The sequence below is a fragment of the Quercus lobata genome, chromosome 2, assembly GCF_001633185.2.
Source record: "Quercus lobata isolate SW786 chromosome 2, ValleyOak3.0 Primary Assembly, whole genome shotgun sequence".
NCBI classification, from domain to species: domain Eukaryota; kingdom Viridiplantae; phylum Streptophyta; class Magnoliopsida; order Fagales; family Fagaceae; genus Quercus; species Quercus lobata.
Genome location: NC_044905.1, coordinates 413,376 through 484,631, shown reverse-complemented (window position 1 = coordinate 484,631; position 71,256 = coordinate 413,376). Strand labels below are relative to the sequence as shown.

The 71,256-nt window shown below is 35.8% G+C and overlaps 4 protein-coding genes, 1 non-coding gene and 1 pseudogene across 15 annotated transcripts; 2 read left to right on the top strand and 4 right to left on the bottom strand.

The window, feature by feature from the left end:
• Window positions 1-9,724: 9,724 nt before the first annotated feature.
• On the bottom strand, window positions 9,725-19,837 carry LOC115969146 (aminopeptidase M1-like). 2 transcript variants are annotated; one of them, XM_031088728.1, is made up of 19 exons: window positions 19,522-19,837; window positions 19,045-19,190; window positions 18,392-18,494; window positions 17,964-18,150; window positions 17,789-17,882; window positions 17,520-17,673; window positions 17,299-17,403; window positions 16,424-16,540; window positions 16,205-16,321; window positions 15,009-15,191; window positions 14,574-14,856; window positions 14,361-14,482; window positions 14,185-14,282; window positions 13,104-13,281; window positions 12,905-13,019; window positions 12,749-12,816; window positions 12,573-12,647; window positions 10,344-10,421; window positions 9,725-10,138 (listed from the first exon to the last, which is right to left on the bottom strand). In XM_031088728.1, exons 1-19 carry the CDS (start codon window positions 19,756-19,758, stop codon window positions 9,998-10,000), a joined length of 2,601 nt encoding a protein of 866 aa, XP_030944588.1. In that variant the 5' UTR covers window positions 19,759-19,837; the 3' UTR covers window positions 9,725-9,997. The 2 variants fall into 2 exon arrangements, with proteins under 2 accessions (XP_030944588.1, XP_030944579.1); XM_031088719.1 differs by having other exon boundaries at window positions 17,789-18,150.
• Window positions 19,838-42,490: 22,653 nt separating this feature from the next.
• Window positions 42,491-52,448, bottom strand: LOC115968958 (aminopeptidase M1-like). 2 transcript variants are annotated; one of them, XM_031088505.1, is made up of 19 exons: window positions 52,045-52,448; window positions 51,724-51,869; window positions 50,963-51,065; window positions 50,526-50,712; window positions 50,350-50,443; window positions 50,015-50,168; window positions 49,783-49,887; window positions 48,976-49,092; window positions 48,761-48,874; window positions 47,919-48,101; window positions 47,484-47,766; window positions 47,266-47,387; window positions 47,089-47,186; window positions 45,602-45,779; window positions 45,400-45,514; window positions 45,247-45,314; window positions 45,067-45,141; window positions 42,998-43,075; window positions 42,491-42,837 (listed from the first exon to the last, which is right to left on the bottom strand). In XM_031088505.1, the coding sequence occupies exons 1-19, from the start codon at window positions 52,258-52,260 to the stop codon at window positions 42,652-42,654; spliced, it is 2,622 nt and encodes an 873-aa protein (XP_030944365.1). In that variant the 5' UTR covers window positions 52,261-52,448; the 3' UTR covers window positions 42,491-42,651. The 2 variants fall into 2 exon arrangements, with proteins under 2 accessions (XP_030944365.1, XP_030944374.1); XM_031088514.1 differs by lacking the exon at window positions 49,783-49,887.
• Window positions 44,129-44,202, top strand: TRNAR-ACG. Its single transcript has one exon. It is a non-coding gene; the product is annotated as a tRNA-Arg (tRNA).
• A 3,173-nt stretch (window positions 52,449-55,621) lies between the features above and the next one.
• On the top strand, window positions 55,622-65,314 carry LOC115968987 (uncharacterized protein At4g33100). 7 transcript variants are annotated; one of them, XR_004086843.1, is made up of 6 exons: window positions 55,715-56,219; window positions 56,364-56,448; window positions 56,533-56,633; window positions 59,300-59,387; window positions 64,737-64,824; window positions 65,049-65,314. XR_004086843.1 is itself a non-coding variant. In XM_031088551.1 (5 exons), the coding sequence occupies exons 2-4, from the start codon at window positions 56,116-56,118 to the stop codon at window positions 56,605-56,607; spliced, it is 264 nt and encodes an 87-aa protein (XP_030944411.1). In that variant the 5' UTR covers window positions 55,622-55,703; window positions 55,899-56,115; the 3' UTR covers window positions 56,608-56,633; window positions 59,300-59,545. The 7 variants fall into 7 exon arrangements, 2 of the variants coding, with proteins under 2 accessions (XP_030944411.1, XP_030944404.1); XM_031088551.1 differs by lacking the exons at window positions 64,737-64,824; window positions 65,049-65,314 and adding an exon at window positions 55,622-55,703 and having other exon boundaries at window positions 55,899-56,219; window positions 59,300-59,545; XR_004086847.1 differs by lacking the exons at window positions 64,737-64,824; window positions 65,049-65,314 and adding an exon at window positions 58,187-58,571 and having other exon boundaries at window positions 55,714-56,219; window positions 59,300-59,545.
• Window positions 60,278-63,526, bottom strand: LOC115977724 (annotated as a pseudogene). The gene is made up of 7 exons (XR_004088594.1): window positions 63,240-63,526; window positions 62,111-62,335; window positions 61,481-61,580; window positions 61,249-61,359; window positions 60,976-61,059; window positions 60,740-60,798; window positions 60,278-60,539 (listed from the first exon to the last, which is right to left on the bottom strand). The product of XR_004088594.1 is annotated as a (S)-coclaurine N-methyltransferase-like (transcript).
• Window positions 65,315-65,486: 172 nt separating the features above from the next.
• LOC115968971 ((S)-coclaurine N-methyltransferase-like) lies at window positions 65,487-69,037 on the bottom strand. 2 transcript variants are annotated; one of them, XM_031088525.1, is made up of 8 exons: window positions 68,793-69,037; window positions 68,402-68,510; window positions 67,793-68,017; window positions 67,167-67,266; window positions 66,939-67,049; window positions 66,667-66,750; window positions 66,431-66,489; window positions 65,487-65,909 (listed from the first exon to the last, which is right to left on the bottom strand). In XM_031088525.1, the coding sequence occupies exons 1-8, from the start codon at window positions 68,977-68,979 to the stop codon at window positions 65,717-65,719; spliced, it is 1,068 nt and encodes a 355-aa protein (XP_030944385.1). In that variant the 5' UTR covers window positions 68,980-69,037; the 3' UTR covers window positions 65,487-65,716. The 2 variants fall into 2 exon arrangements, with proteins under 2 accessions (XP_030944385.1, XP_030944393.1); XM_031088533.1 differs by having other exon boundaries at window positions 65,823-65,909; window positions 66,414-66,489.
• Between the last annotated feature and the right edge of the window lie 2,219 nt (window positions 69,038-71,256).

Here is a 71,256-nt window from a genome sequence, read left to right as displayed (position 1 = left end):
TGCACGACTCCCAAGTACGTGACTAACCAATTGCGCAGATCCCAATATGCGACTTTAATCACCAACTAAGAAGGTTGTTGGCTGCAAAGTTCTTCAGTTCATCCACACGATGAAGATCAAGAAGATGCTTGGCTACAAAACCCTACGGTGCACATACACAACAACTTTTTCAAGAGAAAGAGATGAACTAGGGCAAGAACTTCATCTCCGGTCACAATTTGCTTGAACAAAGTTTGCTCAATGCTTATGCAACTTATGAACTGTGACGGCCCTTAAAACAATCCTTTTATATGTCTAGGGTTAGGAGAAAAGAAAGCCCAAAAGACATATTCACAGATCCCAAGAAAATCATATCAGAATTTTGAAATTCTTAAACCTCGACAGATAGAAGGTGTCGAGCAGATGTCGAGCACACGGGGCTTGAACAGCTTTCTTAAGCTCGATAGATACAGATTTCTTAAGCTCGATAGATACAACTGTCGAGCCAACTGTCGAGCTTTAATGAATTTGCACTATCAGCTTGTTTTCTTGGACAAACTTGAAGGTTTCAACATTTGATCTTGAAACATGGTTTCTTGAAGTATTTAAACACATCCTAAATCTACCCAAATACAAGTAAAGTGCGTTTTTTCAAAGGATAAGTCAATTACATAAAATAGTGACATATGTTCCTAACAAATGAAACACATATATCCTAACACCAACAAAGGTAAACAACCCATGTTTACACCACGATCACAACCCGTGGTTAGGGAGAATAGTGGTGTCAACCAATCCATAGTGGTAGTAGCAGGTTCCGTAGCCCAGCCGATAACAAACGCCAACCCCTATGCTAGGCCAATTGGGAATAAGTGCTACAAGTGCGGAGAACCAGGACATCGATCTAGTACTTGCCCTAAGAGAGCGACAGTGAATCTGGTGGTGGCAGAAGAGGGCGAGGTAGAAGGTGAACAGGACGGTGAAGAGGTGTATAATGATGCTGATCCGTATGCCTATGATCCCAATGAGGTCCAAGAGGATGAGGAAGGCGTGCCATTAGGGCAATCTTTAGTGATTCAGAAGTTGTTGCTCACACCAAGGGTGGAATATGGTGATCAGTGGAATAAGATCTTCCGAGCACAATGCACCATTAGTAAAAGGGTTTGTGACTTGATCACTGACAATGGCAATGTAAAGAACATTGCGTTGAAGAGTTTGGTTACCAAGCTGGGATTGAAAACAGAAAAGCATCCCTCTCCATACAAGATAGGTTGGACCAAGAAAGGTACGAAAACTCTTGTTACTCAACAATGTCGTGTTACTTTTTCTGTAGGTAAATGTTATGTGGATGAAGTAGTTTGGGATGTTGTTGAAATGGATGCATGTCATTTAATACTGGGTAGACCTTGGCAGTATGATGTAGATGCTACTCATAGGTGTAAGGATAATATGTATGTGTTTTTTAAGAATGGAAGAAAAATTGTCCTTAGTCCTATTAAGGAAGGCAGTTTACCCAAAGCTTCTAAAGTGGAAGGGAAGCCAGCACTCCTCATAGTGAACAATTAAGATGAGTTTGATAGGGAGTGTAAGGAGTTGAAACAAGTATATGCTGTAGTGGTGATAGATGGTGAGCCAAAGAAGGTTACTGAGATACCTGAGGCAATTCAACCATTGATCAAGGAGTTTGAAGAGCTTTTTCCAGAAGAGCTGTTTGCAGGTTTACCACCAATATGCGACATCCAGCATTGCATTAATTTAGCTCTTGGAGCTAGTCTAACAAATCTGGCACATTATAGGATGAATCCTCAAGAGGGTCAAATTCTACAAGGGCAAGTGGATGAGCTTTTGAGTAAGGGGCAGATCAGAGAGAGTATGAGTCCATGTGCGATACTGGCATTATTAACACCAAAGAAGGATGGGAGCTGGTGTATGTGTGTGGATAGTCGAGCCATCAATAAGATCACTGTTAGGTATCAATTTCCTATTCCCTGACTAGATGACATATTTGATATGCTGAGTGGGTCCAAGTGTTACACCAAGCTGAATCTCAAGAGTAGGTATCACCAGATTCGGATCCGACTTGGAGATGAGTGGAAGACAACTTTTAAGACAAAGAAGGGGTTGTATGAATGGATGGTAATGCCTTTTGGATTGTCCAATACTCCCAGCACTTTCATGAGACTTATGAATCAGGTGTTGAAACCATTTATTGGAAAGTTTGTGGTAGTTTATTTTAACAATATCCTGATTTACAGTAAGATAGAAGCAACCCACTATAATCATGTGCGAGAAGTATTGGCAATGTTGCAGGCCAATGAGTTGTATATCAACTTAAAGAAGTGCAGCTTCTTGACTGATAAGTTGCTATTCTTAGGGTATGTGGTCAGTGCGGATGGGATTCATGTTGATGAGGACAACGTCCGTGTAGTTAGAAAATGGCCAACCCCAAAGACAGTGAGTGATGTGCGAAGCTTCCATAGGCTAGCAACCTTCTATCGGAGGTTTGTTTAAGATTTCAGTAGCATAGTAGCCCCTATCACTGAGTGTCTGAAGAAGGGACGGTTCTCATAGGGAAAGGAGGCAGAACAAAGCTTTGCCTTGATCAAGGAAAAGTTGAGCACAACCCTGATTTTGGCATTGCCCAACTTCGATAAGGTGTTTCAAGTGGAGTATGATGTATCTGTGGTCGGGATAGGCGCTGTTCTTTCACAAGACAATAGATCAATAGCATTCTTTAGTGAGAAAGTTTGTGAAACTCGAAGTAAATGGTCGGCCTATGAGCCGAAGTTCTTTGCTGTAGTACAGACTCTTAAGCATTGGGAGCACTACCTAATTCAGAGGGAGTTTGTATTATATACGGACCATCAAGCATTGAAGCACATCAACAATCAAGTTAGCATTAATAGGATGCATGCTCGGTGGGTAGCTTATATACAGCGCTTCCATTTCACATTGAAGCACAAGTCTGGTGTCACTAATAAGGTAGTTGATACACTCAGTAGGCGAGCATCTTTATTGACCATCCTACATACTGAAGTTGTAGGGTTTGATTGCCTCAAGGAGTTGTACGAGAATGATGAGGATTTTGGTGATATTTGGGGTAAATGTCAACAAACTCATATTGTTGTCAATAGTATGTACATCCAAGATGGTTTCCTCTTTCGGGGTAACCAATTATGCATCCTTAAAATTTCATTCAGAGAGCAAATTATTAGGGAGTTGCATGGCGGAGGTTTGGGTGGACATACGAGCAGAGATAAGACTATTGCACTGGTGGAAGAGAGGTATTATTGGCCATAACTCAAGAGGGATGTTGTCAATCGTGTGAGGAAGTGTCCAATTTGCCAAACTGCTAAAGGTCAATCTCAGAATACTGGTTTATACATGCCTTTACCAGTTCCATAAGCACCATGGGAGGATTTGTCTATGGACTTTATACTGGGTCTTCCTTGAACCCAGCGAGGTATGGATTCTGTTTTTGTTGTAGTTGACAGGTACTCGAAGATGTCCCATTTCATAGTATGCAAGAAGACTTCAGATGCTACTCGAGTGGCCAATCTGTTCTTTAAAGAAGTTTTGCATTTGCATGGAGTGCCAAAGTCCATCACCTCTGACCGGGATACCAAGTTCATTAGTCACTTCTGGGGGACTTTGTGGAAGCGTTTTGACACTTCCTTAAATTACAGCAGCACCAGTCATGCATAGACTGATGGCTAGACAAAAGTGGTTAATCGTACTTTGGGGAATCTGATCCGGTGTATCTCAAGTGAGAAACCCAAGCAGTGGGATCTTTCATTGTCCCAAGCAGAGTTTGCGTACAATAGCTCAGTCAATAGAAGCTCTAGTAAGTCTCCATTTGCCATCGTCTACTGCATGCCCCCAAAACACACTTTGGACTTGGTACCTTTACTTGAGCTTCTAAGAATGAGTCAAGTAGCAGAGAATATGGCTGATCGTATTCAGGCCATGCAAGAGGAAGTGAGGCAGAAACTTGAAGCTACAAATGCCAAGAACAAGGAAGCTGCTGATAAGAAGAGGTATGAAAAGATCTTCAATGTTGGGGATTTAGTGCTAGTCTATCTTAGAAAAGAGAGATTTCATGTTGGTACCTACAACAAATTGAAGGACAAGAAGTATGGGCCATTTCAGATTACTAAGAAGATCAACAACAATGCTTATGTGGTTGCTCTTCCTCCAGACATGAGTATTTCTTCTACCTTCAATGTTGCTGACTTGTATGATTATCATCCTCCTAATGAACCAGATAGTGGGAACTCGGGGTCGAGTTCTTTCAAGTGGGGGGGACTGATGTAGAACAGACAGCACATGCCTTCCTAGAGTAATAGGGGCGTAGGAAGTCACAACGCAAAATCAAAGGGGGGTGCCAGTAGGGGCCATCGGGTTAACAGTGTCGAAATTGCATGAAATTGGCAGATTAAAGGGAAATGACGTTCTAATCCAGATTCATTGCTATGAATGTCACCAAAATTTAGGCAAATTCCTTCATTAAGGCCCCAATAACAGTGTTTTTGCTATTTATAGTAATATTTGTTTTTCCTTAATAACTTCTAGTTTAAAAGTCAGAATAAGGTCCCATCTGTTTTGGGACGACCCTTAAGGTCAGTAGTTTATGATTCTGCATTTAACTCAATTTTTCCATTTTTGGTAAATTTCAGTATTTTGTCACCTAATCGCATAATTTGTGTGAATTAGGGTTTTTAGACGTTTATCTCAATATTTATATATTTTGTAGCCATCATAAGGCAAATTAGACTATTATCAATAAACACAGATGTTTTGTCAAATTTTCTTCTAGTAGATTCCAGTTTTATCTCCTTGTGGATTCAGGGAAACCCCTTATGGATTCGAGGTTTACTACCAAAAACTAACAGTTTAGTTTCTATTCTAGCAAGAGAGCATCGTGTGTGCTTTTCTTCAGGCTTCTGCAACATCATAAATACAATTTGTAGAGTCTATAACTAAGTGAAGATAACTTGAGCACTTCTTCAAGAGATTGAGTCACTAGCAAACTCATCTTTATCCTTAACATGCCCCTACAAGCTGATGGGGAGGTCACGAATCATAAGCTTGGAACATAGAAGGTGAAATCTAGCAAAGTTTAACCCTTTGGTAAATAGGTCTGCAAGTTAAGCTGAGGTAAAGATAAACTTAAGCAAGATATCTCTACGTACTACCTTCTCCCTAGTGAAATGGTAATCAACTTCAACGTGCTTAGTGCGAGCATGAAACACTGGATTACTGGCAAGAGACAATGCACCAAGGTTATCACAACAAAGTGTAGGAGGACAAGGAAGAGGGATGCAAAGGTCTTTGAGTAGCATTCGAAGCCAAAATAACTTAGCTATCACCATAGCCATGGATCGATACTCTACTCTGTACTTGATTGAGACACAACCTCCTGCTTCTTTGCACTCCAAGAGATTAAACAAGGGCCAAGAAAAACTGCAAAACCAGTAGTAGACCTTCTATCATCAACATCCTCTGCCCAATTAGAGTCACAGAATGCATTTAGAATCAAAGAACCCTTGCCAAAGCAAAGACCACGATGAAGTGAGCCTTTGAGACATCTTAACACTCGCTTTACTGTTGACCAATGAACAGTAGTTGGAGAGTGCATAACCTGACAGAGTTGGTTAACAATGAAATCAATTTATGGGCCAGTCAAGGTACAGTATTGAAGGGCACCAACAATGCTTCTGTACTCTAATGGATTAGAAAGTGGATCACCTGAGTATTGTGACAATTTGAGAGCAGATGCCATTGGTGTAGCACATGATTTAGCTCCAACCATCTTGCAATGATGAAGAATATCAACAATATATTTGATTTGAGAGAGGTATAGATTGGATGTATCATGATCAACCTAGATTCCCAAAAAGAAATGCAAAGATCCCAAATCCTTCATAGCAAAGTCACCTTTTAGACAATTTATCAGATGAAGAATGAATTGTAGACTAGTTCCAGTGACTATGATATTGTCTAAATAAATTAGGATGAAAATCTTGATACCTAATTTATCATAGATAAACAAAGAATAATCAACATAAGATTCAGTGAAACCAAGACAAAGTAAAGAATGTGTAAGTCGATTAAACCAGGCACGTGGTGCTTGCTTGAGACCATAGATGGCTTTCTTCAATTTGCACACATACTCTAGAAATGCTGAATTAACAAAACCCGTAGGTTGCTCCATATAAACCTCTTCTTCTAAAGTCCCATGGAGGAAGGCATTTGAGACATCTAATTGTCTAAGAGGCCAATTGAAATGAATTGCAAGAGCAAGCACCACTCTAATGGTTGCTGGTTTGATAACAGGACTAAACGTCTCTTTGTAATCCAAACCATCTTGCTGTTGGAATCCCTTAGCTACCAATCGGGCCTTGAACCTCTCAATAGAGCCATCAGAACAATGCTTCAATTTATACACCCATTTGTTGCGAATTACATTCTTGTTGGCTGGTCTTGGACATAAGCCCCAAGTATCATTAGCGTGCAGTGTAGTGCAGTAAGTTCATCTTGCATTGCTTTCTGCCATTACTTAAACTTAACAGCTTGAGTGTAAGAAGAGGGTTCAATAGGAATTGCATGAGTATACAATGCACACAAAGGATGTTTAGTGGAATAATAAACATGATAGTCTGGAAAGGTCTTTGTGCAGTAAACACCAGATTTACTCCGAGTAACCATAGGGTGATCGTTAATAGGTGGAGAAGATGAGTCTGATGAGGGGTTTGATGATATGGTGGTATCTATTGTGGGTTGGTTTGATGACTCAAAAGGAGTTGGAGGGGCTGTTACAGCAGGTGTTAAAGACAACCCTGTTTCAACCAAATGTGTGTTTTCTCTCAGCTCGGCCATTTTGTTGAGTATGAGGACAAGATATGCGATAAAAAATTCCATTCTTAGTTAGAAAATGTTTGAATTGGTTTGAAATAAACTCTCCTCCACCCTCAGATTGGAGTGCTTTAATTTTAGTGGAAAGTTGATTCTCAACATAACATTTAAATTTGACAAAGGCATTGAAGGTGTCAGATTTGTGATAAAGAGGAAACATCCAAGAAAACTGAGAAAAATTATCAATGAAGATAACATAATAACGACATCCACTTAATGAAGAAATAGGAGAACACCAAACATCTGAATGTATTAATTCAAGAGGACACTTGGAAACTCTAGATGAAACAGAAAAGGGCAAACATTTGCCTTTAGCCAACTGACAAGATTCACATATTACATCATGATTAATGGAACCTTTGATAGGCAAACTAAATTGTGATTTCAGCAGCTGAATTATTTTAGATGATGGATGGCCCAACCGAGCATGCCATATTGAAGAGGTGGCTATCACACCAAGGAGAGCAGTGTGTTTGCAGACCTTATTGATGGAGGAAGGGAGTTTGATAGGATAGAGTCCCTCTTTACTTGATCCTTTGCAGCAAAATCTGACTCGTGAGCATGTCCTTTACAACAAAAAAAATTAGCAGTAACTGCAAACCAACAATTATTGTTCTTACAAAACTTTTGGATGGAAAGAAGATTGGTGGCAGACTGTGGACAACGTAAAACATTTTTCAAAAGAAATTTGGAATTAGAAGATTTAAGAGTAGAAAAACCAGTGTGTGTAATACACAAACCCGAGCCATTTCCTAACGTAATCTCATCACCGCCAAGGTATGGTACACTTAGTTCCAAATTGTTCATATCGGAGTTGAACTTGGCTGCCATAGCTGCCAACTGAGCTGGTGGGTGTTGGCCTTGATAAGCTAAGTCCATTCTATGGAAGCAATCAAGAGTTTGATGTCCTTGCTTACCACAAATCTAAAAGGCTGGTCTGTTGTTGGCAGGAAAAGTAGAACCACTGCCTGGATTTTGTGTAGAGGAGGTCTAGAGGGTTTGTTCTTTCGATTTGCATTACTCTTAGGCTTCTCTGAGTACAGAGCAAATCCACCAACATCCTGTTCACTGGACTGCCTATGATTGGCAAGTAACATGTCATAATTAAGCAGTTCAGCTTGATACTCATCAAAGGACCATGCATTGTCACGAGTGGCTACTGTATAAGATGCGATAAAGGGATGATACGAGTGATTCAAGCTACGGTTGACAGCGGATATTAAGTCATCATCATCAATTGGCTTACCGACAATTGATAGTTGATCAGCCAAAGACTTAACTTGCAGCAAGAGATCTGAACAAGACATAGATCCTTGCTTCAGGGACTGCAATTGACCCTTAAGCTGTGATATTCTTGATTTGGATGGAGAGGCAAATCTGTTGGCCAGATACTCCCAAACCTGCTTAGAGGTATCAAGACCATAAACAGAGGAAATAACACTCTCAGTCATGGTGGAATTGAAACAGCTTAACAAGAACCGGTCCCTCTTTTGCCAGAGAACAAAATCTGGATTGAGGGTGGTCTCCTTTCCATTACCACTAGAGAGGAGCTTCGATGGACAACGATCACTGTCCAATGAAGCCATGACTTCGTAAGGCTGGAAGGAACTGGGCAACCCAAACAAGGTAGTTGGTACCAGTAAGTTTAGTGTTAACTAGATTGGTGATATTGGGAGGAACAAAAACAATAGTGGAATTGGAAGAGGAAGATGCCATGGAAGAATCTTCATATGGCTGTTAGTCTATCGGCTCTGATATCATGAAAGAAAATATTGTAAATTGGAAGTGGCAACTTACATTCCACTGCTGTCCACATTTTGTATTTATATTCAAATATACAGAGATTGTTGATAAGTTACAACTCTAAATTACAACTGAAAGATAATTACAGCCTAACTACAATCTGCAAAGTTTATCACTAAGTGAAGATTACATGATAAATACAATTGGTAGAGTCTTATCACTAAGTGAAGATAACTTGAGCACTTCTTCAAGAGATTGAGAGAGTCACTAGCAAACTCATCTTTATCCTTAACATATTTCACATTTTCAGACCAGATCTAAATCTCATCTCCTTCCCCCTCCACATTACCTCGTCGGAGCCTCCGTGAATGTTGTTTCGTGACTTCAAGGTTTGTTTACTAGGTAATTTTGTTCTTTTTCTCATCACTTTGGATTTCGAATACTATTACTATGCTTCACAGTTTGTCTTTTGTTCCATACTAATACTATGCTTCACAAAATTCGAAATTGTAATAGATCAATAGCAATATACACACAACAAATGAAAAGATTGGAAGAACTCAAAAAATCAACTTGGAAAATCAAAATAGCATTTTACAGTACAAAGCTATGTCCATTAAACCAGTAGAACTTTATGAAGATCTATCTACTTCTCCCATAACGCAACAAAGCAGAAACGTACATAAATGTAATATACGATGGGGTTTTTTTTTTTTTTGTGGAGAATACGATGGGTTAATTATTTAAAACAAGAATAAAAGATTTTGATTAAAAAAAGGGGGAGTGGAAACTATTAATATCACATATTCTTATTGGTTCTTATTTAAACCTACCACTAACATTATTTTTTTACTTGCCAATAACTACAAGAAAAAACAAAAATAAAATATCAAATTAACACTGACGTCAAAGTCTGATTAGTGAGATTTTAAAAACACTAGATGACAAAGGATTAGAGAGGACCGAATCTCATAATAACTTCTTTTTTTTAATATGGGAAACATGCCTTAACACCAAATATGCTATTAGACTTTTATTATTATAAAAAAAAAATTAAAAATTAAAAAAAAAAGGAAGAAAGAGAAAATAAGCAAAAGCCCTTACAAACAAAAGGGAGATCAAAAGTATAAAGAACCAACTCCAGAAGATATATTATTAAGATACAAACGTTATATGTATCTATATATATATGTGTGTGTGTCTAATTCATTATTATCACACTTGTTCGACAAATTTACATTATTAAAAGTAGTGAAATTTAATCCACCTGCTTTCTTCTTAAGTCTTGACAACAAAGGCCAAATGAAAGTGTCTCCTAGTGCTTCCAATGTACCAACTCCTCCACAGCCTTGGCAAGATGTTATTCATTCTGAACACTCTGAACCCAATTTGCATTTATGTGAACTTGCTCAATGCTCTGCTTCAAGATTCTAGCAATCTTGGACTCAGTACAGTTTGCAAAAAACTCCTCTATTTCATTGGCCTTCTCAAACGAAGCAAACTGGGGCATAGATAGAACAGAACATGAAAAAAGAAAAAAAAAATGATAAGCAATAACAATAACCAAGTGTAATTGAATTTAACTATATATCTGTTTTTTGTTGTTGCTAAACTTAACTTCTATGTATTTGTAATTGAGATACAAAGGGTAAAAATTGATACTTGTGGAACTAACAACAGAAGAGAAGAGGAAGGGAGGGACAAACCGGGGAGACAATTGAGTTGACAAAGCGGGTTATTAGATATCCAGAACCCCAGGTTTTTGAAATATGCTCCCAGTTATCCTGCATTTCAATCACATGTAAAAGCATAAAATATGCATTAGACAACAAAGTGGAATGTATTTGTGATGAACACGGGAATAGAATAATAGGGGATCTGTGCCAAAGTAAATCAAAACAAGGTACCCATTCAGTCATGTATACATAAATATTTTAGCGACAATAAGCTAGAGAATAGTTATAGACTAGAATCATGGAGATGTGGTTTCACTTGATATTTCTCACATAAAATCGAAGATATATTTCAGAATCTAAAGATCCTACAACCTACTTGAAAGCTTTTGCGGAAACAATATAAAACAAAATCATATTTTCATTTAAAGATCGTTGTACCACACAACCATGGATTCTAAATAGAATAAAATTGCGTACCTCTCTTAGCAACCCAAGTGTGTTGCCTCCCAAGGTATTCACGTCTCTCTCTCTATTTCTTTTGAGTTTTCAGAAGACTGCAGTATCACACAGTAGTTCTGATGGCCAACCACTAAATATGATATTATAAAATCTTATTTTATAGTAGACTTTTAAAAACCCTAGAGAGAGATTGGACGTGGGATCCTTAGGGATCCTAATCTTCAGCCGTAGGATTTTATCAATAACTTTTTGAACGTTATTGACTTATCTTGAAACTCTTTCCAAAATTATTTCTTAATTTTCTCAATCATATCAAGAAAATATCTGAACTTCTACATATTGCAATAATGTCCATCAACACATTGCAATTGACCCCTGAAGATTAGAGATTTACAAATGAGGTCCCATTTCATACAATTTTATATCTATGTCCTTCCACCATACTATATTCCCACAAGCCACTAGGACTGGATAAATATCATTGTTATGTCCCTAGCTTATGTGACCCTTAATTTCTTGATTTCATAATTTCTATTGGACTCCAAAATATTTATAAAAACTCTTTAAATATATATATATATATATATATATACAATATTATATATATATGAAAACACATTTTTGAAAAAATGTCACCGGCCGGTTTTGTTTTGAGTCCAACTTCAATATGAAAATCAACTGAATATACTATCTTCTTTAGAGACTGGTGGATTCATTGTTGAGCATTTATATATTTTACTCATTACATACATAACCCAACGTGTCTGTATATAGCCTTTAAAATTGGCATCACCAGTTGACATTGTCAAAGTTATGTGCATAATAAATAAATATACACAAACCCCTCATGTTTGAGGACAATAGAAAAATTGTGATAGAACAACCTTTTAAATAACAATGATCACTCCATAAGGTGTTCTTGATCAGATCCAATTCAGTGTATGTACTTGTTACATTACACCCACTTGTTTGCTTAAAGTCACTACTTCAATGATGGAGTAAATCATCCTATCATATAGCAGCACAACAAATGTAGGCTTCAATGGTAATATTCAATTAATATCCACAGCCTAAAACAATTTAATAATATATGAAAAATCATTACTCCCTGTCTTTGGTTCCTTAACCATTAACATGATTTTTCCTACAGAGGTGACATCACATGCCACATTTAAACAATGAAATATACCTATAAAAATTATGAATGTGAAAATAGAATTTTATCATCAAATAAAAATGCACAGTATTGTTTTTGAGGGCACATAATTCTAACACTACTTTCACTAAGAAACTTCATCTTCTCTGGAGCTCAGTTATCTGGTTTTCATCAATCCAATGGGATTTCACAAATACTCAAAAAACTTGTCTTCTTCCCAAAGTCTACTAGTTACTTTTTTTTTGGGGGGGGGGGGGGGGGGTAGGTGGGGAAGGGGGTTGGTTTGGGAGCTGAGAAGCTATTCTAAAATTCCCCTTCATTTCTCGACAGAGCAACCCAAATGATCAATTTATGCGTCTAGCATCTCCCTATTTTCCTCTTTATCAGCTATAAATAGATGAGATGCACCACAATGCATGTTCTTCCTACGGGAAAGAAGGTGAGTGCCCTGTCCCCTGAATATGCTTAAATTCCTTTGTCTTCCTCAAATCCACATGTCAAATCTTAGATCAGTCTCTTAATTTTTAAGGAAAATTTTAATCAATGTGTAACACAGATATTATGCATTCAGCATGCACATGATCATCGGAATTTTTTCACTGCAATGTGCTCTTTGCATTTTATGTTCACTAATGGAGTATTACCTTCAGCCATGTCCAAGCTGTTTCGCGTCCTTCCCTACTAACAGTGAGTCCAAGAACAGCATCTTGGGTACGAACCTAGATCAAATGGGAAATAAAGCCAGCATCAACATTCCAAGGTCCATCAGACAATATTTATTAACTTGTATGGAAAAATATTTTGACCTTCACAATTATACCTCAGAAGACAACAAAAAGTTGAGAGCTTCAAGAATTATGTCGGGATCTGGAGAAGATGTTAATGAACCTACAAGCACAAAAATAGACATGTCTCCAACATACTAGAGAGATTCAAATAATGTTTCGAAACATTTTAAACAATGATATGTTATTACTTAGGATGCGTGTTTTCTCCTGGCTCAAATCAGTTTCTCTATAAACTCTCAAAAGAGATTCAAAACCAAATTTGTTTGAGCTGCTGACTCTCCGCATGACAGCCACATATGCTGCCTGCAACCACAGCCCATTAGAAAACTTGATAGGTATTGTAGATGGGTAAATACTAGTAATTGACCAATGCTTTTTTTTACCAACCTTTCTTATGTCGGGATGGAGGAGTGGCGTATTTCTGTCGTCCAAGAATGCATGAAAACGCCTACTTCCTTCTTTTAGTGCTGGATCATATCCAAACACAGCAAGGGCAGTCCAAACCTCTCCTCTTAACATTGCATCTAGATGGCTCTCATCTTTCTTAGGCTCCCAACCAAGCTTCCTGCAAAGAAATTCAAACATTGAACAAAATAAATGGAAGATTGAAAATAAAAATGAGCAAGAAATGCCACTAAGCAATAAGGCTCTTGGACTTGCTCAAAGTTTTTAAGTGCTAATTATTTGGGTTAGTGATACACACCGGGTTTCCATTAGCATTAAGGTCTGATATAACTCAGTGGTCTGTAACCATCAAGTCAAAGATTCCTTGGAAAGTTTTATACATATTATGCAACTTCAGACGTGATGTCTAATGTTGATTCAATATAATTATTAGTATGTATGAAAAATTTTATCTTGACTAAGCATAAATAGAATATCTCCAAATAAAATAAATAAATATAAGTCAAATAATGCAAGAAATATCTGCATCTTAGATCCTGAGGTAAATTTTTGTGAGTCTATCACATCAAAACTTGAAAGAGGAATCACAACGATCCTTTAAGTGATTTTTTTCTTCTTCCTTAAAGCATACTTTTTACATTCTGAGACATTTACAGTTATCTCCTAGATTTAATGATAAAATACCTCGGTCTGCTTTTTATTTTGGTGTTAGCAACTCTATTTAAGAAAGAAAAAGGTTGAATAAATTCAGAAAATGTCATATATATATATATATATATATATATATTATCTATAGTAGCATATTAATCACCAAAGAATATAAAAATTATTCAGTATATAAAGAAATGATATACTCATGCTATAAATTTGTGGAAATGTATTGTCATAAATTCTAGTACCTTAATAGATAACATCTTATGGGGCTTTCTCAACCAAATGGAATAAAATCAACTTCAAAGATATCACTTATATAAAAATAAAAACAGTAGACAGAGCAACCAGAATGACTTATAAACAAGGACCACCATAGGAATTTCAATTATTTGTATATAGGACAACTTACATTGCTGAACGCAGGAACAGGCTAATAAAAAATTGTTTAACGAATTCCAGCAACTCAGGGCTTGCATCAGCTGCAATTCTTTCAACTTTATAACTTATCTGTGAATTGAGGGATCAGAACTAGGTTTAAGAGCACAACTGAAATATACAAATTCTTAAACAAGAGGTGAACAATACATTGATTAAATTGGACAGCACAGTATATTCAAGTTCCCCACTATAAGCATTCATCAAGGTAAGCAATGAATTCAAAGACTGCTGGCGAGCCATACAAAGGGCAAAAGAATCATCCAGGATGCCTGTTAAACAAATAAGTTAAGTGCTCTTTTCTACCATAAACACATACCATCATAAGATAATTGCAGGTATGAGTACAAATATCAAAATTACCAAATCTGTCTATTGTAGATAAGTATTTTTTCTCTATTGCATATCGGAGTTTAGCTGCAAGGTCCTCATCATATTTAACCCTATAGAAACCAGTCTGATTGAAATTAAGTTTCACCCAAGCAGAGGCTAAATTGCTTTCGTCACTCAGGAGCTCTTTCATATCAAGAGTGTCGGACTTTGTTTGCAGTAGAAAATTCTTGTGCACATCATATAAACCACAGCATAATGTTATTGGAACGATCCATTGCCCTTCTTCAAGATAACCACTTGCCAAAAATTGTGACTGCGATTATTACATTGATTTGTCAGAACTCACTAAGTTCTCAAAATATTATTGACACTCATTACAAAATGAAACAACTCGGTATGCATCAGGGTTAAGATATGTTATTTCAGGAAAAAAAAAAAGGGAGAAAGAGATCAGACACAAGAAACCTGCTCAAACTCCAATATCTGATCTTTGACTTTGACAGAGACAACTGGGAACCCCTTTTGCTTTGTCCATGAATTCATGAGCTTGTTCACAGGCTCACCAGATCCCTCCTCAAATGCAGCCCATAAATCTTCTGTCTTTGCATTCGAGCAAGCAAATTTTTTTATATATGAAGCAAGTGACCTCTGATTTACAGATGCAAGAAAAAAGATAATTAAATGACATACAATTACATAAGAAATATTTTACAAATGAGCAAAAATTGACTAATTGAGTTTCTTAATCCAATGAAAAGATTTGAGCAATTATCTCATATATTGCAGAAGATGATTGGTTGACAAAGATGGACCATAAAAGAATAAACCATAACTGCAATCACATAAGTAATACATGGCAGCCAAGAAAGAATCTGGAAGCTAATCACGCTGAAGGCTATGTCACCAGATATCAAGTAGATAAGCTTTCTAAGAGTATTTCTTATCTAGATGAGTATCACCATTGTTTCTATATATAAATAGAAATGAGCACTTTTCAAAATATTAGTTATATAGTATTCATCACGTTAATGATTTCTTCCTAAACCTGTTTCATACTATCCAACTATTTTTGAACAGAACCTCTGTAACCTATTCAAAACTTTCAACTAGAAAGTTACTGTTGCTCTTATCTTTCTCAAAGACATAATGATGCATGACAACCAGAACATTTGAATAATACTATTGAAGACAAGAAATAAAAGGATATGACTTAAGAGTCAGCACCTAGGCTTAGCTTGGAGTTAGCACCAAGCAGGAAAACCACTAAAAGTCAGCACCTAACATGGAATTGGAGTCAATGCTAGACCAAATAAACCAAAAGGCCATTTTTTCATTCATTAAACTATCAACTATCTCCAAAAGGAGTACAATAGTTTTCTTGTAAAGGATCGCCAAACCCTAGTTCTACTTGGCGTAAGAAACCCTAATTACCTTATTACTTCTAGGACCTAAAACATAAAAATACAATTGACTTACAAACATAAATAATATTAAATAAAAATCTTCTTGTGCCTCCTACATCACATAATTTATGAAGGGTTTCCATGACTTAAATTTTATGTGAATTTGGGGTGGAGGGAAAAGTGTTTCTTGAATAATAAGAAATATTTTTAGTTGGGACACGAGCCATATACCAAAAGAAAGAAAATCCAGCAACCAACCTGAAAGCATTCAGCACCAAGATAGCTTTGTAGCATCCAGATAACAGATGCACCTTTTTTGTTACTTATCGTGTCAAAAAGAAATTCCTCAATCTCTCTAGCATGATTTATCTCCACCTAAAAAAGTATGCTTATATAGAGATATACTCAAAAAAGTAATAATAATAGCTCCTCAAAAGTAATTATACCAAGAAAAAAAAATAGTGCATGCAGAATTACCTCAATGGGATGGGACTCTGCAAGCCCATCCAGTCTAAGAACTTCTGTACAGTCATTAAGAAACTGAGTCCACATTTCCCATTCTGGGAACAAGTGATTAACTGCTAAATAACTAACCTGAACACATTAAAATAATCGATATATAATTTAAAAGCATGCGGTGTATTAAGGATAATATATAGAGACATGACCCATGCTGGCTGTAAAAAACTGAACCATTTACGAAGAGCTTGGGCTACGTTCCAACAAAAAATGTATATGTTAGTTTTTTTTTTTTTTTTTTTTTTTTTTTAATAATGAACAGGCTTAAGCCAACCTTTGAGGCTTGATTGATAAACAAATCAAGTTGAAACATATTATCAAGTTAGTGGACAAGTAGTTCATGAACTCGAGGCTTGACTTGTATATATATAATAAAATATATACTTTAAATTAACTTTCTTTTAAAAATTTATAGATATAGTCATAAGATATATAAAATTATCGGTTTTTTGCCTGATTCAGTTGGTCATAAAAATAGTCTTTTTCATGGTTAAAAGTAATGTGTAAATACAAGGTTAATGAACCTTATTCTTATAGAGCCATAAATGAAGAGAAGTAATCTATCAAGTAACTTGATCAATATCACCCAAAATATAAGTCTATATATGTGAGCACGTATTTTTTAAATAAACGAACAGTTAACCATGACTTTACATGAGAAGGAAATAATTTAATCAAAATATGTGTGAACAATTTTCAAATTAGTGAACAAAATAAATGACGTAAGGATTAACATGTTATTTAACTTGGCGATAAAAATTAGGACTGGCTAATGTGCAAAACATAACTAAATAAAACAATTTAGATCAATTATAACACAAAGCAATAAATACCCATATTGTGAATCCCTCATTCAGCCACAAATGAGTCCACCATTCCATCGTTACAAGATTGCCAAACCACTGATGTGCTAATTGATGAGCTACGACAATCGCAAGCTAGAGAAAAATAATAATAAAACATTTTGTCTAGTGTTATTAAAACAATAGCTCCAAACTATATTAGCCAAACAAAATTCTAACAAAAAGAGCAATATTCACAACATTCATATTACCCTCTGCTCATGAGCAGCTGCAGAGTGCTGATTGTCAAAGAGCAAAACTGTTTCACAGCATGTAACCAAACCATAATTCTCCATGGCCCCAAAAGCAAAATCAGGAATTGCAACCATATCCAATTTAGGAAGAAAGTAAGGCACTGCAAAGTATCTGCCAATATTATTTTGGTTAATTGGAATTTCAAATAATACAACATAAGCACCAAAAGACTTGTATACTGTGTCTCGTGATCAATGGTTTGGTGGTGATTCACAGTAAAACTTACTCTTTGTAAAATTCAAGTGTCCTAACAGAAACATCCAATGCAAATTTCCCTTCATTTACTTTACCAACCTGACAGTATAGTCGAACTTTCACTCCTGTAAAGTGATGTAAGATTACACTATCAAGAACAAGGATCATAATACACAAGAAACAGTGAACATTGTATTTTTTTTTACCATCAGACGTAAGATTTTCCACATAATCAAATAAACCAACAACAATTGCCACCAAATATGTAGACATGATGGGTGATTCTTGATATGAAACTGTCTTCAGATCCCCCTCCACTTTTTCTTCAATAATTGGCATGTTGGAAAGAGCTACTAGTTGTGATGGCACATCCAATGTGATTTTGAACATAGCCTGCAATGCCCAATAATAAGAGCCTAATAAGCTTTTGTTTGCATTCATTTGAAATAGAATCAAGCAAATCTACTTCCAAACCAAAAATAACTTAGTCACAATAAACAAAACACTAGCTTCATGAGAGGTACACTAGCTTCTAATTGCAGCATGAAATGCAGTCGGATATAAAATGTGATTTCAGCAAAAGAAGAGAAGAAGCACAAGATCTTAAATTAACCATGAGAGAGAGATGTGACACCTTGCAAGCAGGTTCATCCCAACACGGAAAGCATCGCCTTGCATTGGCTGGTTCAAACTGTGTAACTGCCATATTCTTCTTCTCACCATTGTGCTCGTATGTACTAGAAAGCAGAATAACAACTTAAATATACACATTACTAGTAAAATTTTCATTTAGCAGAAAACAGAAGACATTTAGCTCCATTTATAAGTAGATAGAGAAGGGTGAACTCATGGGTTCAATCCCATTAAAGAGAGTATATACATCAACTTAAATCTTTAAATGCTATGGTCAAAGGCCTGCCTGATAATCTCACCCATCATTGAAAATAAATTTTTAATCATTCTAGGCATATTTGAAAGCACTTTTTTTTTTTAAATATATCATATGGGGACACCCCTTAACCTAAAAACTTAAGCCAATGAGTATGAGTCCAATTATTTTATATTAACATTTAACTATTCACACTTGTCAATAGTATCCAATGTGAACTTCACTACTTCACCAATTGTGGTACTACTCACTTGTGAATAATATTCCAACAGTAGGTTTAGCATTTTCATTTTTATGTTAAGCTTAAAAGTTCACACACACACCCTGATAGTTTATAAAGAGAGTTATGTAATAAAATTTGTAGTAATACCGTAACAAGCATCACTCGGGTATTGTACCTTCTATAGAAGCCCTTCATTTTGTCATTCAAAGTTCCTTTAAAAGAGATGGTGAGAAGTCCATTCCCAATGGGAAGTGTGTCAGAAAAGTCCAAAACCAAAATCTCATCCTCTTCAACCACATCAACATATAAAGGCTTCAACACCTGCCCAAGTCCAAAAATTAATTCATTTATTCATTCAGCATTTTATTTTTAAATGACATGGCGTTTGGTTTGGCATGATAAATGTAAATTCAGTAAGTCATTCTTGTATCCAAATCATAAAAAGGTTGATTATTTCTTTGATCAACTTAATAAGCTAGAGCTCAACAACATCAACCGCATCAATAAAGCAAGGAAAGCACTAAACTAAAGTTTAACAAGACATTTTTAGAAACTTTATATATAAGTTAAAGCAGTTATATTAGTTTAAACTAACTTTAAAAGTAAAGTAGTTAGGGTTATAGAAAGATAAGATAGGTTAGATAACTATGACCTGGTTAGAATTAGAAGCGTCTGTAGCAGCTAGGTGATGAGTGAAAGATATGGAGGCGATATCAATGGAGAGTTCAGCAGCATTGAGGACAATGAAGCAAGTATCTGCCGCGATGTTGAGCTCAATAGCCACAGACCCTGCAAATTTGCATGTGCTCAGGTCTGGTTTTAGCCATATGTCGTAGCGTTTCGGGTCAGCAAATTTCGGAAGCCGAGGTTGCCCTTTTAATTGCTCCATCCTTTTTTTGTGAGATTCAAATTTCTCCTTTGCATCCTCCTCCTCTTTTCTCCTTCTTTCATTCTCCTCTTCTTCTCTTCTCCTTCTTGCATCCTCCTCTTCCCTTCTCCTTCTTTCATTCTCCTCCTCTTCTCTTCTCCTTCTTTCATTCTCCTCTTCCCTTCTCCTTCTTGCATTCTCTTCCTCTTCCCTTCTCCTTCTTGCATTCTCTTCCTCTTCTCTTCTCTTTCTTTCATTCTCCTCTTCCCTTCTCCTTCTTGCATTCTCTTCCTCTTCTCTTCTCTTTCTTTCATTCTCCTCCTCTATTCTCCTCTTTTGCTTTCTTTCCTCATCCGGCTACAAAAGTTCACAATAAGGCATCAATGGAGCAAAATGCATGGGAACTAAGGGAATATATTTAGGAACTTTATTTGGGATTTGCAAGTGTGGAGATGGGACCTACTTGCTCAAGTGTTGGGTAGTGATTAAATGCTTGGAAGTATTTGATGTGTTACACCAGTGAACATTTTTTTTGGGGTGGAGGGGGGGTGGGGGAAAGGGTTATAGAGGATTTGTATGTATGTATATGTATATATATATATATAAAGAGAGAGAGAGAGAGAGAGAGAGGTGATTTGAATTTGTTAAAGGAGAATTAGCGTTTCTTTAATATTTGGAGGGCAATGGGTTGGGGAATGGGCTAGCTAAGAATTTTATTGCCATTTTGGTGGTTTTTTTTGTTTTATCAAATATATTATTATTAGTATTATTGTTATTTTGCCAAATTGATTTTGTTGGGTTTTATTTTTTTGAAAAAGCAAAATTTATGAGCATGTTAAACCAAAAAAAAAAAAAGAACATGACTTCATATAGATTAGAATGAAGATAAAAAAAAATACATTATAGAGGATTTGTATGTATGTATATATATATATATATAGAGAGAGAGAGAGAGAGAGAGAGAGGTGATTTGGAATTTGTTAAAGGAGAATTAGCGTTTCGTTAATATTTGGAGGGCAATGCTGGGGAATGGGCTAGCTAAGAATTTTATTGCCATTTTGGTGGTTTTTTTTTTTTTTATCAAATATTATTATTAGTATTATTGTTTTTGCCAAATTGATTTTGTTGGGTTTTATTTTTTTGAAAAAGCAAAATTTATGAGCATGTTAAACCAAAAAAAAAAAAAAAAACATGACTTCATATAGATTAGAATGAAGATAAAAAATACATAAGTTGAGCCTCACTAGTCTATTGAATATCTGTAACTGACCTTTCAAAGTTTTGAATAATGCTTATTGTTGATGTAAAATCAATATAATTAGTCTATATACAATTATCCACGCTATCATCCTAGATGGTTCTGTTTTGTTTTGTTTTTATAAATAGCATCCTAGATGGTCAAAAGCTGATGACAATCAATATAGAATGAGGAACTATGTAATCTATTATTACTCACCGGTTAGCTTTTAGACTTTGGATATGGAAAAACTTAAATGATAGAAACTAAGTCTAAGAAAGTTATGTGGTATGTAAGTACAAAAATAGGTTTGTTCATACTGCTGAATTGATAACAAGAAATATGAATTTCATACCGAAAAGAATTGTATGATAGCATAAGTCGCCACACCGACGATCCCTGCCACTGGAATAAGGAACCACATTTTGGGAAATTTTAGAGATACCCAATTAGAGAAAATAATGAACTCGTATGTTGTGAATCAATTCAAGAGTCAGAAATTTATGTCTTTCGCATCCTCTAACAAGGATTGCTTTATGATTTGCAGGTTACCTTTGTAAGGACAGACTAACCTTCTTAAATATAGGAGCAGATGAGTGAATGAAGGAGAGATTGAAGCTTAAGCTTGATATGGAATGAAGAAAGCAATCTATTCTTTTCTTTTCTCTTCCTTTCTTCTCATTCTTTTCCAAATTCCAATTTTCATCTTCAAGAATTTTATTTTGTATTTTGCTTCCTTTCTCTCTCATTCCTTATTATGATTTTTTATTTTATATACTGGTCTCTGTATGAATTTTCTTTTCCTCTGTTATCAAAACTATTAAAGAATCAGTTTACTTTGAAAAAAGGCAATAAAACTGGTTTGAAACATCCTGATTCTCACTCAAGAACTATGACAGGCAATAAAGTGGAAGATGCACTCTCTGACCTTCGAATTTCTGTATCTGCACAATCTAGGTGTTGGATGAAACCAAACGTGTAGCTCACGTGGCGGAAGGGGAATAATGATGGAAAGACTCAAGGTTTTGCAGAATTTTTTCTGACTGCGTACTACCAAATGCTTATAGTAAGCAATACATGTACTGAAGGATGTTGTGGACTTCATTATATGAAGGCAAGGGCGGCTCCCCTTTGAAGGCAGGGTGGTCACACGACCACGTGACCTGGAAAAATAATTATTATTATATATAAATTTTAAAAATTTATGATTTTTTTACTCTTTAAAAAAAAAAAAAAAAATTGTGACCTCCCTAAATTTTCTTAAGCCCAACATAATAAAACTTTGGATAAAATTTGGTAACAAACTTGGTTGTAAACTAAAGTTATAACTCAACTCAGTATTTTTTATTAAATGTGAATTTTGACAAATCTATCATTAAATTACATTTTCTTCTTATATCCTTCATGCTTGCAAAATTTCTAAAAGATCAAAGATCAATAGCTATTTTATCAATAAAATGTTTAAATTTTAAGCTATTGTAATCTAAAATTACACATAAAAAATAAGATTATCGATCAAATAGTAAATAACATCTAATTGGCATGAAATTTGATATGTTTTAAGAGCATAAATAACATGCACTTTAACGATTAAATTTTCAAAATATGTAGTCATGTTAGTTTATTTAGTGAGAGATGTAACCTAAGGTTATAACTAAATTTGTAACCAAATTTTATCCTTAAACTTTTGTACCATTAAAAATATAATAGGCCTTTACCAAAAAAAAAAAATATATATATATATATATATATTTTTAAAGAGATGTAACTCACAGCATTGATAATGAAACTATCATGCAACGTTTTCAAAATAAGAAAACTCATAGAAGAAAATTGTAAGACTTTATGTATTTGGGTTTTTTTTTTTTTTTTTTTTTTGGTCAATATATAAAATTCTCTTTATATTAGATTGTGTATAATTTAAATTTCTTAATGAACACCCTCAAAAATTCCCAGAACGGCCAAGAAGGGCTGTGTTTATTGCACAAAACTATTTATTATAAGAAGTCATGGTTTTAATAGTTTTCTGGTTGTGTAAAATCAATTTTATATCACATGAATTGATTCTTCATAGCTAAACCAAGCTAGCTACCTCCCATTGTTTACTTCAACTCTATGACTAGTCATAACACTCTATGACTAGTCATAACCCTGAGATGTTCCTCACATTATTTATTGTAAAGACCTAAAAGTGGGGTCTTGCAATCCATAGAATTCCACATCGCCTAGAGAAACACATAGGGATGTGCTTATAAGGAGTGACCTCCCTTTAATGTGTAGAGATCTTTTCTACCACTGCTGTGTGTTTTAGGGAGAACAAAACCATGAGGAATATGAGCTCCAAAATGGAAAAAATCTACATAGTTGGGACGGAGTCGTTACAGATGGTATCAGAGCCGTGCCCATAAGGGAGATGGATTGTAGGGAAGTACATGGGGATGTGCTCATAAGGAGCAACCTCCCTCTAATGTGTAGAGGTCTTTTCTCCCATTGTTGTGTGCTTTAGGGAAGAACAAAACCGTGAGAGTCATGCCCTAGCCAAAAATATGGACCCCACACGCAAGGATGTGTGTGCCTGTAAGGGGGGTGGATTGTAGAGACCCAAAAGTGAGGTCTTGGAATCCCACATCGCCTAGGGAAGCACATGGGGATGTGTTTATAAGGAGTGACCTCCCTCCAATGTGTAGAGGCTTTTTCCCCACTGTAATGTGCTTTGGGAGAGAACAAAACTATGAGGGGTATGGGACTCAAAGCGGACAATATCTATACAGTTGAGGCTAAATCGTTATAGATTACATTATTTTTTGACACAAATGGAAAATGAGTAAAGGACTAACTGACTAAGGAGAGTGAGAAGGAAAAAAGGAATGGGAGAGAAAGGATTAAGAATGGGGGGGGCAGGTGGTGTCAAGATATCTTTTATAAGAGATGTTACAAGTAGAACTATAAATGAGCCAATCTGAGCCAGATATTAGAAGTTTATTTTTATTTCAAACACAAGCCGAGTTCAAGCTTATTATCAAACAAAATTACATATTCAAATTTGGATCATTTTCTTGTTAAACAAGCTCGAGCTTGCTCACAAATTACTTGATTAACTTATTTCTTTTACCCTATGTAGTAAAACCATGACACAAATTTTTTATGAGTGATATTTATTATATCATAGACCCCAGTATGTCAAGAACAATAAAAATGGTTTTAATTGTTTTTTTTAACTCTCAGATTAAAAAATAGAACTATGATCGACTTAATACACTTTGGCTTAAAATGTTTTTTTAAAGTATTTAAATATTAATTAAATAATATTAATTTAATTTTTTAAATTAATATTTTTTTCATTTAAAATCCGTTCTTCTTGTTTTTTGAGACACAAAACTACTAATTAACTTGTTATATTTTGGTTTTGTAAACATTTTCTTATTGGTTGATAATATGACTAATTGACTAAATCTTTTTGTGACAAAATCTATCTTAAATGGGAATTTGTCAATTTTAAATTTGAAAAACTTATTTTTGCTTAAACAACACTAACAAATAGTGCTAGTAAAATTCTGTTAGTGATACATGCATTTACAAAATAATGTAGTCTTTTTATATAATTAAGAATTGTTATAATACATATTTGAACATCAGTATAATTAATTTCATTGCTATCTTATTATTGTATTATTTCATTATTTTCTAATTATTTTTATAATTTTCTTATTCTTTTGGGTTTTTTTAATACAAGCTTGTCATTGTATTTTTTATATTTTGTTAGTGATACATGCATTTACAAAATAATGTAGTCTTTCTATATAATCAAGAATTGTTATAATACTCGCACTAAAAAAAAAAAAAAAAAAAAAATTGTTATAATGCATATGTGAACATCAGTATAATTAATTTCATTGCTATCTTTTTATTGTATTATTTCATTATTTTCTAATTATTTTTATAATTTTCTTGTTCTTTTGGTTTTTTTTTTTTTTTAATACAAACTTGTCATTGTATTTTTTATATTACTAATAATAAAATTATGAAGAGATCTTATCTGCAATTCAATTATTTTTTCTATTATTTTCTCACTTTCTAAATTTTTCCGTATCTAAGTTGATATTTTATAATAGATATTTATAACTATAAAAAATTAAAAAGAGAAACACGATCTACAATACAGAATTATAATATGAAAATAATAAAATAATATGTAAAACAATATAATCTAACTTTGGTCCTGTAAGGACTCAATTTGTAACGACCCAAAATGGTATTGGGTTCGCACGTAAATAGGCACAAACAATATAATTTGTAGAGCGTAGGTATTAAGAGCTAGATTAACTTTTTTGGAACGAAAAGATTCACCCTCACGTATATTGAAGGCCGAGCTGGCACAACAATCGGTTCTTTTCTGGTAATCGATACAGTTCTTTTGCTTTTCACGTTCTTCTTGCTCAGTCTATGCTTCTTTCTTTCTCTTATGTTCTGATCCCCTTTTTGCATGTTCTTTTTTCAGTTTATATACCACCCTCTGTGTTCCATCCTCACCACACACGTGTAGGTTGGGTTCAGGGGATTTCTTTCTGTCCCATCTAGCACCTCCTAGAACTTCCTATGGGCAGCTGTAAGGCTGCCTCCTTACTGTTTAGGTATCACCTCCACATTAATGCGGCCAGAGAGTTGGTTGAGAGGTAATTAATGCGGAGGCAGCTGTAGTTATAGATATTTGTTTGCCTTTTCTTTCTTACCCTTGGTCTGTTATCCCATCTTCAGTGGTGACATAATTCCGAGATCCGGTTGTAACAAGACCGCGTCCTGATCGTCCTCGGACGCGTACTGCCGAGGAGTATGGCGTCCTCGGACGAATACGGAACTCTACTTTCGTGATATTGACTACCATCGCCCCTCGGTAATTACCCTTATGACCTGACTTGGCCTCCTCGGATGGGCCACAGGCCCAACGATCCTAACCTTAATGGGCCTGTTGATTGACTAGCCCTCACAATAGCCCCTCAAAATCCTACTTTTCGACTCCTCGGGAGAGAAGGTGGATTTTGACGTCATAAGCCTGTACCTATGCGTGTTTTGGGGCATGCCCCTGACGCTTCAGCATCCCGATTTTGGCAGCATTAAATTTTGGCAACGCCCTTGTCTCCCACGTTCAACGGTGAGATTTAAATCAAACGGCAGAGGGCCTCTCTTGTTTTGTGAGCGGGAACTTTACCGTTCACAATCCTCATATGACTATAAAGGCGTTCTCAAATTAACCCTATACCTTACCTTCGATGATTACGTGGTTCCAGAGTTCATAAATTGAACCTGCCTTTCTCTATTTTCGTTATTTTCCTGGCGACTACAAATAATCGTATTTTGTCTGAGGTCCTTCCTTTGAACCTGTAAGTCTTCTCGAAGTTTTTACCACTTTTATTTCAAACCCAACAGTCTTTTCTGCTAAGTCTTTTAGAAAAATGGGGAAATAAAAGAATTCATTTCGATGTCTCGTTGAATCCGAAGAAGGTATTAGAAATTTTCGCTCTAAGTATAAAATCCCCTCAACGGTAGGAATGAGGTACGCAGTCCAAGGGGAATGGGCTGATGCCAGACAAACTGGGGAAGTAGTTATTCCCATGATTGCCTTTATAGAAGGCGGGATGACTATCCCCATGGGTAGTATCACTAGGAGTTACCTCAACTTCTTTAGGCTATCCTCCACCCAGTGTGCTCCAAACATATTTAGGGTCCTGGGAAGTATAGACACTTTGAATAAGAGAATGGACCTAAAGTTAACCCATCATAATGTGAATTAGGTGTACAACCTCCATCACTTAACCGGTCAGGGGTATTATCTCAAGTCGAGATATCCTGAGATAAGGCTGATTCAGTGCCTTCCCACTTCAAACAAGAACCTAAAGGAGGATTTCCTTATTTTCTCTGGGGAATGGCACGATGGTCTACCTTGCTCGACAGTAGAGGGAACACCAGGTGGGCGCGTAGTCATAGATCTATAATATTTAGTTCGCGAGCACATTTCGTTTACTTTTTTCTTTTTAATTATTTTTGTCTCCAACAATTTTCACTCTCGACTCAACGGTTTTGCAGATAGACGCTACACAAAGCCCAATCTTAAGTTAGTCAATAAGGCGAACTTGGATAAGTTACTGAAAGCCGAAAAATACGTGAACGAGGCTGACGATCAGCTCCGGGCAGCACACTTAATTCTCGGCTATACCCCCCTTTCTTTTGCTTTTCAAGCGCCGAAGTGCGTGATTAGAGCCCGCAATCCTCGGCTTCACCATATCAGTGTTGCCTATGAAGGGTTCATTGTTCCAGAAGGTATTCTACTTCCCCAGTACACATCTCGCACAGAGCCTCTTTTCGTAGCCAGCATCTCGGCAGGAACTTCTTCATCCCTACCTACCCTCAAGGAAAAGGAAATAAAAGGGAGAAAGGAAAAGGAGAAAGGCGAGGAAGAGGTTGTAGCAGTCTCTGAGTCCTTGGATGATTTCGGGATTTTTGATCAACTCATAAGCCCCGAGGAAGATCCTGACGAGATGGGGATACAAAGAAAACCCCAGAAAAGCTTGCTGGAGCTGATGGAAGGTCAGCCGGGAAAGAGTGTGCCTGCAAAATCAATACCATCCCAGGCTTCATCTCTTCCTACTAGGTCTCCTCCTCCTGCTCCTCATCAACCTCCTCGGCCATCACCACAGCCAGCGCTTCCTAACGCTGCCGAGCAGAAAAGGCGCAGGGAACAGAAGGGCAAGGAGGTGGCAGACACGAGCAAGTCTCGTCCAACTCGCGAGGAGGATGCCCAACGAGCTGCAAAGCAGCAGAAAACCAAACACCAAGCCGCGCGGGGCCAAGAGAAATCTGATTCCCAACATCCTCAACCACAAGCATGGTTGCCAGCACCTATGCACGGTGGGGAGCCCCTGCGAGATGATGCATCTATAAGGGACTTTAACGGCGGCATAGGGTGTCACGTAGCCTCGGCCATAGAGGAAGCCTTATTGTTCCCAAAAGATATGGCCGAAATAAAGAATATGAGGAAGAATGAACTCGTCCTTAACAACAAACGATATTTGGGCATGGTAAGGAGCTAACTTTTATCTTTTTCATTCTGTGACAGTTACTCACCAATATGCACTTTTCATTGACTATAGTGCTAACCTTTTTCCTACAGATCATCCAAAATACTTTCAAGCTAGATGAGATGCTCAACGCCTATTCCGATCAGCTAGATGATGAAAGAAAAAGATGGACAACGGCTGTACAGACCTTGTCCAAATTTGAACAAGGCTTGGCCGATGCAAGGAAAAAGTTACAGGTCGAAGAGCAAGCTCGCAAGAGCATCGAGTTGGCATTAGAAGGCTACCAAAAGAAGGCCGAGGACCAAGGGAAACTTCTACATGAGGCGAATGCCGAACTAAAGAAGACTCAGGAGCAAGTCCTAGTTCTTAGGAAGCACCTGGAGGAAACTCAAAAACTAAGGGAGCAAGCTGAAAAGTCCAAGGAGCAAGCCGAGAAAGTAAAAATCGATGCCAAACAGGCAATGAACAAAACTGAGCAGAGAGGCTACGAGGTTGGTATAGCTAAAACTGAGAAGGCTTTGAGAGCCGAGGTTCCGGAGGTATGCCGTATCTACTACGCAAGAACTTGGAGTGAGGCTTTTAACCGTGTTGGGGTTGAAACCTCATCTGAGTTACATAAACCAGAGAACGTACTCTATCCCGAGGTGATCCACCCCTCAGTTCTTCTACCCCATCAGGCTGATGCTCCTTCTTCAATTATTAATCTCAACGAGGAGGTTTTGCCTCACAGTTTTCCTCCCTTTGGCCAGTCGGAATTAGCTAAAGGGGGACTTGCCCCTCCAGGAGCTTCCCCAGACAAGACCACCACCGCTTCGAAGGCAGAGACGGCCTCCTAAGGTTTTCAACAAGATTTGGACTCCACAGTTTTACCAACTGGGGGTGTTACCAAAGCCAAAGAGGGAATCACCACTTCAGAGGCAGACATATCCGCCGATCAGAACCCAAAGATCCAATTGAAATTGAAAAAGTAGAACTTGTTTTGTAGTTTAACTAGACATTTAGTAGGGGACTTCCTTGCTCATTTTCTTATCGCTCTTACTGCTTTATGTTATTTTTGTACTCATTCATTGTATTATTGTAATTTGGATAGGTTTATTTCAACTACCCTTTGCTTGTATGGGGCAATTTTACTCACACATGTCGTCAATTGATAATTAGCAATAGGCAATAAGCATTAATACAACAGGGTCTTAGGGAGACGTTTTAGATATGCACGTATTCTTTCCAATCAATTGCAATTCTTTATGAAAGTTCATAAACTAAATAAAATCATGCCTTCAGTACCTTGATTGTACGCCAACTTACGTCCATAGATCTCTCTTTAATTCCCCAATGAGTGTTACAAGGCATTGCTTCCCATTAAGGTTGTGATCAAAAGATTTATCACAACTCAGTTACTGTTCAACATTTCAATATACATCATAGGACGTTAATTTCTATCAAGTTTGCGGTCCAAGGACCTGACATAACTTAGTTTCTGTTTAACATTTCAATATACATCATAGGACATTAATTTCCACCAAGTTTGCGGTCCGAGGACCTGACATAACTTAGTTTCTGTTTAACATTTCAATATACATCATAGGACGTTAATTTTCACCAAGTTTGCGGTCTGAGGACCTGACATAACTTAGTTTTTGTTTAATATTTCAATATACATCATAGGACGTTAATTTCCACCAAGTTTGCGGTCCGAGGACCTAACATAACTTAGTTTCTGTTAAACATTTCAATATACATCATAGGACGCAGGAACACAGGATGCATGGTTGATGTAAATTAAAAGAAATATTTGAATTGAAATACTTTTATTAATAATAATACCTCTTAAGATTATTTACATTCCAAGGATGAAGTACAGCTTTTTCATCTAAGTCTTCTAGATAATAGGCTCTTATTCCCGCTACAGAATTGATCCGATATGGCCCTTCCCAATTAGGTCCCAGTTTTCCCCAATTTGGATTCTTGGTGGCCCCCAGAACTTTCCTCAGCACCAAATCTCCTACGGCTAACGGCCTCATCTTCACATTACTATCATAACCCTGCTTGAGTTTATGTTGGTAGTAAGCTAGTTGAACCATCGCGCTCTCCCTTCGTTCTTCAATCAGGTTCAAACTTTTCTCCAACATCGCATCATTACTATCCGAAGAGAATGTACTGGTCCTTAACGTTGGGAATCCAGTTTCTAGGGGAATGACGGCCTCGGCCCCATAGGTCATGGAAAAGGGAGTTTCCCCTGTTGAACGTCGGGGTGTTGTCTGATACGTCCAAAGCACATGTGGCAATTCTTCCACCCACTTTCCTTTCGCGTCATCCAGTCTCTTCTTAAGCCCATTGACTATTACTTTGTTAACAACTTCAGCCTACCCATTGCCTTGTGGATAAGCCGGAGTGGAATATCTGTTTCTTATACCCAGTTCTGAACAATATTCCCTAAAGGCATTGCTATCAAATTGGAGTCCATTATCTGAGACAAGAGTGCGGGGAATTCCAAATCGCGTAACAATGTTCCTCCAAATAAACTTCTTCACATCTACATCTCTGATGTTCACCAAGGGCTCAGCCTCGACCCATTTAGTGAAGTAGTCTGTGCCAACCAGCAGGTACTTCTTGTTTCCTATGGCTTTGGGAAAAGGACCGGCAATGTCCAGCCCCCATTGGGCAAAAAGCCAAGGGCTAAAGAGAGGGTTAAGAACTCCTCCCGGTTGATGGATATTTGGAGCATATCTTTGACACTAATCGCATTTTCTAACGTACTCCTGCGCTTCCTTCCGCATATTTGGCCACCAATATCCTTGTGTGATGGCTCGACATGATAGAGACCTTCCTCCTGTATGGCTCCCACAAATGCCCTCATGCAATTCTTCCAGGATTGACTCTGCTGTCTCAGGAGGCACACAGAGCAAGTATGGCCCAGAGAAGGACCATTTGTATAACTTTTTATCTTCAAATAACCAGTACCGAGAAGCTTTCCTTCATATTTTCTCAGCTTCCACCTTATCTTCGAGCAATATGTCACTTTCAAGAAATTTTAATATGGGATCCATCCAGTTTGGCGACAGACTGGTTTGATTGATTTGGCAAACCTCCTTTTCTGGTGAGGTGGGGGTACACAGGTCTTCGACGATAATCACCCGAGGAAAATTTCGTACTGAGGAGGTGGCAAGGGTTGCCAAGGAATCAGCGTGGGTATTTTCACCTCGAGGAATATGCAATAAGTCGAAAGACTCAAACTTTGTTTGCATACGCCTAACCCGGTCCAGATACCCTTGCATCCTTAGGTCTCGGGCCTCCAGCTCTCCTCTCACCTGACCGACTACCAATCTCGAGTCTGAGAATAATTTCATTGCTTTCCACCCATTTTTCGGACCATACTCATTCCCATTATCAAAGCTTCGTATTCTGATTCGTTGTTAGTAGCCGAGAACCCTAATCTTAACGACTTCTCGATGATGACCTCCTCGAGGGATATCAACACCAATCCCAATCCTGCTCGTCGTTGGTTTGTGGCCCCATCCACGTACACCCTCCAAAAGGACCCACCTTGTGCGGATATTAGGCCAACCGATTTTTCATCCATGTGACCTTGATTCACATTAACTTCTTCTTGGCATTCGGCAAACTCAGCCACCAGATCGGCAAGGACTTGACCTTTCACAGAGATGCGAGGCATGTATTTGATATCGAAAGCACCCAGAATCGTGCCCCACTTAGCAATTCTTCCGGTGTAGTCAGCACTTCTGAGTATGGACTTAAGAGGTAGTTAGGTCAATATAACCACGGTATGGGCCTGAAAGTAGTGCAGAAGTTTGTGTGTTGCATGGACCACCGCCAATATGGCCTTTTCTAATGACAAATATCTCACCTCGGCCTCATGGAGGGATTTACTTACATAATAAACTGGCATTTGGACGCCATTGTCTTCTTGTATCAAGACGAAACTAACTGCATGAGGGGCAACCGCCAGATAAGCAAACAACACCTCATCCACCTCAGGGCTAGAAATGATAGGTGGCCTGGACAGGTATTCTTTCAACTGCTGGAACGCTACAGCACACTCCACGATCCATTCAAATCCTTGCCACTTATGCAATAGGCGGAAAAAAGGACGACACCTCTCAGCCGACCTGGAGATGAACCGATTCAACGCAGCAGTCATTCCAGTCAATTTCTGCACTTCTTTTGGATTCCAAGGTACTTGCAAATCGTTAATGGCCATAATCTGTTCTGGGTTCACCTCAATTCCTCTATGGGTCACCATGTACCCCAAGAACTTCCCGGAACCTACACCAAAGGAGCACTTTGAAGCATTCAAGCGTAACTTATGTTTTTTCAGTATCCCGAAGATACTCGTGAGGTCTTCCACATGTTCGGACGCCACTTTACTTTTCACAACCATATCATCGATATAAACTTCAATACTTCTACCCAGTTGCGGTTCAAACATTTTCGTCATCATGTGTTGGTAGGTAGATCCAGCGTTTTTCAAGCCGAAGGGCGTCACCTTGTAATGGTAGTTCCCAATCGGGGTTACAAAAGCAGTCTTTTCCTAATCGTCGGCGGCCAGCGGTATTTGGTGATACCCTTGGAAGGCATCCAAGAAACTCATCCTAGGGTGACCCACGGTCGCATCCACCAATTGGTCGATCTTCGGCATGGGAAATGGATTCTTGGGGCAAGCCTTATTGAGATCCGTGAAGTTGACGCACACCCGCCATTTTCCAGTCTTCTTTTATACTACCACCATATTGGCCAACCATTGAGGATAAAAAACTTCCTTGATAGCCCCAACCTGTTTGAGCTTGGCAACCTCACTTCTAACCGCCTCGGCGTGTTCCTTCGATGGTCGCCAAGGAGGTTGGCTCCTAGGCATAACGGCGGGATTCACGTTGAGTCGATGACAAATGAAATTCGGGTCCACCCCTGGGGCTTCATACGGGTTCCATGCGAAAACGTCCACATTGGCTCGGAGGAATTCCAGCAACCTCACCTTCTCTTGCAAAGGCAATTTATCCCCAACCTGGAAGAATTTTTCCGGATTGCCAGCAACAACTACCTTCTCCAGATCTTCACACTCTACCCCCATCGGCTGGTATGTCCAAGCCTGATATTGGGGACTTTAATTGTTATAACTCATTGTCGGCCGTAGCCGAGGTTTCTGCCTCTGGCCGATGCTGTATAACCGCTACTGGGCATTGCCTAGTAGTCGCTTGACTCCCTACTATTTCCAACACTTGGTCTCCGGATGGGTACTTCACCTTCTGATGCAGAGTAGACGAGACCGCTTTAAGGGTGTGAAGCCAAGGTCTGCCCATAATAGCCGTGTACGGAGAAAAAACATCTACGACAATAAAGTTCACCTCCACCACATCCGTACATGCTTGCACAGGCAGCCTGATCAGTCCTTTGGGAGTGACCATCCTTCCCTCAAAACTTACTAGAGGAGAGTTATAGGTTGTTAAGTCCTCTGGCTTCAAACCTAGCCCCTTGTACAAGTCTGGATACATTACATCCACAGCGCTACCCTGATCAACCATCACCCTTCCGACATCGTACCCGTCAATTCTCAACGTTACCACCAAAGCATCCTCATGGGGTTGTATGGTCCCAACCATGTCCTCATCTGAAAAGCCCAGAATCAGGGGGACACGCACCCTGACTCTCTTCAATGCTTGGGAATGATCCTCAACCGGGGATCAGAACACCGACAATACCCTGGAAGGGCAAGACCTAGTCCTTCCCGGGGCAGCAAAGATGACGTTAATCGTACCTAGAGGGAGTCTTGATGAAGCGTCCCCACGCACCTTTGAACCTGCTTGGCTCGCCCTTCCACTGGAATGATGCAAGAGTTGTTTTAATTTCCCTTCACGGACCAACTGTTCCAAGTGATCCCATAAATTCCTGCAATTATCCGTCGTGTGCCCATGATCCTGATGATAGTGGCAGTATAAGTTCGGGTTGCATTTCCTAGGCTCTCCCGCCATCTTGTTCGGCCATTTGAAGAATGGCTCGTTCTTTATCTTCTCCAAAACCTGCTGCACTGGCTCTCGAAATATTGCATTAACCACCTGGGCGTCCGCCGAACCCGACTGCCCAACAAAATCCCTCCGGGGTCGGCTGCTATTATAACGGTCTGACCTGAAATCCCTCCTCTCCTGAGGGATCACTTTGGCCTTTCCTTTTCCCTGAAGTTGATCTTCCTCTACCCTTCTGTACTTATCTATTATGTCCATCAGTTGGTGCACACTGGTGACAGGTTTACCTGTTAGGGATTTCCTTAAATCGTGATCAGCTGGGAGGCCAGCTTTGAAAGTGGTTATAGCCACACCATCGTTCTTTCCCTCTATTTCATTAAAAATTTCCCAGTACCTATCCGAGTAATTCTTGAGAGTCTCGCCCTCTCGCATAGACAGAGCTAGCAAAGATCCCAAAGGCCGAGGAGTCCTGCTGCATGTAATAAAGCGAGCACTAAAAGCCCGGGTCAGTGTTTTGAAAGATCCAATAGAATTGGCACTTAAGCCGTTGAACCACCTCATCGCCATCGGACCCAAACTCGATGGAAAAACATTGCACATCAAAGCCTCGTCCCTGGAGTAGATAGCCATTTTCTGGCTAAAATAGCTTACATGTTCTACCAGGTCTGACCGGCCATCATACAGAGAGAACGTAGGCTGATGGAATCGCCGAGGATGAATCGCATTATCTATGTTTCTCGTAAAGGGCAACTTGGAAATTTGACTCAAGGCTTTGTTCATGGCATCGTTACCCAAGCCCCTGCTATGTGGACTTCTACACTTACGTCAATGGCGGTGCTCCTCCTCATAGGAGAAAGTCTCGCTTGGCGGAGTTCTCGATCTCCGCCTATAACTAGCTCCATCCGACTCCTCAGATGATAGTTCGGAGCAAGGAGGGGAGCACTCCCGCCATGCATGGCGCAACTCTCTCTTCAAATCGGCAATCTCACATTGCAGATTCCCATCATGCTTTGCGTGGGAGACGAGACTCTTCCCACGAGAGTGGCTTCTAGTGGTATGAGTCGTACGTACACTCTCCTCATGGCCTTCTCTCCGTTCGGGACTCCTTCGGGGATCACCATGCTGGGAGCCCCTTGACTCTGCCTGGTGCAGGTTGGCATCCTCCTGATGCGGTCCCGCCGCGTGGTGATGTGGACCCACTTTCTCCATCAAAAACGTTGCACCGAAAGTCCTTTAAGTTAACACAAGCTCTCCCCACAGACGGCGCCAATTGTAAGGACTCAATTTGTAACGACCCAAAATGGTACTGGGTTCGCACGTAAATAGGCCCAAACAATATAATTTGTAGAGCGTGGGTATTAAGAGCTAGATTAACTTTTTTGGAAAGAAAAGATTCACCCTCACGTATATTGAAGGCCGAGCTGGCACAACAATCGGTTATTTTCTGGTAATCGATACAGTTCTTTTGCTTTTCACGTTCTTCTTGCTCAGTCTATGCTTCTTTCTTTCTCTTATGTTCCGATCCCCTTTTTGCATGTTCTTTCTTCAGTTTCTATACCACCCTCTGTGTTCCATCCTCACCACACACATGTAGGTTGAGTTCGAGAGATTTCTTTCTGTCCCATCTAGCACCTCCTAGAACTTCCTATGGGCAGCTGTAAGGCTACCTCCTTACTGTTTAGGTATCACCTCCACATTAATGCGGCTGGAGAGTTGGTTGAAAGGTAATTAATGCGGAGGCAGCTATAGTTATAGATATTTGTTTGTCTTTTCTTTCTTACCCTTGGTCTGTTATCCCATCTTCAGTGGTGACATAATTCCGAGATCCGGTTGTAACAAGACCGCGTCCTGATCGTCCTCGGACGCGTACTGCCGAGGAGTATGGCGTCATCGGACGAATACGGAGCTCTACTTTCGTGATATTGACTACCACCCCCCCTCGGTAATTACCCTTATGACCTGACTTGGCCTCCTCGAACGGATATGCATCCTCAGATGGGCACAGGCCCAACGATCCTGACCTTAATGGGCCTGTTGATTGACTGGCCCCCACAGGTCCATTTGGTCATTTTAATTTTTCTATTATTTTCTCTCTTTCTAAATTTTTCCATATCCAAGTTGATATTCTCTAACAGATATTTATAATTATAAAAATTAAAAAAAAAAAATTAAAAGAAACACAGTCTACAATATAGAATTATAATATGACAATAATAAAAAATACATACAACAATAGAATCTAATTTTGGACTATTCGGTCTTTTTAACATATATCAAATAGCTGATTAAGCAAGAATTATAACTTACATGTCTCCTCCTTCACAACATCCTATGACAATGCATACAAGGCAACCCTGGAAGTGAAAAGACTAAAATGTCAATTGTAGAACTAGTAATAAATGAGGACATATGTTCCTTAAAATGCTTGGGGGTCATAATAAAAAATTCTTAAGGCTTCATTCATTAGACGTAAAACAATTAAAGCACACATGATGCTAACCCTTTCCACCCAGGAATCTTTGTACTCTACAATAAATGGATTCCGTACTTCAGAAACAAGCTCCATCTGCAGAATTAAAAGAAAGAAGAAAGCATCTTACAAGCTAAAATTATAGATAGATGTACAATAAAGGCATCATTATTTAAACTACAAATCATTAGGGAACATAATGTGTTTTAGTAGTTAGTACTTATGAAGAACCATACCAGGATCCAAACATCAAGCAAATATAAGACTTAATATTTTTCCCAAAAGCACCAAATGAGACTTAATGGATGGTTCCCATTTATGTATCTACAATCAATTGACAACAAAATATCTTTCAGTATCGAACAATGACACTTAAATTTCACCTTTTTCAGAAATTTCCCAGCATAAGAGAAGTAAATTCCTTCAATCCATTAAACTTGTAGGGAAAGAGATAATGACCTTGATATAGCTGTTTTCATTTTCAGAAAATGAAGAATAATATGAAAACACTGACCTCCTGGTGGGCAGATGTGCAAGTCCTATCAGTCTGGCAAGCAAGACAGATTTTTTCAACACATACCTGAACATAGGAAACAAGCAATTTCACCTCGAACGTAGTTCAACTGTCAAATTAAATGTTAAAACATAAACAGTAAGTGTCCTCACTTCTTGTTTTCATGTCTATGCCTCACAAGAAGAGCAGAACCAAAAGAAACTTTCCCAATCTGCTCTAGAATTTCAAAATGCTCCATTATACGTGTTCCCACTGCCCCCCCCCCCCCCCCACTTGGGGTCACCGTCTTAAAGTGCTTTCATTCCTAGCAAGTATTCATAAAAAGATATAAATATGAAGGATCATACACAGATATCATAACAAGAAGGAATAGTGAGATAACAGCAATATTCTCCAAGATCGAATTTTTTTTTGTTGCACAGAGATTCTGGGTTTCATTTGTATTTTCATAGTAGATATGTGTTTAGCTAGTAATCACAGTGTTAAGCAGACTCCTTCAGAAGACATCGTTTCCAGTTCTCAATAAATAACAAAAGCCCAAAAAGTATTATATTTATATATATATATATATAAAATTGATGGTAGCATATTAATCACATATTAATATTCTAATTATTGAATAAATAAAGAAATGATATTGGCATACTCTAAATATGTCGAAATGAATTGTCATCCAAATGGAATATAATCAACTTCAAAAATATCAATTATATTTATTAAAAAAAAAAAAACAGTAGACAGACAGAGCAACCTAAATGTTTATGAACAAGGACCACCACATTATAGGAATTTAAATTATTTGTATATAGGACGTCTTAGTGTGCTAAAAGCAGGAATTCTAGTGTTACTCGGGGGTTGCATCGGCTGCAATTCTTTAAACTTGAAAATTTACCTGTGAATAGAGGGACCGACCAGAATTAAATTAAGAGTAGGGGCAGAACTGAGTGTTTTAAAGAAGAGGTGAAGATTACATAGATTAAATTAGACACCCATGACTAAGCAATGATGGTGGTGGCGACTGGCGAGACATAGAAAGGGAAAATGAATCATCCAACCCAGGACCAGGATGCCTATTAAATGAATAAGTGCTGTTTTCTACTACCATCAACACTTGGGCATCAATGAGAATGAGATAAAAGTAAGCAGGTATGAGAATGTACAAGTACCAAATCTGACAAGTATTCGTTCTCGTTTATCTGCAATTGCCAATTGGTCCTCATCGCATAGAAACCAGTCAGTCTGGTAGAGTTAGACATTAAGCAGCAAAAGATGCCAAACTGATTTTATCAAGATTAGATTCCAGTAGAAAATTCAATGTTACATACATGTACACAGCATAACGTTTTTGGGAACCCAATAATCCATTGCCCATCCTCATGAGATGGGAACTCCAAAAATATTACATGACATTGATTTGTCATAAACTCAGCGAGATAGAAATTTTGAGTTTCTTAATCTTAATCCAATGAATAGATTAGAACAATTAATTATCTCATCTCATATGTATATGTATATGTATATTGCAGAAGATGATTGATTGGTTGACAAAGATGCATGGACCGGACCACCTTAGAAAAAATGAACCTTAACTACTGCTCTGCTGCACTCATTTCAAGTAATTCACCATTGTTTCTAATAATATAATAGCGCATACAGAAACAGAATTACCTCAAATTAATGGGAGAGTTTAGAGTGAGAATGAGAATGAGAGCAGGTTTTGTTTCTTCGCTAGCACAACCATTTACTCGCTACCCTACGACTACGACTTCCTTCAAAATTATTTTATTCAAGTTTTTAGTTTTTTTTTTTTTTTAACCCATCCCACCTATATTCATTTTCTCCTTCTTTTTTTTCAGAAAATAAAAAACCAACAACTAACTTAAAATAAACTACATTATTTTTAATGGATAAAATTACAATTTAAACCCTATAATTTAAGGTGTAACAAATTTACTCATATAATTTTAAAAATAATAAATAAAACCCTAAGATTTAAATATGATATATTAGGCCAAATACCATTTAAGTGAAAGGGACTATGTTTGAGATTTAATACTTACTTCTTCCTTTTTTTTATACAAAATAGAATTTTTACTCTAACCTAATCTAAGTGTATATGTATGTGAAACTCCCTCCTAGAGACTTGAACACCGGTCCTTGCCCCCCTCACACCCCACAAGTATTTATAATTATGGAGTGACCACTACACCAAGGGTGTGCGGTAGTAATACTTACTTTTTGATATAAAAAGAACTGAGTTTGAAATTTAATATGTTACTTTTTGAAACTTTAATGTTTGATTTTTTTTCTTTTTTAACATTGGGATTCTATTTATTAATTTTGAAACTAATATGTTTAGTTTTAGAGTATGTTTAGTTTTAGAGTATGTTTAGTTTTATTATAACAATATCTACCACTTACTTACAAAAATGACACAAAAAGAAAAGAAGAGATTTGAAAAAAAAGCACAAAGTTGCTTTTAGAAGATTGTTTTCCACGAATTGTTTATTAAAAAAAAAAAAAAAAAAAGAGTTTCCAAACAACTCAAAACTAGTAAAATCCATCCATTTTTTGTTTGTTTATTTAAAAAATAAATAAACTATTTTTGAGATGAGGTACCAAACAACCCTTTTTTTTTTTTTGTTATACACCTAAGGTATAGGGTATAAAATGTAATTTTCTCTAAAATTTTAAGGCTTTTTTCTGACCCCACCTAGTCAATTGCCCAAGCAGCTTATGCCTAGAGTTGGCCCCGTAAGAACTTAGAGTGAGTTACCCATGTTTGTGGTCAGGGGCGGAGCCAAGGGGGGGGGGGGGAAAGGGGGCAATTGCCCCCCCCCCCTGACTCCTCTAAAAAATGCCTTGGTACATGCTATACGAAGTCTATTTAAGTAGTTTGCTCTCCGTTAGTGAAAAAAAATGGAAAAAGCACTCCTACCATTATGAAACAGCCCTGACACCTGAAAGAAAGAAAAGAAAAAAATGCTCCTCAATTCTCTCCTGCCATCACACTTTCACCTATTTTACTATTCTTAAGTAGTATTTATTTCAAGTAGTCTTGATCTTGTCCCATCCATTCTACTATTTACAGTACTTTTCTTTCCTATTCTAATTTTTCTTTTCTTTTCTTATTATAATTATAATGCTATATACATAACATTCTTCACAATAAATTTCACAATTATGAAAATAGTTAACTGTAAAGGGTGAACAACTTATATTAATAAACCCACTACTTTATTTCCTTCACAAGTCACAGTCCACTATTTTAACAATCGTAAAATTTATTATGAAAAAGTTATTTTTGTATGACAATTCAATTAATAGGTTCCAGAGTTAACTTTTGTAGATTGATTTATTTTTTTAATTTATTTTAAGCAATCAAATTATGTCTAAATTTTATGTATTTAAATTAATTTCTCACTTTGATTGTTAGTAACTATGATTGATCATTTTTGTTTCTTTGTTTTAATAATATGAAATATATACTTGTAGTTACAATTCTCTATTTATTTTGTTTTTATTATCTATTAATATTTTTAGATTACTTTTGTTTTTAGTATTTTTTTTCAATCTTGCCCCCTCTAAACTGAAATCTTGGCTCCGCCACTGTCTGTGGTGTTAGACCTATCAAATTGAGCCTAAGTATAGACTGAAACTTGGCTCATTTGCTAAATAAATGAAGAAAATGTTTCTCTCTAGCTGAATCCAAGCTATTAATAAATAGTTTAATTCACTTACAACCCTAAAAAAAATATGACATAAGCTTACAAGAATTTGGTGGAAAAAAAATATATTTTTTGTATTTGGTAACTTCATTGTATTAGTTTGGAATATCAAGTCACCTATATTCCTATAGCATCTAATAAAATAAAAACTTTTGAGTTTAGGATTGATGTAAATATTAATGTTCAATTTGGAAATATGCCATTAGATGGATAATAGAATGGTAAATTATACATTTCATCCTTGTATGTTCAATTTTTGTCCCTCAAATTTGGTCCTTGAAATTTAAAAAAAAGGAACACAATTTGATCTCCCCATCGATTTTCTATTTACATGATTAATTGGCATATGAGGCACCCAATTTTTTAGGGACCAAATTTACTCAACCACATATTTAAAGAACCAATATAAAAAAAATTCATATTTAAGGACCAAAATCAAACTGACCCATAGACAAAGGGATGGAATTGTTCATTTTTTGGAATTCAAGAACCTAATCAAAGTTTTTTTTAATTTGAAGGACTAAAATCAAACTTATCTCAAATTGTAGGGAACAAAAGTATAATTACTTAGTAAAATACTTGGCATTATATTAAGGGATTTCTACAAATATTACCTTGAGTTTTGAGTCTTTTGACATGAGTATTATTTTCCTTAGACTTTCAATTTGAGCAATAAATTCCTTACACATTAGGGTAGACTTAATCAAGCAATGCATAGTATACATAGCAAAGGATTGTAGATATAGAGGACAGATATTATTTTAGGAAACATGCATTAACGATTTAACACCAAGAATGCTATTAGAGGTTAGAACTTCCATTGTAAATAAAAAATAATAAAAAAAAGGAAGAAAAATTAAACAAAAGGGAGATCCAGAAGATATATTATCTATCTATATCTATATATTACTAAAAGCTGAAACGTAGCGTTTAATGTTGCTACTCTCACGTTGCGTCATATCAGTTGCCATGTCATTTTTTTTTTAAATATAATTTGTCCAACAATTTTAAAATGTTTTTTACAATTCTCAACCCTATAAATGTAGCCCACTACTTATTTATTTACTTCCACTATCATCCTATAATAAATTTGTATAATTAATCCAACCCACCTTTTATTTATTTAGTTCTACTATCAAGCCCAACCCAAAGCCTTTCCAGGTTAAAATAAATAAATAAATAAACAAAACAAAACAAAACAAAACAAAACCAAAAAAACAAAACAAAACAAAACGTTGAAGCCTTTCAAGCTTTAGGGTTTTTTTTTTTTTTTTCCTTTCCAATTTTCCTATAATTGTTTTAACATTTATTTTTTTTTAATATTTACACTTCTCCAACATTTCTCTCTCCCTTACCATTTCATCTTCCCACTACTTCTACAATCTTTCTCCATCACTTACATTTTTATCTTCCCACTACCCTCTACATTAATATCATTCTTCCTCTTTCCCTTCATCTTCCTTTATTTTTGTCTCTTCTTATTCACACCCTCTTACAAGGCAAGCCCTTGGCCCGAAGATCTGTCCACCCAAGGTTCCCACACTCGGGGACAAGGACAAATCCGTGCGGACTTGGCTCTCCAAAGCGGACAATGAGCTGAGTGTGCGCGGGAAAAAACCCCCACATTCCTATATTACTTTTTATGATTGTTCCTATAATAAATAAAAATATAATTTTCGAAATACATTACTCATTATTAGATTAGTTTAAATTGTAAAAAAATAATAATAATAATAATAAAACCACCATAAAAATATTTATCACACGCAACGCGCAGGTTCGTGACTAGTTAATATAAAAATGGTATATGTCTGATTTATTACTGTCACACCTGTTTGGCAAATTTACATTATGAAAGTTGTGAAATGTAATCCACTTGCTTTCTTCTTGACAACAAAGGCCAAATAAAAGTATCTCCTAGATCTTCCCGAGTACCAATCCCTTCAAGGCCTTGGCAAGATGTTCCTCATTCTGAACACTCTGAACCCAATTTGCATTTATGTGAACCCTTTCAATGCTCTGCTTCAAGGTTCTAGCAATCTTGGACTTAGTACGACTTGCAAAAAACTCCTCTATTTCCTCGGCCTTCTCAAACGAAGCAAACTGGGGGACAAATAGAATAGAACAAACAAAAAAAAAAAAAGATAAGCAATAACAATAACAACTAACAAGTGTATTTGTAATCGAGACACAAAGGACAAAAACTGATACTTATAGAACTAACAACAAAAAAGAGGAGGAGGAAGGAAAGGGAGAGACAAACCGGCGATACAATTGAGTTGACAAAGCGAGTTATTAAATATCCAGAACCCCAGATTTTTGAAATATGCTCCCAATTATCCTGTATTTCAATCACATAGGAGAAAAATTGCATTAGATAGCAAAGAGGAATGTACTCATGATGAAAACAAAAATAGAATAACATGGGATCAGTGCCAAAGTAATTCAAAACAAGTTACCCTTTCATTTATACATAAAGATTTTAGCAACAATAAGCTAGAAAAAGAATAATTAAAAACCGCATCAAGGAATTTCTAACCAAGATAAACTATAAATGTACTTGTGTTCAAACTAGCAATTCTGATATATATGTGATCTATGTGGATTAACTTGATATTTCTAACATAAAATCTAAGATATATTTCAGAATCTAAAACTCCTACAAGCTACTTTCACAGACAACTTCATCTTCTCTGGGGCACAAATATTTGGTTTTGATCAAATCTAATGGGATTGCACAAATACTTGTGCCTTAAATAAATAATAATAATAAATAAAAAACTTGGACAGTTCCTTAGGCATAGGGATCTTAAAGGTTCAATGGCATCTCTTCCAACTGATTTCTTGACTAGATAAATATACGCTGTTGAGTTAGCGGAAGCTTTGACACTAGTTTATTGAACAAATGACTGAACAAGAGAGCTTTTATTAAAACTTGACTCTTTGAATTACAACACTTTACAAGCACTAATGCTTTTACAAGACACACACCAACTCTCTAGACACCTATGTATTCGATATTCTGGTGTCCTAGGCATAGAGGAACCACACCAATCCATCCCGAACTTGGTGGTTAAACTCTACTGTGGTGACGATACTTTAGGGGAGGTCCTACGGAAAAATAGCTCAACGCCAAGATGATAAAAAGCTTGACACCTCTCATTCTTATTACTTCTCAATATGAAAAAGGAAAAAAAAAAAAAAAAAATGAAAGGGTTGTCTTATTCAAAACCCCAATTATGAAACCCCTTCTCTCCCACTTCACGCCTCGGAATGTACCGTTCTTATAGAGAGAGAGGCGCTTTCACATCTTCTTAACCCAAACTGGCTGGGGAGAGGAAAGGTTCTTTTTTTTTAGGGTACTCCTGGGAACAGATCCACTGGAGATGGGGTGGGGCCTGTAGCTCAGAGGATTAGAGCACGTGGCTACGAACCATGGTGTCGGGGGTTCGAATCCCTCCTCGCCCACAACCAGCCAAAAAGGGAAGGGCCTTTACCCCTGGGGTAGGAAAATCATGATCAGGATAGCAGACCCAAAGCTATGGAACTTAGGTGTGGGTCTTTTGTCAAAATGTACACTACACAATAACTCTTACTTATTTCTTCACTTCACACTCTTCACAAGTCTCTCACACATCACACTAGTCTCACTAGTCTCACACACTAGTCTCTCACACTAGTCTCTCACTAGTCTCACACTGTACACCTTCACATACCACCACATCTATTTATACTAGGTGTATGTTGGTTAGGAAACCAACTTGAAGCTTCTAGCATCTTCTTTTTGAATACGTTATTTACCAAGCTTCTAGACTATTCTATAAACATGTGGCTAAGATTTACTTCTTCATAGAAGTCTCTAGAGATATCTCATAGAGAAATCTGGAAAGAGCATCATGAAGAAATTTCCAGAATGCAAGAGAACTTTCTAGAGAATTTCGGAAAGAAGTAAATTGAGTGGAACTCTAGAAATTTCTAGAGAGAGAGATTGTGTGAGAAGTTCTAGAAGTTTCTAGAAACAATAGAGTTAGTGTTGATTTCTAACATACGCTTCTAGCATCTCTCCCATTTTCCCTTTTATCATCAATAAATACATGAGATGCACCATAAGCATGTTTTTCCTACAGGAAGGAAGGTGAGTGCCCTGTCCCTTGTATATGGTAAAACTCCTTTGTCTTTCTCAAATCCACATGCCAGATCTTAGACCAGTCACCTAATTGTTTTGCACAATTTTGATCAATGTATAACATGGATATAGTGCATGCACATGAACAATTGAATTTCTTCACTGCAATGTGCTTTTTGCATTTTACATTACAAATGGAGTATTACCTTCAGCCATGTCCAAGCTGTTTCGCGTCCTTCCCTACTAACAGAAAGTCCAAGAACAGCATCTTGGGGACGAACCTAGATCAAATGGGAAATAAAGCTAGCATCAACATCCCAAGCCCCATCAGACCATTATTCATCAACTTGCATTAAAAGGTTTTTGACCTCCACAATTATATATACCTCAGAAGACAACAAAAAGTTGAGAGCTTCAAGAATTATGTTGGGATCTGGAGAAGATGTTAATGAACCTACAAGCACAAAAAGAGATATGTCTCCAACATACTAGAGAGATTCAAATGTTTTGCAACATTTTAAATAATGATATGTTATTACTTAGAACGCGTGTTTTCTCCTGGCTCAAATCAGTCTCTCTGTAAACTCTCAAAAGAGATTCATAACCAAATCTGTTTGAAGTGCTGACTTTACGCATTACAGCCACATATGCTGCCTGCAACCACAGCCCATTAGAGTACTTGATAGATATTGTAGACTGAGAAATTCTAGTGATTGATTAATGCTTTATTTTTTTACCGACCTTTCTTATGTCAGGATGGAGGAGTGGTGTATTTCTGTCATCCAAGAATGCACAGAAACGTCTACTTGCTTCTTTTAGTGTCAGATCATGCCCAAACACAGCAAGGGCAGTCAAAACCTCTCCTCTCAACATTGCATCTAGATGGCTCTCGCCTGTCTTAGGCTCCCATCCAAGCTTACTGCAAAATAAATTCAAACATTGAACAAAAATAAATGAAAAATTATATATATTAAAAAAAAAAAGCTAATCTTGCTCAAAGTTTATATATATATATATATATATTTCAATAGTTACAACAATAAGGAAGGGAGATTTGAACCCTGGTTCTCGTTATAAATAAGGGCAAGCAATGCTACTGAGCAATAAGGCTCTTTGCATTGCTCAAAGTTTTTGAGTGCTCATTATCTTGGTCAGTGATACACATTGGGTATATTTCGATAGTTACAACAAATAAGGGAGGGGGATTTGAACCTTGGTTCTCCTTATTAATAAGAGCAAGCAATGCTACTGAGTTATAAGGCTCTTGGCCTTGCTCAACGTTTTGAGTGCTCATTATTTAGGTAAGTGATACACTGGGTTTCTATTAGCATGTAAGGTTTGATATAAATTGTTGGTGGTCTGCAACTATCAGGTCAAAGATACCTTCCCTAAACTTTTTCAAACATCCTACATGCTTCCTTATTCCTTAGATAGTTTTATACATATTACATTAGCAACTTTAGATAATTATTAATATGTATGACAATTTTTATCTTGACTACGATATATAGAATATCTCCAAATAAAAGAAATAAATATTACTATTTGCAACGATTCTTTAATGACTCTTTCTTCTTCCTTAAAGCTCTCTTTTTACATTCTGAGACATCTACATATATCCCCTAGATTTAATGAAAAAATATCTCTCTCTGTTATTTATTTACTATTAGCAGCTCTATTTAAGAAAGAAATAAATTGACTTAATTCAGAGAAAAAAAATGCCATATATATATATATATATATAATTGATACTCAATAGTAACATATTAAACGCCTATTAATATTCTAATTATTCAGTAAATAAAGAAATGATACTCTCATGCTCTAAATCTGTTGAAATGTATTGTCAATGTCATACATTCCAGTACCTTAATAGTTAACATCATATAGGTAGGGCTTACTCAACCAAAATTTCACAAATGGAATATAATCAACTTTGTCAATGTCATACATTCCAGTACCTTAATAGTTAACATCATATAGGTAGGGCTTACTCAACCAAAATTTCACAAATGGAATATAATCAACTTTGTCAATGTCATACATTCCAGTACCTTAATAGTTAACATCATATAGGTAGGGCTTACTCAACCAAAATTTCACAAATGGAATATAATCAACTTCAAAGGTATCACTTATGTTGAAAAATTAGTAGACAGAGCAAACTGAATGCTAATAAACAAAGGCCACCATAGGAATTTCAATTATTTGTATATAGGACAACTTACTCTTCTAAATGCAGGAAAAGGCTAATAAAAAATTGTTTAATGTATTCCAGTAACTCAGGTGTTGCATCAGCTGCAATTCTTTCAACTTTGTTACTTATCTGTGAATAGAGAGATCAGAATTAGGACTAACAGCACAACTGAAGTATACTTGAGTCTTAAACAAGAGGTGAACATTACATTGATTAAATTAAACAGCACAGTATATTCAAGTTCCCCCCTATAAGCACCCATCAAGGTAAGCAATGAATTCAAAGACTGCTGGCGAGCCATACAAAGGGCAAATGAATCATCCAGGATGCCTGTTAAACAAATGAGTTGTATTAAGAGCTCTTTTCTACCATACATACATATCATCATAAGATAATAGCAGGTATGAGTAAAAATATCAAAATTACCATATCTGTCTGTTGCAGACAAGTGTTTGTTCTCTATTGCATGTTGGAGTCTAGCTGTAAGGTCCTCATCATATTTTACCCTATAGAAACCAGTCTGATCGACATTAAGTTTTACCCAAGCAGATGCCAAATTGCTTTTGTCACTCAGGAATTCTTTCATATCAAGAGTTCCAGACTTTGATTCCAATAGAAAATTCATGCACACATCATATGAGCCACAGCATAATGTTATTGGAACAATCCATTGCCCATCCCCATGAGAACCACTTGCCAAAAATTGCGACTGCCATGATTACATTGATTTGTCAAAAGTCAGAAAGTTCTCAAAATATTATTAAGTGAAGCTCACTACAAATTGAAACAACTCAATATGCATCAGGGTTAAGATATGCTATTTCAAGAAAAAGTGGGTGAAAGAGACCAGACACAAGAAACCTGCTCAAACACCAATTTCTGATCTTTGACTTCAACAGTGATGACTGGGTACCCTTTTTGCCTTGTCCATGAATTCATTAGCTTGTTCACAGGCTCATCGGATCCCTTCTCAAGTGCAGCCCATAAATCTTCTGTCTTTGCATTCGAGCAAGCAAATTTTTTTATATATGAAGCAAGTGACCTCTGGTTACCAAAAAAAAAGAGAGAGAATAAAACAATTAAAACCAGGGGGGAAAAGAATTTACATATGTGAGAAAAAAGATAATTAATTGATATATAATTACATAAGAAATATTTTACAAATGAGAAAGCCAAATTGAGCATCTTAATCCAATGAATAAATTTGAACAATTATCTCGTATATTGCAGAAGATGATTTGTTGGCAAAGATGAACCTTAAAAGAACGAACTTTAACTGCACTCATTTAAGTAATAAATGGAGGCCAAGAAATAATCTGGAAGTTAATCAAGCTGAGGCCATGTCACCAGATATCAAGTAGATATACTTTCTACTATTTCTTATCTAGATGAGCATTACCATTGTTTCTATATATAAACAGAAAGCACTTTTCAAAATATGAATTATACAGTATTCATAATGTTAATGGTTACTTCCTAAACCTCTTTCATTATATCCAAATATTTTTGAACAAAACCGCTCTAATCTCTTAAGAACTCACAAAAAAAGAAAATTCCTATTGTTCTATCTTTCTCAAAGACTTAATTTATGAAGGGTTTAATTTCATGTCAATTTGGGGTGGAGAGAAAGGAGTTTCTTCAATCATAAGAAATATTTTTATTTGGACAAGAAACATATACCAGCAGCAACTCTAACAACCAACCTGAAAGCATTCAGCTCCAAGATAGCTCTGCAGCATCCGGATAACAGATGCACCTTTTCTGTAACTTATTGCATCAAAAATTTCATCAATCTCCCTAGCATGATTTATCTCCACCTAAAAAAGTTTGCTTATATTGAGATATACTCAAAAAAGTGATAATATAATTTCTTAAAGCAATTATACCAAGAAAAAAAAAATAGCGCATACAGAATTACCTCAATGGGATGGGACTCTGCAAGCCCATCCAGCCGAAGACCCTCTGTATAGTCATCAAGAAACTGAGTCCACACTTTCCATTCTGGGAACAAGTTATCAGCTGCTAAATAACTAACCTGAACACATTCAAATAACCGATATATAATTTACAAGAATGCAATGAAATAAGCAATAATTTATAGACATAGGACCCTTACAAATAACTCAGGCTACATTCCGGGGAAAGAAAGGTTTATGTTAGTTTATTTAACAATGATCCCAAGCTCAAGCCAAGCTTGATTGATAAACAACCCAAGTTGAAGCATTGTAACAAGTTAGTGGGCAAGCTCATGGACCTGAGGCTTGTATATATTATAAGATCATATATACGATATATATTACCAGTTTCAACTTATTCACTTGGTCTTATAAATAGTCTAATTCATGGTTAAAAGTTATGTGTGAATACAAGGTAGATGAAGTTAATTTTTATAGGTCCATGAATAAAAAGAAGTTATCTATCAAGTAACCTGATCAGATCACCTTAAGCATAAATAATATATATATGAGCAAGTTATGAACAGTTAACTGTGACTTTAAATCTTCTAAAAAAAAAAAACTATGACTTTATACAAGAAGGAAATAATTTAATAAATAAACGCATGAGCAAGCTTCAGCTTGTTTGACAAAATAAATGATGTAAAACATGTTATGTAGCTTGGTGACAAGCTTGAGCTCTCATGTTCAAAACACAACTAAATAAACCAATCTTTAAATTTTAACAGACAGCTCAGTTCAGATCAATTAAAATCCGATGTAATAAATACCCATGTTGCGAACCCCTCATTCAGCCACAAATGAGTCCACCATTCCATCGTTACAAGATTTCCAAACCACTGATGTGCCAGTTCATGTGCTACACATATCACAACCTTTACAGTAGCAAAATAATAATAATAATTAAACATTTTGTGTACACATATTAAAACAATAGCTCCATACTGCATTAGCCAAAGTAAGTTGGGACAAAAAGAGCAGTGTTCACAATATGCACATTACCCTCTGCTTATTAGTAGCTGAAGAATGCTGATCGTCGTAGAGCAAAGCCGTTTCACGATATGTAATCAAACCATAATTCTCCATGGCCCCAAAAGCAAAATCAGGAATTGCAACCATATCCAATTTGGGCAGGGAGTAAGGTACCTCAAAGTAGCTGTAGAAATGATCCTAGTTAATTGGAATTTTAAATAATACAACGTAAGCACCAACATGTAACAATTTGAGGGATCGCCAATAACCATGATCCAATGTCCACTTAAATGCATTATTTAGCTAAAGCTTGTATACTTTGTCTCGCAATCGATGGATTGGTGGTGATTCATAGTAAAGCTTACTCTTTGTATAATTCAAGCGTCCTAACAGCAACACCCAACGCAAATTTCGCTTGATTTACTTTACCAACTTGACAGTATACTCTAACTTTAACACCTGCAAAGTGATATAAGATTACACTATCAAGAACAAGGATCATAATACCACAGGAAATAGTGAACATAGTGTATTGTTTTACCATCAGATGTAAGATGTTCCACATAATCAAACAAACCAACAACAATTGCCACCAAATATGTAGACATTATCGGTGATTCTTGGTATGAAACTGTCTTCAGATCCCCATCCACTTTTTCTTCAAAAATTGGCATGTTGGAAAGAGCTACCAGTTTGGATGGCACATCCAATGTGATTTTGAACATAGCCTGCAACACTCAAATGCCCAAAAGAAGGATCCAATAAGCTTTTGTTTGCATTCATTCGAAACAGAATCAAGCAAATCTACTTCTAATCCAAAACTAATTTGGTCACAATAATCAAAACACTAGCTTCATGAGAGGTACACAAGCTTCTAAAATGCAGCATGAAGAGTGGTCGGATATAAGATTTCATTTAAGCAAAAGAAGCAAAGAAGTACAAGAATTTAAATTAATTGAGAGAGAGCGATTGTGACACCTTGCAAGCAGGTTCATCCCAACACGGAAAGCATCGCCTAGCATCAGCTGGTTCAAACTGTGTAACTGCCATATTCTTCTTCTCACCATTGTGATTATATGTACTGGAAAGCAAAATAATAACTTAAACATATTCACATTACTACTTACCAGTAAAATTATCATTTAGCCAAAAACAGAAGACATTTAGCTCCATTTATAAGTAAAATGGCGAAGCATGCAATCATAGGTTTCAATCCCATTAAAGATCACATTAAGTATATTTGAAAGCACTGTTTTTTTTTTTTTTTTACTGTTTTTAATATATAGAGGTTAAGTTTTGGTGCGTTGACAGTTGCCTTCCACAAAAAGTGATAGGTTATTAATTGGTTTAAGTTATGAATCAGCCTCTCTAAAAAAAATGAAAGGGACCAAACATATCTTGACCCCATCTTTTAACTATATAAATTTTACAAAGCTAGATGTATCGTTAGTTACAAAGAAACAACACCTTAGGCAATTTTGTTTATTATATTGTTAGAGTGCACTAATGACATTCAATGCTACATTAATTTTAAAGTTTTTATAATAAACATGACAGTAGCTTTAGTATAAATTGCAACTTCAAGTCACGTTTTCGCGTCTTTTGTGAGTGTGTGAAAGTGTTTTGTCTTCTATTTTTATTCATTTTATGTTGACTGAGAGAGCCTAGTACTAGTTTATAAGAGTTATGTAATAAAATTTGCAAAATATTATGAAAACAAGCATCACTCATTGTAGTACCTTGTATAGAAGCCCTTCAGTTTGTCGTTCAAAGTTCCTTGAAAGCGGATTGTGAGGAGTCCCATCCCAATGGGAAGCGTGTCAGCAAACTCTAAAACCAAAATCTCATCTTCTTCAACCACATCAACTTTTGAAGGCCTTAACACCTGCCCAAATTCAAAACTTCATTCATTGTTCATTCACATATAAGCTAGAGCTCAGCAAAACTATATAAAGTTAGCAAGAATAATTTGGAATAATGTTAAGTTAAAGCAGTTACATGTTACTACCAAAAAATCCATTACCATTACCATTAGTTTAAAAGTAAAGTTAGGGTGATACCTTCGAATCAGAAGAGTGAGTGAAAGATACGGAGGGGGTATCAACGGAGAGTTCGGCGGCGTTGAGGACTATGAACCTCGTATCCGCCACGATGTTGAGCTCGATAGCCACGGAGCCACTGAACTTGCATGCGCTCAGGTCCGGTTTCAGCCGTATGTCATAGCGTTTTGGAACAGCGAATTTCGGGAGCCGAGGTTGCCCTTTGAATTGTTCCATGCTTTGCTGCTTTTTTTAGCAAAGCAGAGTAGGAAGTGAGGTTGAAAGTTGAAACGAGTGAGACAGTGATCAAAGTCTGAGTGATGAGTGAAAGAGTAGACAGTGGACCATATATAGAGTATAGAGTTCTGTGTAGGAATTTACATAGATTTGCAAATGATAGACTATTTCAAACTTTTAATTTGTAAAACTTAAGTCTAATCCGAATATAATAGTAAGCTAGTAACAGCTGTGTCTATGCATAGGATTATGTATTCTATTTGAAAAGGTATATATATATATATATATATCGACACAATAAAATGTCACAATATTTTTACAATATTTTTTTTTTTAGTTATAGTGGATCACAGTCTATTATTTTATTTTATTTTATTTTGACCTACAAGATTCAGTTATTTTGAAAATGTTTTGACCGTTTATTACATTTATGACACAACTCTTTTTTTATTTCATATATCCATATTTATATAATATTTAAAACCTTAAGTGTAGCATTTATTATTGTTACTCTTTTGTTAAATTACATTAGCATAGCATTTCGGTCAATTCCATCCAATTTAGTCCATTCAATGCACTTTGGTCCAATTGAGTCTACTTTAGTCCATTTGGTACCTTTCAAACTATTTGAGCTTTAAATTGATTCTTTTTATAGATTGCCTTTTTAGTTTTTTGCTCAAATTTTCTTTTCTTTTTTCCTTCAATTTTTGGGTTGAAAAAGTATGAAATTTTATTCTATTTTAACCAAACTCTTTAGAAATTATCGATATTGGGTCCTAAAAAGCAATAAAATAATAAATACTCACAGAATTATCTTAAAATTCAAATTTCAATAATATAGGTATGATGCTTATATTTGAAAAAAAAAAAATTCGACAATTCTTAAATTATATAATAAATTTAAATTTAATGTAACATGTTACATATATTCCATGGAATAAGAGTGTACATTTAAAATATATATATATATATATATATATTCTTCTTGAAGCTAACCATACTTGGGTTCTCACTCCTTTACCTTCTCATTAGAAGACTATTGGGTGTGAATGGGTGTATAAGGTGAAGTATAAGTTTGATGGGAGTGTGGAGAGGTATAAGGCTAAATTGGTTGCTAAAGGCTTCACTCAAAAGGAAGGTCTTAACTATCTTGAGACTTTTTCCCCTGTTGCTAAGTTTGTTGCTAAGTTGGTTTCTGTCAAATGCCTTCTTGCAATGGCTGCTATGCAAGGTTGGTATCTATGTCAGCTTGATGTGAACAATGCCTTCCTTCATAGTGATTTAAAGGAAGAAGTGTATATGAATATGTTTGAATTAGTCAACCAATTATAGTATTTATATATATATATATATATATGTTAGCTTATAGAGTTTGGATATTCTTGAATACGGTTTTTCTGGATTGGTTAGGAGAAAATGTATGACTCATATATATATATATATATATATGTTAACTTATAGAGTTTGGATATGGGAAAATTAACGTTAGAAACTGAAGTCTAAGAAAGTTATAATGTGGTACGTAATAGTAGTATGTTTGTTGATCACACTGCTGAGCTGAATTGATAACAAGAAAAGAAATACGAATTTCATACCAAATTGGGACGACGCCTAGATTGCATGTAAAAATAACTAGCCAGAGCGATGACCAATCCGATGATGACCGTAAACGATATCAACATGATACCACGTATTTGGCAAATTTTAGTGATACCCAATTGGAGAAAACAATAAACTCAGATCAGATGTATCAATTTCTGAGTCAGAGAACAGACAATTATTAAGCTTCTTAAATATAGTAGCTAGCGCGCATGCAGTTGAGTGAATGAAGATGAGATTGAAGCTTAAGCTTGATATGGAACGAATTGAAGTAAGCAATCTATTCTTTTCTTTTCTAAATTCCAATTTTCATCTTCCAGAATTTTATTTTGTATTTTAATTTGCTTCCTTTCTCTACCATTCCTTATTATGATTTTATATTTTTATATACTGGTCTCTGTATCATTTTTCTTCTCCTCCTTAATTTATTATCATTCTTACGCAATTTCTTCTTGAAAAAGAAGATTGTGTTAGATCAAATACCTATATAATATTTCTTATATTAATGTTTAACATTACTATATAAATAGCTTCTTCTTCTTTTTCGTATTTTATTTTTGCTCATGCTCAGTTTTGGCTTTTGGTTTTGGGACTAAAGTTGTAGTACCATCCTAATCTAAAGTAATAACAATTTCAAAATTATTAAGGAATCAGCTTACTTTGAGTAAAGACAAAGAAAACATTAATTCTGATTCTCACTCATCAAGAACAATGACAAGCAATAAAAGTGGAAGATGCAAAGCCTCGATCAATATATAAAATATAATATATCTTTGTAATTTGAAATTTTGTATCTTCTTCACAATCAATTTAAAGGTATTGCTGGGAATAATGGAAAATTTTGAAGGACGAATAAAGTTTTTGTAGAATCGGCTGCTTTGCGTTTTTCTGAGTGCATACTGCATAGCGTGCTAGATGCTTTAGTAAGCAAGCAATACTTTTTGTGAACTTCATTAATAAGAAATCATCAATTCTATTATTTCACATGAATTGATTCTTCGTAGCTAAAGCAAAACCGTGTGGATGTTTCCTCCTACTATTTTGTGTCTTTAATTTTCATGAATGCCAATTTTTGTTACACATATCTTATGAAATAAAAATACTGAAAATCGTGTTTTGAAAACATGATTTCAACATGTGTGTACGTATACACTGTGTCAAAATTTATTGATGTTTCATGCTGTATTCCTAATACTAATAGATGGGGCATGTGAGAGTGTTTTTTTATAAATTAAAAAAAAATAAAAAACAACAACAACAACAAAGCCCAATAATATAAGAAGTATAATAAATTAAACTTTATAATTTATAAAGTAACTAATTAAACTCCAAATTTTCAAAAATTAACAAATTAAGCCTTGTAATTTCAAAATTAACAAATTAAAACTTGAGGTTTAAATGTAATAAATTAAACGTCGTACCACTTAAGCGCAAAAAATAGTGTTTAATTTGTTATTTTATTATGAAACCTCAAACTTTAATGTAATACTTTTGAAATTATGAGGTTTGATTTGTTACTTTTTAAGACTTTAGAGTTCAATTTATTACTTTTGAAATTAAAACATTTAATTTGCTACACCTCTAAACTATAGTGTAAAAAATGTAATTTTTCCAAAAAAAATTAAAGCCTTTTTCTAACCCTTCTCAAATTGAAAAAGAAAAAAAGAAAAAAAAAAAAAAAAAAAAAAAAAAAGCCTTTTTTCTAACCAGGTCTAAGCAATACCTAGAGTTAGTTCCATAAGAATTATAGAATTAGTCACCATGTCGATGGAGACAGGTTAGACCTGTCAAAATAAACCCAAACCTGATAATTCACCGATCTTGACGGAAAAATATAAATTTGGGTATGGATGTTGGACCCATGAAAAATGGGTCAATCCATTGAAATTATTGGTTGAGTTGAATTGAGTCATGGGTTACATAGAAAACTTGTTTTTCAAAGGGGTTTATCCTGTGCATTTTTCTTTTTGTTGGTGATTTGTTTTTTCCTCTTTTTATTTATTTATTTGTCTAAACATGTTTCATCTGTGTTTTTTAAGTCCAAGTCGAAGGGAGCAAGGTAGAGGAAGAGTTCCCCACCCCACCCCAGCAGCTTCTGGTCCTGGCGACTGGCGTAACGTAACTACTAAAACGGAAAACATAGGAATAATAGAAAACACATAGCGAATATCAATCAGAGTGGTGCAACTTTGTTTTGAGAATTGAGACTCACAATCACAAAGAAAGCAGTGTGAATTTTAATTTAGAAGATTCTCAATGGGAGATAGTAAGACCTCTAAATCTCGTACTCATACTCATACTCATTCATCAACATCCCCTTGTGCCCATCTCAGAGCTGCCTACCACAATTGCTTCAACAGGTTCCAACTTCAACTTCCAAATCCTTTCTTCTTCTTTTCTTTTTTATTTTAATAAAAATTTATTTTTTAGGGAAAAGAAAAAGGGGCTCTCTTTTTCTTCTTCTTTTTTTTATTCGTCTTTAACAAAAAATTTTTAATGTACAGATGGTATTCAGAGAAGTTCGTGAAGGGTGAATGGAAGAAAGAGGAATGTGTTTCTGAGTGGCAAAAATACAGAGCTTGCCTGGCTGTACGTATCTTCTTCTCTTTTCTTTAATTGGAATATTCCATCCTTTCTCTTTTCTTAAACGATTGATTATTGTTCTGTTCTCAGGAACATTTGGATGATAAGCATCTGAGTCGATTCTTGGAAGCTGATACCCTTGTCAATCTTAACGAATCCACTTAACGGACCACCTCACTAATATAATAAAGGTAATTAATTTTCTTCACATCTGGATTTACATTTTTACCTATCCATTTCATCCAACTACAACTACAACAACATTCTTTGTTATTTTTATTGAAACTACCTTATCTTTCATAATCATGTCTGCTGCTATTCTATTCTATTCTATTCTAGGCCTATCCTTTCATGCTTGTGGCATACAATACGATTCACGCCAAAACCTATTCTACAAGTGTTGTAACTCAACTCAACTTCCTCAATTGAATTTTTTAACTACGTGGCTGTATTAATTGACCAATGAAGTTAAATTAAACACTGTTATATTTTCCCAACAATAGCTTACTTCAACCGTATGATTCATTCGCCAATACCTAAGACGCTACCTAACTTTTTCCCTGTAATTAATAGCTAGAACTTGCTTCTAAGTTTGGTCCCATATGAGGGACTTCATGAACAATGAGAGACCCCATCCCATGGTCTTTAATTATCAACAACTGGGCAGCAACATTGTTTGCTACAAAGGTGCCTACTAATTGTACTTCATAGGATAAACCACATTCCAAGCCTATTCCTGTCATGCACTTCCCTTCAACAATTCTAATAAATGTCTTTCAATGAATTTGGTTCATGCATGGTGTTATGTGGTAGAGGATCCCTTCACATTATACAAGTTAAACACTCTACAGGAAAAAATTTATAACTTTAAGTCAGCCATTTGATTGGTGTAGTTTGAGACCTTCAAATCAAGATATAGGATTGAGTAAAATACAAATATAGCAGAAGAGGTTCCATGCTTGGCTAGTCCAGAAAATTGCGGTTGTTAGTGGTATACTTGTATTAGTAATTGCTAGTTTTTTTTTTTTTTTTTTTTTTTTGGTAGAAATGGAAAATTCATTAAAACTAAAGAGCAAACACAGGTTCAGGACATGGCCTGTTAAAGTACATCCCACGGCAGTCTACTTCCAAAATATAAATTAAGTCCACAGGCGGACTAGAAAACAACACAAATTCAGACTCTAAGTTAGGTCCTAAACTAGCTAGACAATCCACACTTCTGTTAGCTTCTCTGAAGACATGTCTAAAACTCAACTGAGGAATCTGGGTAACCAATTGCCTGCAATCATCCATAATAGAGAAAATAATAGTGTTAGAGTTTGATCGATGATTGAATGCATCAACTATAGCTCTAGCATCTAATTCAATTATAATAGCTTGAATATTAAACTGCAGACATAATAGAAGGCCATCTCAGAGAGCCCAAAGCTCTGCCATGAAGCAATTTGCTATCCCGATTCTCCTAGCTAACCCCACAACCAAGTTTCCATTCTCATCTCTTATGAGGCCTCCTCCTCCAGCCACGCCTTGGTTCCCAAGGGATGATCCATCTGTGTTGAGCTTCACCCAACTATTACTAGGCTTTTCCCATTAAATTCTCTTCATAACCATGTGTTTGGCCACCAGCGGCTTGCAAGCACAGTGGGTGTACTCTAAGGATCAGTTAATAATGTCCACTGCGATGCTTGGATTCAAGCTCTTGCTTTTGAACACCAGCTGATTTCTGTTTTTCCATATCAGCCAGATAGCGAACATGAAAATTTGATTCCCAGGAGGTTGTCCTGGAGCATGGTAACCAGCAGCTTTGCAGTTAGAAGTGAGCCAGTCTTGAGGTTGGCAGAGCAGGAGGTATTTGTATGATATATTCCCAGTTGGTGCCAGGTTGTTCTAACAATACAGCAATCATGAAGGGCATGCATGATGGATTCAGACCAGCATTGGCAGAGGGGGCAGGAGGTATCAATCAGCATTCCCCTAGCTGCTAGGCAATCTTTAACTCCTATAATCTGGTGCATACATTTCCAGATAAAAGTTTGGATCCTGTGCAAGGTGTCTCACTTCCAAATCCATTTGCCCTGAAAAGGAGAATCAGGCAGCGGCTCTATGGCTAGGAGATAGGCACTTTTCAGGTCAAAAGCACCCTTAGGTTGCTAGTATTGCTGCTATTGGATTTGAACTTCTAGATGCAGGACAATGGGTGTCTTTCCCACTATGAGTGTCTTTATAAACTTGAAGTCCATGTCTGATACCTTCCACCAGCATGAGTGCATGACTGACCACTTGTATTGTAGGTGGTAGTGGAAGCTTCATTTCTGCTACTCTTCCCATGCCTTTTATTTGTTAAGTCTTATTATCTATCATCTTCTATGATCTGATTGGAGCTTCTTGTCTGCATAACTGCCTTTCATTATGACAGTTCCTGAAGTGTTATTGAAAAAATAGTGCACTCAAATTAATAGTGAAATAGTCGTTAAGTCATAATGAATTGCATCTCATTGACACCGCCAAGAGCATCTCGACCTTTATAATAGTTCGATAAAATTTAGATAAAGTAATTTAACTACTTAAGTGTTTTTTTTTTTGTGAGAAGAAGTAATTTAAGTGTTGAATGTTAAGTTTTCTAATTAAATTTAATCATGATTGTATTGACCAATAAATCTTTTAAGTAGTTGAATTTAATGTAATGCCTAGCAGAGGATAGTATCACAAATAACCCCATATAAACTGTACAAACAACTTCTTGTGTGCTTATTTCTGAAAGATCACCAAACTCAAGAGCAATAGGTTCAGATTACGATTTATGCTGTAATTATAGTCGATGATTGGCTGGTAATAACAGTTATGTTTTTTTGTCCAGAGAAATTAAAGTGCTTATGCTTATTTGTGGAGATGAAAGAAGAGATGTAACATGGGGCTTGTCAAGGGTGGATTGACAGCAAATCAAAGTAAGGACCTTTGGTTCCTGCTAATCTGCTATAGACAAAGAACACTCATTTGCTAATCTAAGCTCTTCAGTGTCTGTAGTTTGTTACGTGGAATTCTTTTTTGCACCTCTTTGATCATTAACTAACTAGTTATAATTTTTGCTACCCTTCTTTCCGTACCTTGCTTTTGTTCTTTGATTTTTCGACTCTCTATGCTTATATGTTAAATTCTCTTTATAACTCAGAAATTGATCCAGTTGACCAAGTTACTGGGGCTTCCCCTGTCTGGTGATGGTGTGTTCCAAACCAAAACCACTTTGATAATGTGTTTTGATGAGTGGTAGAATGATTTCAAGTCCCCGTATGATCTGTTAAGTAAAGGTTCCACATGTTTTAGTGGAAATCAATGTAGTGGCATCATTAAACAGTCTGTATACCATTGGCAGCGGTATATCACGTTTGAAAGTTTTTTATTCTGTCAGTGTGGTAGATATTATTTCATATAGCTTGAATATTGGTTTCCACCTTGGCCCAAAATCAGCCTATTGCAATGAATCTCACGGCCAGGGAAAAAAGAAAAACGAAAGAAAAGAAGAGTACAAATACAAATACATGGTACTTGAGAGTACAACCTCATCTCCAATTTCCATGATCAGCATGGCTTTCCTAGACTTCCATAAACTAACATGTCACAAAAAACAGTTGGTAACATAACAATATAAGGTAGAACAAAACTCAAAACACAAAATGGTTCTGAACAAAATAAGAACCGTAGCATCAATTTATGCTTATATCAGTGATAATTATCACTTGAACATCCTTGAAATAACTCCACATGTAAAACTCACTAATGAGTATTTCCACTCAAAACAAGTGACACTTAATCAAAATGATAGTAGATTGATTCCTTGATACCATCTTAAAATGGAAAGTCTCACAAAAAATTGAAAATCAATTAGGAAGAAGCTTTGGCTTCTCCTTTTATTTCTTTTTGAATAAGAAATGCGCAACCATCCATTCTTCTCCATCATTGTATCGAAGAGCTCTGCAACAGCGATGAAGAATGTTCTCCAGTAGACAGTCCACTTCACAGCAGAATCCTTGCCATAGTTTGATTCCATAATTGGCTTTATGGAAGACAAGTTCTTGTCCATTCTTTTCAACCACTCTTCACTGCAAAAAAAAATGTTCTCAGTATTTTATTTTATTTTTGTGTCCCGTGGTCTGAGATAGACAGCAATATAAACTTGTAACGGAATAATCACTATCAAAGTTCAGAACTTCTGGTTAGAAAATTAAGCTTTCTAACCAATCCCACCCTGATATCCTAAAAAATCAAATCAGCTTTAGTATTACCTAGTGTTCATCCTTACCTTGTCTGTGCATAGTGCTTCCCATTCACAAGCCAATGATTAACAACAGAAACATCATCCTGCATGAAAACCATAGCCAAGAAGTCATTGACATGTGAAACTAACTCTATAATACCTCATGGTTTTAGTATGATGACTGATCATATGATGGTAGACTGCATTCTATGATCAAAAAATTCAGTACATTATGGGAATAGTTGTCACAAGTTTGAGAAGGCAAAGTCTATGGAACTCACCTGAAAATAAAGAAGCAGATTTGCTGAAGTCATTGTACCTCCAGAAAAGAAGTATCTAGTAATCCAGTCATCTTCATTTATGTCCTACTTAAAAAGTTGGCAGGAGACTGTCATTACTATTACATGTAAGGGTTCAATTTCCGGAGTAATTCTATAAAAGAACATCTACAGGTACTAGAAATCATATCTTGAATAATGCCAAAACCAGAAGTGGCAACGTAGACTTATTCACTGTCAAGGTTTTTTATTTTTTTTTAAATAAAGTCAATATACCTCAAAGTGGTAAGCAAATGCTTTATGGCAGAAATGATGAATAAAGAGAAAGCTGTCCTCTTTCAACCACTTGGATATCTTCTTCAGAAGATCCTCATAGTTCTTCATATGCTGTGTCAAAGGGTAAAACTAATTCTTGAACCATTTCAACAATAAACGCCAAATCTAATCTATGGCACAGCTTAAAATAATGAAAATAACAATAAAAGAAGAAAAAAAAAAAAAAAAAGACCTCAAACATTTCGATGGAAAATATTCGGTCATAGGATGCTTCCATTTCGAATATGCTAATATCTGCAACAATGATCTCCACATTCTGCAGTTGAAGATCCCTACAAAACAATTAAAAAGGAGTGTTTTAGGCCATTGCTATAGCATTAGCATGTAAGCCATTCTGGTTTAAATCTAAGAAATTGAACAAAGTTTGGAAAGAGACTCTTCAAACTTCTCATATATCTCATTTTTTTGTTTGAATTTTAAAAATCTAACTATTGAATTTCATGTTCCTTATGTTGAATTTCATGTTCCTTATGTTCTTAACATGCATATCAAATTTCTTTTAAATCGGATATTATTTACTATTTGATTAATAAACTTATCTTTTATACACAATTTTAGATCACAAAAATTTGAAATTTTAACATTTGTTTGATGAGATAGCAATTGATCTTTGATTTTCTTGAAATTTTACATGCATGAAGAATATAATAAGAATATGCAATCTAACGGTTAGATTTTCAAAATTCACACTTAATGTAGAGATATATGAGGAGTTTATAGAGTTTCTCTCCAAACTAGTTTGGAGAGAAACTTTGTTCTAAGAAATTAAAGTATCCTAGTGGTGGTTATAAGAGTAGCATACCGACACTGTTCTTCAATATGTGCTTTCTGGGTTGTTGAATTACAAATTCCTGTAACCCTACAATTACTATACTTCCGAGCAATGTACAAAGAGAGTGACCCCCAGTCACATCCAACATCAAGAACAGTGTGACCATCTTTTAACTGTGACCTCTCACAGTAGAGCTCCAACATTTTTTCTTCAGCATTCTCTAGGGTTTTTGAGTTATCAAAGAAGTAACAACAACTGCACTAGTCATGTATACAAAACATATCAGGTTAACACAATTTTCTTTGATATTAAGCTATATATGCTAACAGCCTAGTTCTAGAATTATATGAAAATATCAACAATTTGCTATATCTCCATAAGATTTTAACAATTTAATAGTATAAGACACATGCATATCCCTTTGGATTAGCATTTAGGTCCAGTTTTTAAAGCTGATTTGCTTAAATACAATTTGTGTTAGTCTTTTTTTTTTTTTTAGGTACAAGTGTAGTTTTGTACACTTTCAACAAATCAGTAAACTCAAAAGAAAATTCAATTTGTTGGTGTTCATCATATGATTAGTTACTTTCAGAAGCAAGCAATCCGAGCCCTATTCCTGTCATGCACTTCCCTTCAACAATTCTAATAAATGTCTTTCAATGAATTTGGTTCATGCATGGTGTTATGTGGTAGAGGATCCCTACACATTATACAAGTTGAACACTCTACAGGAAAAAATTTATAACTTTAAGTCAGCCATTTGATTGGCGTAGTTTGAGACCTTCAAATCAACATATAGGATTTAGTAAAATACAAATATAGCAGAAGAGGTTCCATGCTTGGCTAGTCCAGAAAATTGCAGTTGTTAGTGGTATACTTGTATTAGAAATTGCTAGTTTTTTTTTTTTTTTTTTTTTGGGGGTAGAAATGGAAAATTCATTAAAACTAAAGAGCAAACATAGGTTCAGGACATGGCCTGTTAAAGTACATCCTACGGCAGTCTGCCTCCAAAATATAAATTAAGTCCACAGGCAGACTAGAAAACAACACAAAATCAGACTCTAAGTTAGGTCCTAAACTAGCTAGACAATCCACACTTCTGTTAGCTTCTCTGAAGACATGTCTAAAACTCAACTGGGGAATCTGGGTAACCAATTGCCTGCAATCATCCATAATAGAGAAAATAATAGTGTTAGAGTTTGATCGATGATTGAATGCATCAACTATAGCTCTAGCATCTAATTCAATTATAATAGCTTGAATATTAAACTGCAGACATAATAGAAGGCCATCTCGGAGAGCCCAGAGCTCTGCCATAAAGCTATTTGCTATCCCGATTCTCCTAGTTAACCCCACAACCAAGTTTCCATTCTCATCTCTTATGAGGCCTCCTCCTCCAGCCACGCCTGGGTTCTCAAGGGATGATCCATCTGTGTTGAGCTTCATCCAACTATTACTAGGCTTTTCCCATCAAATTCTCTTCATAACCATGCGTTTAGCCACCAGCAGCTTGCAAGCACAGTGGATGTACTCTAAGGCTCAGTTAATAATGTCCACTGCGATGCTTGGATTCAAGCTCTTGCTTTTGAACACCAGCTGATTTCTGTTTTTCCATATCAGCCAGATAGCGAACATGAAAATTTGATTCCCAGGAGGTTGTCCTGGAGCATGGTAACCAGCAGCTTTGCAGTTAGAAGTGAGCCAGTCTTGAAGGTTGGCAGAGAAGGAGGTATTTGTATGATATATTCCCAGTTGGTGCCAGGTTGTTCTAACAATAAGGCAATCGCGAAGGGCATGCATGATGGATTCAGACCTGCATTGGCAGAGGGGGCAGGAGGTATCAATCAGCATTCCCCTAGCTGCTAGGCAATCTTCAACTCCTATAATCTGGTGCATACATTTCCAGATAAAAGTTTGGATCCTGAGCAAGGTATATAGCTTCCAAATCCATTTGCCCTGAAAAGGAGAATCAGGCAGCGGCTCTATGGCTAGGAGATGGGCACTTTTCAGGTCAAAAGCACCCTCAGGTTGCTAGTATTGCTGCTATTGGATTTGAACTTCTAGATGCAGGTCAATGGGTGTCTTTCCCACTATGAGTGTCTTTATAAACTTGAAGCCCATGTCTGATACCTTCCAGCAGCATGAGTGCATGACTGACCACTTGTATTGTAGGTGGTAGTGGAAGCTTCATTTCTGCTACTCTTCCCATGCCTTTTATTTGTTAAGTCTTATTATCTCTCATCTTCTATGATCTGATTGGAGCTTCTTGTCTGCATAACTGCCTTTCTTTATGACAGTTCCTGAAGTTTTATTGAAAAATAGTGCACTCAAATTAATAGTGAAATAGTCATTAAGTCATAATGAATTGCATCTCACTGACTCCGCCAAGAGGTAATTTAAGTATTGAATGTTAAGTTTTCTAATTAAATTTAATCATGATTGAATTGACCAATAAATCTTTTTAGTAGTTGAATTTAATGTAATGCCTAGCAGAGGATAGTATCACAAATAACCCCATTTAAACTGTACGAACAACTTCTTGTGTGCTTATTTCTGAAAGATCACCAAACTCAAGAGCAATAGGTTCAGATTACGATTTATGCTGCAATTATAGTGGATGATTGGCTGGTAATAACAGTGATGTTTTTTGGTCCAGAGAAATTAAAGTGCTTATGCTTATTTGTGGAGATGAAAGAAGAGATGTAACATGGGGCTTGTCAAGGGTGGATTGACAGCAAATCAAAGTAAGGACCTTTGGTTCCTGCTAATCTGCTATAAAAAAAGAACACTCATTTGCTAATCTAAGCTGTCCAGTGGCTGTAGTTTGTTACGTGGAATTCCTTTTTGCACCTCTTTGATCATTAACTAACTAGTTATAATTTTTGCTACCCTTCTTTCCGTTCCTTGCTTTTGTTCTTTGATTTTTCAACTCTCTATGCTTATATGTTCAATTCTCTTTATAACTCAGAAATGGATCCAGTTGACCAAGTTACCAGGGCTTCCCCTGTCTGGTGATGGTGTGTTCCAAACCAAAACCACTTTGATAATGTGTTTTGATGAGTGGTAGAATGATTTCAAGTCCCCGTATGATCTGTTAAGTTAAGGTTCCACATGTTTTAGTGGAAATCAATATAGTGGCATCATTAAACAGTCTGTATTCCATTGGCAGCAGTATATCACGTTTGAAAGTTTTTTATTCTGTCAGTGTGGTAGATATTATTTCATATAGCTTGAATATTGGTTTCCACCTTGGCCCAAAATCAGCCTATTGCAATGAATCTCACAACCTCATCTCCAATTTCCATGATCAGCATGGCTTTCCTAGACTTCCATAAGCTAGCATGTCACAAAAAACAGTTGGTAACATAATAATATAAGGTAGAACAAAACTCAAAACACAAAATGGTTATGAACAAAATAAGAACCGTAGCATCAATTTATGCTTATATCAGTGATAATTGTCACTTGAACATCCTTGAAATAACTCCACGTGTAAAACTCAGTAATGAGTATTTCCACTCAAAACAAGTGACACTTATTCAAAATGATAGTAGATTGATTCCTTGATACCATCTTAAAATGGAAAGTCTCACAAAAAATTGAAAATCAATTAGGAAGAAGCTTTGGCTTCTGCTTTTATTTCTTTTTGAATAAGAAATGTGCAACCATCCATTCTTCTCCATCATGGTATCCAAAGAGCTCTGCAACAGCGATGAAGAATGTTCTCCAGTAGACAGTCCACTTCACAGCAGAATCCTTGCCATAGGTTGATTCCATAATTGGCTTTATGGAAGACAAGTTCTTGTCCATTCTTTTCAACCACTCTTCACTGCAAAACAAAATGTTCTCAGTATTTTATTTTATTTTTGTGTCCCGTGGTCTGAGATAGACAGCAATATAAGTTAGAAACGGAATAATCACTATCAAAGTTCAGAACTTCTGGTTAGAAAATTAAGCTTCCTAACCAAGCCCACCCTGATATGCTAAAAAATCAAATCAGCTTTAGTGTGTGTTTGGGTTGGACTTAAAAATGGTTGCGTTTGCGTTTCTGTTTTTTTTTTTTTTTTTTTTTTTTTTTTTCACGCGTTTTCATTTGGAGTATTGCGGTTACTGTTCAATGAACAGTAACCACAATTGTTGACTTTCTGCAGTGAACAGTGTATATATGCACTGTTCACGGACCCACAAATTACACTTTTTATCAACTTTTTCATTAAAAATGGGTCCCACGGTACTATTCACACATTTAAAAATTATTTTGCTACAGTGTTTTCAGTTTTCAGTTTTAAGTTTCAGCAAAATAAGTTCTATCCAAACAGACCCTTAGTATTACCTAGCGTTCATCCTTACCTTGTCTGTGCATAGTGCTTCCCATTCACAAGCCAATGATTAACAACAGAAACATCATCCTGCATGAAAACCATAGCCAAGAAGTCATTGACAGGTGAAACTAACTCTATAATACCTCATGGTTTTAGTATGATGAATGATCATATGATGGTAGACTGCATTCTATGATCAAAAAATTCAGTACATTACGGGAATAGATGTCACAAGTTTGAGAAGGCAAAGTCTATGGAACTCACCTGAAAATAAAGAAGCAGATTTGCTGAAGGCATTGTACCTCCAGAAAAGAAGTATCTAGTAATCCAGTCATCTTCATTTATGTCCTACTTAAAAATTTGGCAGGAGACTGTCATTACTATTACATGTAAGGGTTCAATTTCCGGAGTAATTCTATAAAAGAACATCTACAGGTACTGGAAATTATATCTTGAATAATGCCAAAACCAGAAGTGGCAATGTAGACTCATTCACTGTCAAGGTTTTTTATTTTTTTTAAATAAAGTCAATATACCTCAAAGTGGTAAGCAAATGCTTTATGGCAGAAATGATGAATAAAGAGAAAGCTGTCCTCTTTCAACCACTTGGATATCTTCTTCAGAAGATCCTCATAGTTCTTCATATGCTGTGTCAAAGGGTAAAACTAATTCTTGAACCATTTCAACAATAAACGCCAAATCTAATCTATGGCACAGCTTTAAATAATGAAAAAAAAAAAAAAAAAAAAAAAAAAAAAAAAGACCTCAAACATTTCGATGGAAAATATTCGGTCATAGGATGCTTCCATTTCAAATACGCTAATATCTGCAACAATGATCTCCACATTCTGCAGCTGAAGATCCCTACAAAACAATTAAAAAGGAGTGTTTTAGGCCATTGCCATAGCATTAGCATGTAAGCCATTCTGGTTTAAATCTAAGAAATTGAACAAAGTTTCTCTCCAAACTAGTTTAGAGAGAAACTCTTCAAACTTTTCATATATCTCATTTTTTTTGTTTAAAATTTGAAAATCTAACCATTGAATTTCATGTTCCTTATGTTCTTAACATGCATATCAAATTTCTTTCAAATTAGATATTATTTATTATTTGATCAATAAACTTATTTTTTATACACAATTCTAGATCACAAAAATTTGAAATTTTAACATTTGTTTGATAAGATAGCAATTGATCTTTGATTTTCTTGAAATTTTACATGCATGAAGAATATAATAAGAATATGCAATCTAACGGTTAGATTTTCAAAAGTTACACTCAATATAGAGATATATGAGGAGTTTATAAAGTTTCTCTCTAAACTAGTTTGGAGAGAAACTTTGTTCTAAGAAATTAAAGTATCCTAGTGGTGGTTATAAGAGTAGCATACCGACACTGTTCTTCAATATGTGCTTTCTGGGTTGTTGAATTACAAATCCCTGTAACCCTACAATTACTATACTTCCGAGCAATGTACAAAGAGAGTGACCCCCAGCCACATCCAACATCAAGAACACTGTGACCATCTTTTAACTGTGACCTCTCACAATAGAGCTCCAACATTGTTTCTTCAGCATTCTCTAGGGTTTTTGAGTTATCAGAGAAGTAACAACAACTGCACTAGTCATGTATACAAAACATATCAGGTTAACACAATTTTCTTTGATATTAAGCTATATATGCTGACAGCCTAGTTCTAGAATTATATGAAAATATCAACAATTTGCTATATCCCCATAAGATTTTAACAATTTAGTAGTATAAGACACATGCATATCCGTTTGGATTAGCTTTTAGGACCAATTTTTAAAGCTGATTTGATTAAATACAATTTGTGTTATTAATCAGTAAACTTTATTTTAGGTACAAGTGTAGTTTTGTACACTTTGAACAAATCAGTAAACTCAAAAGAAAATTCAATTAGTTGGTGTTCATCATATGATCAATTACTTTCAGAAGCAAGCAATCCAAATTAAACAGAAAAATGAATAGAAAATACCTATATTTAAGATTGTTTCCAAGGACGAGCTTGAAGAAAGAGGTTGGGAGTTCATAATGCTGAGTCTTTGGATCATCAGTCTTGATGGCTATGGGCATCTCTCTAAGAGCTGCAACATAAAACCTTTTCATACACTCCTACTTCCAATTAATTAATTAGCCAAAAACAAAAAGCTTATTCGAAAAGTTTCACCTTTACACATATAAAAAAAAGGGGGTGGGGGGAACATATCAAGGCACCAACATTCCTAGAATCTGAAACCCAAACCCTTAACATAAATTCATAAATGACCGAGTGGCTAAATAATAATAATAAAAGAACTCAATTGAATAAACCCACTAAAACTTCATGGAAAAGGTAATATGATAATGAGGAAGGTAGTAGTAGTTACAAAGTACGAATTGGAGGAGGTGGGATAGTTGGAGTTGGGCAGAGGGCTTGTAACCGGAGCGAAGGCGAGTGGCTAAGAGGAGACGGGTCAGCTTCCTAATCACGGCGTCCGGTAGCAAATTCCGCTCCAGTGAACCCAACATCAACCGAACTGTCGCTTCGTACGGTACCTGCGTTATCTTATTCATTCTCTCTCTCTCTCTCTCTCTACTTGATGATGCTTTCCTTCCTTTTTTTCTTTTTTCTTTTTTCAACAGGTTATAAAGAGATTTTCTATTGCAATTGTTTTTTGGTACTTTGTAAATTTAAAATTTTTTTTTTTTGGTAGAAATATTTAAAATTTTTTGTACTAACCAGTCGTTTGCTTAATTAAGGACACATTTCCAAAATTATCTTATTTTATAATTAAAATTCATAGTTTTAAATTATTAATTAAAGTACGTATATTTTAAAATATGAAGTTTCTTTCTTCTTCTTTTTTCTTTTTTCTTTTTTCAATGGCCTAGAAAGAGATTTTCTGTTGCAAGTGTTTTCTGGTGCTTGGTAAACTTTGCATTTTATTTTAAATTTATCTGTTATTTTTTTACTAATCATGATTAATTGTTTTTTTATAGAGATTCTTATGAAATTTTAGAATATTTCAATATTAATATAAATAAAAGGGGGAAGTGTTAATTTCTTCAACTTGGTTCACTTGACTAACCTATTTTTCTCCATTAATAACTATATTATAGAAAAAAATTATATTATTTTGAGTCAATTACATAGAATAACTTTTGTTTATAAACTTATAAAAATTAAATTCACCAACCTTATATTGTTAAAAATTATATATAACTTTTACGATGCAATGTTGTTGTGAAATTTTAAAGTACTCGCAAGTGCACGAACCGTATCGAAGTATAGTTTGATAAGAATGAAGCCGAACCCACAGGGACTTGAATGAACGTAGGAAAATTAATCAAATTTTAATCAAATTAATCCTAATCTAGTTTAATAAAAATTGGTTGTTTGAAGTTAATTATACTTAGCAAATAATTAAACTAAGAAAAGATATAATATAAAACAGTAGAGAGATGTAAACAATCTAAAGAAAGGAATTGAGGTTTTAGAATCTGCCTTGTTAATTCATATTAGTATATATTTACAATCATTAATTTTTTCCAACCACTACATGATAATCTAGAAATCAATCTTGCTACCATGGAAAATATTATCGTTGAAACTTCTATTTAAATATCTAAAGCATGCTCTTCTTCGCTTCCTAGGTATAAAATCAAATCATCAATTATATTCGTTGACAAACAAATCACAAGAGATATCCAAGTTTATAATCGAGAAATAATAAACTAAGTATTCAATTAATTAAGACAAATCTCAAATCATGAGAAAAACATAATTGAACTCATATCTAAAATCTCATCTTAGTCAATTGATATGTAGTAAGAACAATTTAAATCATTAAAGAACAACTATTGTGGGAAAATTAAATCTTTAACAAGGTTTCATTTTCAACCCTAATTATAAATTTAGCTACTCGTGGTAATTGAAATAAAACACAAGAATAAAACACTAAACATTAAACTAGACAAATAAAATAGAGAAATAAATAGTCACGATACTATTATGGAGAAAAGGTACAGAGAAGCCACATGTAATACTACCTCTTACTCCAATTTTCTGTTTTGCATATCAGCCCTAGCACTAGCCTTTCTATTTTCAATTGTTTGCTCATATTTATTTTTTATTTTATTTTTTTTTTTTTTTGATAGGATCGTTTGCTCATATTTATATATCACACAAAGACCGACCTATACCACTTAAAAGGGGAATAAGTCTAGTGCCACACATTTTGGCACAACAAATGCCACAACTCGCCACATGGTGAGTTGTGGTTGATGAAAGGGTGTTTTCACATAGACCCATTATGTGACGAGTTGTGACATTTGTTATGCCAAAATGTGTGACACCGAACTTACTTCTTAAAAGAGAGAAGCCGCCTAACACATTCTCAGTACAGGTCAGACAAGGACTTTATTTATTATTAGTTGTAGGCCACACGTCCAGGACATTAGAATTGGGCCTCACTTCTCATTCTTTAATTTTCAATCTTTCTTTTCTTTTATTCTTACTACACATCACGCCTGGATTGGGCTTTCTTTCATTCTTCTCTTTTCTTTTTCTTTACTTCACTAGATCTCTTCAAGGTTCGGGTTGACTTTGGGCCCATCTTGAAGCATTTAACTTCCACGTGAATTGCTTCTTCAATGATTTTTCTATTCCTTCTCTTTCATTAATTCCCTTTATCATGTAAAACCTTTATCACCTATAAAACAAAGATTCTTTATGATCAGTCACAAGATAGCTTAAAAGTATGGCCAAAAATGCAAATATGAGAGTATTTTATTATATAAATTTCAAGCACATCAAATGTATTTTTATATTATCAATAAATTACAAATAAA

Coding starts and splice junctions, on each gene's coding strand:
- LOC115969146 (XM_031088719.1), bottom strand. CDS start 19,758: ATGGAGCAATTAAAAGGGCAACCTCGGCTTCCGAAATTTGCTGACCCG. Junction 18,151..18,391: donor GGGATGAACCTGCTTGCAAG/GTGTCACATCTC, acceptor TGGGCATTGCAG/GCTATGTTCAAAATCACATT. Junction 15,192..16,204: donor TTGGTGCTGAATGCTTTCAG/GTTGGTTGCTGG, acceptor TCTGTAAATCAG/AGGTCACTTGCTTCATATAT.
- LOC115968987 (XM_031088551.1), top strand. CDS start 56,116: ATGGGAGATAGTAAGACCTCTAAATCTCGTACTCATACTCATACTCAT. Junction 56,220..56,363: donor TACCACAATTGCTTCAACAG/GTTCCAACTTCA, acceptor TTTAATGTACAG/ATGGTATTCAGAGAAGTTCG. Junction 56,449..56,532: donor AATACAGAGCTTGCCTGGCT/GTACGTATCTTC, acceptor TTCTGTTCTCAG/GAACATTTGGATGATAAGCA.
- LOC115968971 (XM_031088525.1), bottom strand. CDS start 68,979: ATGAATAAGATAACGCAGGTACCGTACGAAGCGACAGTTCGGTTGATG. Junction 68,511..68,792: donor CCTCCTCCAATTCGTACTTT/GTAACTACTACT, acceptor TTTATGTTGCAG/CTCTTAGAGAGATGCCCATA. Junction 65,910..66,430: donor AAGCACTATGCACAGACAAG/GTAAGGATGAAC, acceptor TTTGTTTTGCAG/TGAAGAGTGGTTGAAAAGAA.
- LOC115968958 (XM_031088505.1), bottom strand. CDS start 52,260: ATGGAACAATTCAAAGGGCAACCTCGGCTCCCGAAATTCGCTGTTCCA. Junction 49,093..49,782: donor ATGAGGGGTTCGCAACATGG/GTATTTATTACA, acceptor GAATGTGTTCAG/GTTAGTTATTTAGCAGCTGA. Junction 47,388..47,483: donor GTCTGCAACAGACAGATATG/GTAATTTTGATA, acceptor TTTGTTTAACAG/GCATCCTGGATGATTCATTT.